General features: G+C 36.5%; 2 protein-coding genes across 8 annotated transcripts; both read left to right on the top strand.

Annotated features, from left to right (window-relative positions):
* The first annotated feature begins 8,922 nt into the window (after window positions 1-8,922).
* Window positions 8,923-9,465, top strand: LOC113279120. Its single transcript, XM_026527827.1, has one exon. It carries the CDS (start codon window positions 8,923-8,925, stop codon window positions 9,463-9,465), a length of 543 nt encoding a protein of 180 aa, XP_026383612.1.
* Window positions 9,466-12,787: 3,322 nt separating this feature from the next.
* Window positions 12,788-19,848, top strand: LOC113281720. Of its 7 annotated transcripts, none has more exons than XM_026530532.1 (4): window positions 12,788-12,898; window positions 13,560-15,648; window positions 15,755-16,096; window positions 17,859-19,848. In XM_026530532.1, exon 2 carries the CDS (start codon window positions 13,595-13,597, stop codon window positions 15,407-15,409), a length of 1,815 nt encoding a protein of 604 aa, XP_026386317.1. In that variant the 5' UTR covers window positions 12,788-12,898; window positions 13,560-13,594; the 3' UTR covers window positions 15,410-15,648; window positions 15,755-16,096; window positions 17,859-19,848. The 7 variants fall into 7 exon arrangements, with proteins under 7 accessions (XP_026386317.1, XP_026386312.1, XP_026386313.1 ...); XM_026530527.1 differs by having other exon boundaries at window positions 12,795-15,648; window positions 15,755-15,817; window positions 16,007-16,096; XM_026530528.1 differs by having other exon boundaries at window positions 12,795-15,648; window positions 15,755-15,817; window positions 15,908-16,096.
* Window positions 19,849-72,089: the final 52,241 nt, after the last annotated feature.

Raw genomic sequence — 72,089 nt, 5'->3', positions numbered from 1 at the left:
TGACCTTTCTACCTGTTCTCTCAATACCCAACCAGTGTTTAATTCCTTTGGGAGCTACAATGTACCTGCTGACAGTTCCACAAACAACAATGGTGTCCACAATAATTCTCTTCTCAATGCTACTACTTCTAGTCTCAATTCTTCCCAAAGTGGTGATGATACCGTGCTTCTCTTGGTGGTGGATCTGACTCTACCACTAAGGTAAATCAACCTCAACCAACCCCTTTAATTGATACTTCAAATAATACTATAAACCCTTTCCCTGTTAATAACATCAACCTGATTGCTTGGAACATTAGAGGATTTGGAAAGAAATCTGTTGATAAGGAACTTAGTCTACTATGTAGGAATGTCAACCCAAACATTATTTTTCTCTCTGAAACAAAAATGAACAAATATATGGCAGCCAGAAAACTTAAAAATATGGGTTTCCCATGTACCTTTAACATCCCTAGTGTTGGTAGAAGTGGCGGTCTTGCTCTTGCTTGGAAGAAGGAAATTTATCTCAACATTGTTTCATCCAGTATGAGGGGTATCTATGTTACATCTACTGACATCATTCACTCTAAGACCTATCATATTCATTTAATGTATGGTGAACCTAATAGTAGTCTTAGAAAAGCCTTTTGGGAACAACAATGTCAGCAACCTAATGCTCCCTTAGATGAACCTGTTTTCTTCATAAGAGACGTTAATGCCCTCTTAGGCACTAAAGATAAAAAATGGTGGCGTAGAAGTTGATGATCCTGATTTTGAAAACCTTAGAAATTTTTGTTCTATTTAATTTGCATGATCCTGGTTTCTCTGGACTTAGGTTTACTTGGTCCCATATGCAACAAGGTCCTGATTTAAATCTTGAAAGATTAGATAGATGTCTAATAAACCAAACTGCTGAAGATCTTTGTCCTAAACTTTGTGTCAACAATCTCCCCAGGGACTCTTCTGATCATTGCCCAATGCATATAAGTTTAATTTATGAGGATATTTGTATGCCTAGACCTTTTCATTTTATGGCTATGTTGATTGAGGATCCTACCTGCAGAGACATTATTGCTAACTCTTGGTCTGTCAATGTGGTAGGCTCCCATGCATACAAGCTCAAAGTTAAACTGTTAAGTACTAAGAAAGGTCTAAGATATTGGAATAAGTCTTCTTTTGGTAATGTTAGAGCACTTCTCGGTTGAACCCACCAAGCGTTGGTATGTCAAGATTGGTTGTCATATTTAGTTCCAAAACTCGAGTCGCTATTATGTAAACTCCAGTAAACTTCGATACGTTAGACTATACATGATAGAAGTTTTGTGCTCCAGTTACTCACGGAGATCTGAAGACGGATTGAAGATAACAAAAACATTATCCTTCAGCTTGAGGTTAGTAACTATGACTTGACTTGTTCCATATCTATCTTGTATCTTTCAAGTCGTGTATATTGAAAAAAAACTACAAAGCATGATTACACTCTAGTTAGACATAGTATTAAGGAATACAATACGAGGTTTATTGCTTAACCATTAAACTTTGTATATAAGGTATCGACATAATCGGTTGAATGCTACTGTGATTATATATGAGTATAAGGTGAGGATTTCATCCTAGGAAACAATATTCTACATGTGTTTTAAGGAAGTAAGTTCATAAACTTGTTTATGAATCGAAAAGGAAATCGCCAGGCGTTATTGGGATTGTTATTCATTGCATATCTTGTGAACATCCAATATGTGTGATTTAGTATAACCGCTCACGACTTGTTTGTGTTCTTGGTAAAACTATTCACAAAGTCCTGACTTATGTATTGGTATGACTATTAGTGAAACCGATCTTAAGTAATCACCTGAGATGGTATGATCGAGTTTGTGATTTGTGTATGACCGACTCTGGGTAAAGGGGAACCGATCCTAGTAAGAGGTGCAACACATCACAAAGGGGAATCGATCCTTGTATGAGGTGCAGTAAAGGAGAACCGATCCTATGAACATGTGCAACACGTTTTTAGGCAAAGGGGAACCGATCCTATGGACATGTGCAACACATATAAGTTAGATACCATAAATATGTGGGGAACCGATCCTATGAACATGTGCAACAAGGGGGAACCGATCCTTTGAACATGTGTAGTCGGCCACAAAAAGTCTCAATCAAATCCGAGCACGTTTTGTGTTTTTAACACAAAAAATTATCCAAAAATATCTTTTCGAATTTTCTATTATTTTAGAAATATTAGAGATACCGAAAATATATTTGGTTAATGTGTAAGGATGGCGACACACTTTGAACACGTACATTAATGCGTATCTTTTATTGTTCAAAGATATTCCTTAACAGCTAAAAGGAAGAAAATCTCAGGATCAAAATTAAATAAGTTAAGAATCATTTAATTAAGGTTTTTAATTATATATATGGAAAATAAGAATTAGTAATGTGCATTTACTAGTTAAAGATTTTCCAAGGAGATTTTAGATCAATATTTTGGACAAAACATTCTCAGGAATTATGGAAACCGAATTTGGAATATATTGAATATCTTGAGAATATTTTCGGTTTTGGAAATTCCTTGGTTTCCAAACTTCCTTGTCTATAAATACTTGAAGTTTGCATTTCGGGCAAACTAATCCTTCGTGACAGTAAACTTCCTCTGTTCTATTGTTACTGGTGAAGTCGCCTATTCGGAGTGGAGAGTAACCTAATTAGGCGAAATCTCTCACGACCGCTCAGTTTAAAGTCTTCTTTGGGATTGAGAATCCCTATTAGTACCGTTGGTGGGAAACTAGATAATTGCGGTCTATCTTTTGTTTTCGATTGATTTGATTGACTAACGGTTGTTGAATCTTTGATTGCACCTAGTTTGTTTATTCTTGAGAACCTTCTCTTCTGATATAAGGCTCATTCAAACTAGATCAAAGATCAACATTTCTACCGATCTAAGTCTTTCTAGATCCGTAAGATAGATTCATTGATTTTCCATTCTTAACAGACTCCGCTCTGTGCGACAAATCAATAAGGAATCAAGTTTGTTTTTGCAGGTTGTTACTTTGAAGATTAAATCGAAGATTGAAGACTTTGAAGATTTGAATAAGAAGTCGTTGTGAATCATTAAGAAGATATACTAGATCTAGTCCTAAAGAGAACGTCTGTTCTGCTAGGATACTGGGTTTCAAATATCTATTGAGAACTTCGGTTCTGCTAGATATTATCAAAACAAGAATACTGTTGAAGCTGAGTAACTAGGATTTTAGTTTACTTAGTATAGTCTAAATGAAGTTGCAGGTTTACTTTTTGTAGTGTCTTAATTCATTAAGTATTCAAATCTGGACTAGGTCCCGGGGTTTTTCTACAAGATTGTAGTTTTCCTCGTTAACAAAATTCTGGTGTGTGCGTTACTTTATTTCCGCATTATAATTATTTTTATATTATAATTAAAGTAATTACACTTGTATGTTAACTAGGCACTTGATATTTATCTTATAAGGTTTTACTATTATCAAGTGAACACTTTGTTGTTGTATTGTCTCGATTTCATATCCATAGACGATCAGACAAAGTGTATTGGATTTCTCCACTTGTCTGATATAATTATTCACGTGTTAGGCCAGTTCGGACTAACCCTATTTCAAGTGGACATTGTGTTGAAATATTCCTTGAGTGATTGTTGCTCCAAGAGGTTTATACACAGTGGGTCTTGTATAGGTTGTGATCAAAATAAAAGATTGTGGTGTATTTGGGTAGCCTCGTCTTTTCAATTGGTATCAGAGCAGGCAAACACGAAGAGATCTAACAATCTGTGTTTGGTGTGATCCAACCTATAAAGTTGTGAATCAAATGATAATTGATTCGGTTAACGTACCTCCAGGGTTTGATGACTCAAACTATCTATGGTGGAAAATGGCTATGCAGTCTTTTCTTCAAGCTCATGACTTTAACACTTGGGTTTTAGTTATTGATGGGTATGTACACCCAAAAGTACTGGTCAACAACTCAACCACTGAGTTTAGACTAAAGGAATTGAAAGAATTCACTAATGAAGAAAAATTTCTTTCGAAACAAAATTCTTATGGATTAAACGCCATTATACATGCTGTAACTCGAGACCTCCATCATCATTTAACCAAGTGTAAAACATCAAAGGAGGCTTGGGATATTCTCTGAAAAAGAAGCTAGGCTTCAAACCCTATCTTCTAGATGGGAAAATCTTCGTATGGATGAAGACGATACCTTTGATGAGTTTGATAAAAAAACTTTCTGAAATAGTGAATGCCTCTTATGCTTTAGGAAAAACTATTTCAGATAAAGATATTGTGTGTAAAATTGTAAGGTCTTTACCACCAAGATATGAATCTAAATAGCATGCCATCATGGAAGTTAATGATCTTTCCACACTATCTAGAAGTGCTCTAGTTGGTAAATTAAAGATCCTTGACCTTGAATACCAATTCAAGAATGAAAAGGGTATTACCCTTAAAGCTGTAACTAAGACTTGTTCTTCAGATACAAAAGCTGAGAATTGCAATGTTGATACGACTTCACGAGAATTTAGAAAGTTATTAAGACAAAAGAAAAGGAATTCTTCTCCTTCTCAAAAATCACATAAGTGTGTAGAGAATAAAGAACAAAATAATTTTGATAGCTCTAATTGTTCCGAGGATCAAGAGAACAAAGCTTTTCATGCAACTGTTGAATGCACACCTGAAAAGGATTCTGAAGTAACTTTAGAATCAAAGACACTTGAATGTGATAAACTTTTCAAAGAGAATGAAAGTCTTAAAAGGGAACTTGATATTCTATATAAGGATATAGAACGTGTAAGCAATGGTCAAACTTATCTTGAATTCTTGGAAGATTACAGAAAACAAATTGAAAAAGGTGATGATCAAGCAGCTCCAGAGCCAAAGACACTCAACTGTGATCTTCGTGAAGAGAATGGAAGATTGAAAAAGGAACTTGATGATCTGTATAACGATATAGAGATTATTGGTGGTGGTCATTATCTTGAATGCGTGAAATGTTACAGAGAGAAAATCGAAGAAAGTCATGATCGAGAAGTGAAGCTATACATAGAGTTGGAGAACCTGAAGAACACTAAGGTAAGTAATTCTACTGAATCTGAAATAAATTATAAAGTTCAAATTGATAAATTTAAGGTTGATCTAGATAATGCTCTTGAAAAAATAAAAACATTGGAAAAAGAGAATATGGGTCTAAAAGCGGACTTGAAAAAGTTCGATAGTAGCACAAAACAACTTGACTCAATGTTGAAGTCAAATAGAGTTCCTCGTGACATGCGAGGATTGGGCTACAAAGGTAAAACAAACTTTGAATACTAAATGGGAAACAAAGTTTGTAAAACCCAAAGACTCTGCGGGAGAAATTGCTTCAAAAGTTGCCACAAAAGATTTCTCTTCCATAAAAGAAAAATCTATAGCACCTTCATCTTCAGCAAAAGACGGAAAACGTAAAATCCGTCAAATTCCAATGAAAGAAAATCCACAACAAGGTAACACTAAACCCCATGGTCCGTATGTTACTAACCATTGCTCTTATTGTGGAAATAAAGGACACTTGGAAAGAGGATACAACTTCCGTAAAAGGAATGAAAAAGCCATAGATGCACGTGTTTCCGAAAAATTGGCTGAACTCAATAATGCTAAATCAGGACATCATTGTCCTAAAAATGAACAAAAGAAATATTTTAATGATAGTTCAAAGTTTACTTATCAGTCTTCTACAAAGTTTTCTCAGAATCGCTCAAACTACAAAAGGAGAGATAACCTTGTCAAGACCAGATCTGATGTTCCAAATTGGAGAAAGGCTAACTCTCAGAGTTTTCAACATTTCAGTTACCCTAATGTTTCCTCAAGAGATTCATCTTGGATTTCAGGAAGAAATAATAGGAAGAACAAAGCTGCTTCTGCAAAACCCATTTATGAATGGAGTCCAAAGTCTTCTTTAAAGACAACCAGGATGGTATCAAAAGATAGTCACAACGATGACACTCGAATGATAAGTTTCAATACTCATGACATTCAGAATATTGTGTTAAACGTTCTTGAACAAATGAATGTATCTCCGTGTTGTCATCGTTATATGAGATAGGTCTCATAATCGGTTACCTTTTTATGATTTTGTGATTTTTGATTTAGCGGATTTCATATCTAACTTGTTGGGTTGCTTAATCAAATAATCATAAAAGGATGATGACAATTAATCCCATATGTGAGTCACGATTATACCAAAACGACTTTTGTCTCAAGAGTAGGAGATAGAGTAAATAGACTTTTGAGTGATAGACAAGTTCAAGTCTCCACATACCTTTTAGTCGATGAAGATCCACCAGTTCCTTGAGTAGTCCTTCGTCTTGTATGATGATTGCCATGGAGTCTTGATCTCAACTATACTTTCTATCCTACTCCGAGACCTTTAGCTATATAGGATAGAAATCAAGACTTATAGTTTTGATCACTAATATTGACAAACGTGCTTGAGATAGCAACGCATGCGAGTTCGACCGAGCAATGCTCTAACACTCTCTTTAGGAGAAAAAGAAATGCCATCAGTTGGATTAAGAACTCCTTGAGTACTATTCTAACTGATAGAGATAGTATTGGAAATTCTTTCATAGACTATTTCAAAAGCCTTTATTCTTCCCACCCTCAACAGTTTTAGGATGAAATCCTTGCTGATCTTCCAATTAAATTTTCTCCTGAGGATAATGCATTGTTAAATATGCCTCTTACTCCAGAGGAAATTAAGAATGATGTTTTCCAAAAGGGGGGTGGGGGTGGGAAGGCTCCTGAACCAGATGGTTTTACTGGTCTTTTTTATCAAAAACATTGGGATATTGTGGGGGATATTGTCATTGATATGACACAAACCTGCTTCAGAACAGGGCATATTGCTAAGGTCTTTAACCATACCAATATTTCTCTCATTCCTAAATTCCCTCTTGCTGGACTTGTTACTCAATACAGACTAATAAGGCTCTGTAATTTTATCTATACAATTCTTTCAAAAACTCTGGCTAATAGACTCAAACCTTTTAGGAACAATATAATTTCCCAAAATCAAAGTGCCATTATTCCTAAGAGGAGTATTTCTGATAATATTCTGCTTGCCAATGAGGCCATATATGCTGTCAACCATAATGACAAAGTTGAAGGCATAGCTGCCATCAAACTTGATATGTCTAAAGCTTATGATAAGCTTTAATGGGATTTTCTAGAAAAGTTTTTAACTAAAATGGGTCTGTCTAACCACTGGGTCAAGCTCATAAACCAGTGTATGTCTACTGTCTCCTACTCTGTCCTTCTTAATGGGAGCCCAACTGGTTTTTTCCAGCCTGAAAGAGGTCTCAGACAGGGATACCCCCTATCTTCCTATCTTTACATCATTTTCTCTGAATATCTATCTTCCTACATTGATAGTCTTCAAAAAAAAGGTATTTTAGAAGGCATCAAAGTTTGTAAAGATGCCCGATTCTCTCTTATTTTCTAAAGCTACTACTCAGAATTTCCAAGTCATTAAAGACTATCTTCAAAAGTACTGTCTAGCCTCTGGGCAAGAAATAAATTTTGAAAAATCTGGCATTTTGTTTAGCAGGAAGATTCCTGAACATAGGAAAGCTCTTTTGGCCAATATTCTAGAAATTTCCAGCAGGGATTTAGGAGAGAAATATCTTGGTACTCCTACTGTGTTTCAAGCTTCTAAAATCCAAACTCACACGGGTATTCTCCAAGATGTTGATGCCAGAATCTCGATATGGCTTCATAAGCTCATATCCCAAGATGCTAGGACTACTCTAATTAAGCACATTGACCAGGATATCCCCCTTTTTCAAATGGGAGCCTTTCTTATTCCTAAGCATCTTTTTAAACAAATGGACTCTCAGCTCTGCAAATTCTTGTGGGGGGAAACCTTAGATCCAAAAGATTGAAAGTTGCATCTGTTTGGTTGGGACATTTTATGCTCCCCTAAAGCTGAAGGTGGTTTGGGTTTTGGGAAGGCTGAATTAAATAATCTGGCTATGCTCGCTAGGAATGCCTGGAAAATCCTAATTGCTTACTGGCCACTGTTCTTAAGGCTAGATACTTTCCTAAAACTGATTTCTTGAATGCCAAGTGTACTGGTAAGTTCTCTTGGACTTGGAAGTGTCTTCATTCCATAAAGGAACTAATCAAGACTTTCATCTCTTGGATTGTTGGGGATGGTCAATTTATTGACCCATGGTGTGATAAACGGATACCTACTTTGTGTTTTGCTACACCCAACCCTCTAGTTTCTCCTGATCCTAGTATTAAAGTGTCTTATTTTGTTGATCCTCAATATAGAAGTTGGGATGTGTCTAGACTTAACACCCACTTTGATAATGCTTCTGTACAGAAGATTATCACTGTTCCCTTAATCCAGCTTTGCAATCCTGATAGGAGGGCTTGGGATCTTTCAAATAATGATAAGTTTTCTTCTAAATCTGCCTACTTGGGTCTTAGAGGCCTTAGGCCTTCCCCTTGTAAAAGCCTTTGGAAGCGTATTTGGAAAGTTAGAGTTCCTTACAGAATTCAAGTTTTTTTATGGAGAGCAGGTAGAAATGCTTTGCCCTCCAGAACTATCCTTCACACTAGAATGCCTATGCATAGTGTGGATTGTCCTAGGTGTTCTGATCCTCAGGAAACTATTATGCACGCTCTGATCACTTGTCCCTTTGCTAGTAGAGTATGGTTCATCTCTGATTTCAACATAAACACTCAATTTTTTCAAAATAAGTCTTTTATTGATTGACTTCTTTTTTGGTTAATTGATCCTCAATCTAAACTCCCTGAGGATGATCAATGTCTTTTTGTGGCTATTTTATGGTCTCTTTGGACTAGTAGAAACAATTTCATCTTCCAAAACATTAGGGAAAACCATACTACTGTCCTTGCTAGAGCCAGAGCTATGCTCCTCACTAGGAAGACTAGTTTGCCTGTCTCTACTTCTATCTCTGTCAGTATTTGTGATAAATGGATGCCTCCCTCTATTGGTTGGACTAAATGCAATACTGATGGTGCTTTTGATATTATCTCTGAAGCAAATGGTGCAGGGTATGTGATGCGAGATTTCTCAAGAAAAGCAACCTTTTGTGCGTCCTTAGTCTTTGAAGTATTTTCTGCTGAAGAAGCTGAAGCAAGATTCACCTGGGCGGTACTGAAGAAAGCTTTAGTCCAACGTCTAACTCACATCATCATAGAAAGCGATGTAAAGTCCCTTATCGACCAATTTTCAGCAAGGAATTTTGAGGGGAACTCGCGCACGGATGCTATTTTTAAAGACATTCAGTTTTTCTCTTCTAAGCTAGTTGCATGTATCTTTACATTCCAACCTCGTTATTGTAATTCTGTAGCTCATGAGGTTGCTCAGTGGGCTAAAAACAACAATTCTACCATGTACTGGTCTACCCCTCCTGACTGGCTCCTACCAACAGTCGAGGAGGACCATTAGCCTTGTTGAAGGCCTTCGTCTATAAAAAGAAAAAAACTATATAGTAGAACCCCTATAATTTAATCCACGATAAATTAATAATCACGATAAATTAATAAATTTCGTCGGTCCCGAGTCGGGATTAACGTGCTAAATTAATAATTCGCTAAATTTATAAAATAATAATTTTTTTTAGCTTTCTATAGGTCCATTCGAATATATAAATTAATAACTCTCTAATTTATATAAATTTAGTTTTACATTTATGCTAATTTGATAAAGAATGACTCAACTGTGACTTGTTTTTCCTTAAAATTGATGTCACATTGAATTTCATCTTGAATTTTTCTTAATATTAGAAGAGTTTTTAGTGTTGTCATTTCCTGATGCAATAAAAACCTGTTCAATATTTTTACAGCTTTGATAGCTTCTTTACGGGAAGGTGGCTTTGTAACTACACTTTCATCTTCGACATCCACATCATCACTTTCGTCTTTTCTCATGACACTCTCAATTATTTCTTCGTCAGTCAACAAATCTGAAAAAATATCCTTTTGACGGCAGTTTAAAAGAAATTCAACATTTATTCCACTGTGGTAATTCAATTAATTGATTAAATTTTGCAATTCTCTAGTTCCTTTATTATTTAACGCTTCACTTTGATATGGTGTCATCCATTGAACGAATCTTACAATGACGAAAACAATTTGCAATGGAATAAGGTGTATTGCTTCATTTTGCTGTTGATTATATTTTTTTTTTAGAATTAAACAATATTTTGATAAACTAATTAATATATAATTTATGAGATTATTAATTTATGCGATTATTTAATATCGCGATAAATTGATAAATTTTATCAGTCCCGACGTTATTATGTTATAGGGATTATACTGTATTTCTTTCACACCAATGGTTCATATATATGGGAGCAGGAATATTAGTTTCCAACATTTTCCAGCCCAACTTCTTTTCCTTGGGATTTGACCAAACTTCAAATTGACTATGTAAATATGAACACACTAAAAAGGGCGGACGAAAGAAAACTTTGAATTCATGCTTCAAGTATTGAATCCTTAAATTCACTAGCACCAAAACATATACTCTACAAAATATACAGGCAACTTATACAGATTGAGCATTTATACAGAAATGACAACACTACAGGCAACTGGGAAGCTATATGGAGAATGAAGGTGGCACCAATTATCAAAATCTTCATCTGGAAGTATGCTCATGGAATCTTCCCACTAATGCAAAAACAGCTAGCATCCTACACTACATCAATTCCAGATGCACTGTCCGCAATAGTGGTGAAGAGGAGACCATGACACACATGTTCTTGAGTTGCCCTGCTGCTACTCAAGTTTGGCAGGAAATCATTGGCATTAATCACACTCAGTTTAATCATAATACTATCTTCATTGAATGGCTAAATTCCTGGTTTCTACATGGAATACCAAGTAATGAAAAAAACATTCTTGCAACCAGTTGTTGGTACATCTGGAAAGCTAGATGTGATCTGATATTAAGACAGATTCAGCCAAATGCGAAAGCTACAACCATGCGCATTAAGCAACACTTATGCAATCATCATAGACTGCATAATATGCAGACTCATATCATAAATGATTTTACTCTTCTACCTGAGGAAGCTGATTCAGCCTTGACTCAGGATAATATTCCTTATAATAAGAATATCTCCTCAGACTTTGGGAACATATTAAAAATATGTACCCTAAAAGATCCTGAGAACCAACTTTTCTATGTTGCACTGATTATGACAAATTTTGCAGGAAGAACCATTAGAACCAGAGAATATCCAGGATACGCAGGAACTTGGGGAGCAACAAGGGGAGCAGACGTAGCTTTCCAGTGGGCAAAAGAATGGCAACAAACAAATGTGCAAATTTCTGTTGAATCAATGGAGGTTTTAGCTCGTTTCAAGACTCTCTACCATGAAGTAGTAAAGAGAAGATTTCAACTCAGCTACCATGAAAGAATCAACAGTCATGAAAACAGTTTAGACAAATGAATTAGTCATGTCTCTTTTGTTCTTTTGAATCTTAATATCATCCATCGTTCAGAAAATTTGGATGCTTTTAATTTAGCTTCGTATTGTAAAAACAATGATGGCAGGATGAGACATACTCTCCATGCCACTGACAACCCTCTTGTTCTACAGTGAACTTAGTTGCCTTCCCAGGCCTAAGTTTTTTCTATAAAAAAAAACAAAACAAAATATACAAGCACGGGCGCAACAACTATCTGAATGGAGTAGAAAACTTTCATGTTACTTAGGGCTGTCAATGAGTTCGGGTCCTCCCGGGTACCATACTACCCGGAACCGGACCCGATTATTTTTACCGGTTCCAGGTCCGGTTCCTAAATTTATGGACCCAGAATCGGACCCTATTAAACAACCGGGGTACCCACCGGTTCCGGGTAATTAACGGTTATTTACTTAAATATTTTGAAACCAAGTTCTTAGACTTCAAAATCTAAATTTCTCTTCCGTGAAATCTGGAATCAAGTTGGAGTCTACATTTTAAAACCAACAGAGATAGTGTGCAAGAAGATTAAAACCAAAAGAGATAGTGTGCAAGAAGAAAATTAAAATATACAACCACAAAAAGAATCTGCTACAAGGAATCTTGTAGAATCTTGAGTTATAGAGAGAAGTTGAAAGTAAAGCGTAGACAGAGAAGTAATTAACAAAAGGATTAGTTAGTCCATTACATTGGTCAGAAACTACAAAAGGATTAGTTGTTTACGAATCTTGTATCACCAAATGTGGCTTTCGCGATTGACAACAGTAGTATTACTCCAATTAGTAGTAGAGATAACAACATCCACATTCCACATTTGAAGTATTGAAGAGGATCCATTAATTGTTTGATTAAAATGGTGTTACGGTATAAGCAACAACATCTCCTGTTATTCTTAAATCAAACTAAAAAAAAATCAAAAAATTAAAAAACTAAGCCGAGGAGAGAAATAAACATGAAGAGGAAGCTTGTGAGGCGAGATATAATGATTTCTTATAGATTATTAACGCATATTCTACAGTTAGGGCAAAATTTAATCGAGTACCCGTCGGGTATACCGGTTAGGACCCGATATTAATCGGTTCCCTAACGGGTCTACCCGTCGGGTCTTAAATCTACTAATGGGTCTCATATTAGTACCCGGAACCGGACCCGTTATATGCGGGTCCGGTCCGGTCCGGTGCCGGGTAAATGGGTACCCTTGTTACCGTAGTTCGAAAACCCGTCACAGACGACCTTGGCCCGTTACTCATATCCAAGTCCCCTTTTCAAACTATGCTTAAAACCGTAAAATATGTCCAGCTCGCAAATTCCCTGACTCATAGAATCTCTTTGGGGAGGGTTCATTCCGATTCAAAATTTCTAACTCAACAGCAATTTATCAAACGCACATGGAGATTCAATCTGTAAGTTTAGTTTAGGGTTTTATCTTCATTAATTACGCTTTCATTTTTTTTTGTTGGAATTTCAAGGGTTTTTGCTTTGCTTGAGAACCCTAATTCTGTTGGGCACAAAATTATATTAGGATACCAACACCAATTAGTAATAAATTTTAATAATTCTACTTACCTTAGGAGTTTTGTTTCTGTAGGAAATAAGTTAATGATTTCAGTATTTGCTTAGAACTAGGAAATTTTAGGACGTTCTGTAAACACTCACCTGTTTATTCTCCTGTTTATGCATTCAATTTCTATCGCTACAATTAAGCTTTGCTTACTTGAGGTGTCTCATCTTCAATCAACTGTTAAGTGTCTGTTAGTATTAGGAATCCTATCAATGACTTCGTCATCACAAACTCAATTATCAATGACTTCGTCATCACAAACTCAATCATCCGGAACCGCATCTGCATCTACCACCACTACCCTCGCAGCAGCAGCACCTGCGGGCGATGGTGGTTCTTCATTGCCTGGTTCAACATGTGCAGCGCCCGCTGCGTCTAATACCTCACCAGCATTCTCTATGCCCTTGTTTGGAGCTCCTACTGCTGCTGTTGCACTGTCAACTACTGTTACTGCTTTGTTACTGCTGTTGGTCATTTTTCTAGCATGTTTCCTTCAACTGCAGCCTCTTCTTCTTCTACGTCACCCTTTAGCACAACTATGGCATCTGCATTTCCATTTGGAACTGGTTCAGCACTGTCAAATACCACTGCTAGCTTTACACAGACGGCTGGGACTGCATCAACCTCTTCGTCAACAACCACCTCATCCACTTTTTCCTTTGGAACTCCATCCTCTTCTCCATATGTATTTGGAGGAGCTAGTGACCCACTCTCTAGCCCCGCACTCACAAAGCGAGGGGCTACTGGTTTTGCATCAACAGTCACCACCAGGGGTCCAGTTCCGCCAGAAAGTACAGCCCCTGCTACACCTTCTAGTACTATTAAAAGTGCTGTAACGACTGGCCTAATCTTTAGCCCTGCACCTAGAAAGCCCTTGTTCTCAGGTATTGGAGAAGCTACTGGTTTCACATCAACAGTCACCACCACGACACCCGCTTCCCCTGCTCCTGGTCTCTTTTCTTTGCAAGCTGCTTCCTCTGCTGGTTCCCAACCATCTATTACTACTTCTAAACAAGAACCAGAACCTGTGGTCCTTAAAGTTGCCAACTCAAAATTTTATGACTTCGACAGGGATAAGACTGAAGAATGCTTCACAGCTGATCAGATATGGGCCGTTTATGACTATTTAGATCTTATTCCCAGAGGTTATGCTCGGATCAATAAAGTATATTCACCTTTCAAGGTGGATATTACATGGTTGGAGTTTTTTGCTAGGGATATCAATGAGACTGCTTGGAAGAGAAGTGTGTTACCTGTTGCTTGTGGGAAGTTCATACACAGCGCGACTGCTACAACTGAAAATATATGTGCATTCTCGCATAAGATTTTCTGGACAAGAAGGGTTAATAAGATTTACAACATCTACCCCCAGAAAGGGGAAACTTGGGCCCTCTACAAGAACTGGAACATTAAATGGAGCTCTGATGCTGGCAACCACAGAGAGTACGAATATGAATTTGTCGTAGTCCTGTCATATTACACTAAGATATCAGGCATTTTGGTTGACCCTTTGGTTAACTTAAAAGGTTTTGTATGCCTGTTTAAGCCAGCCGAAAACAATGGCATGGTTTCCTTTCAGATACCATCCAATGAAATGTTAAGATTCTCTCACAGGGTTCCTTCATACAGAACAAACGGTAAAGAACAAAAAGACGTCCCTGAAGGTTGTTTTGAACTTGATACTTGTTCCCTTCCCACTAACCTTCAGGAAGTGTCTGGGGTCATCGATACGGAGGATAAACCTGTTGATTGTAATATTAATGGTTTGCTAAAATCTGTATCCAGAGAGAATCCCAGGCCGAAGAAGAGAAAAAATCCTGATGCAGAGAGTTCCTTGGATGAGAGCTTCGCAGGTGGAAATAAGTCTTCTAGAATATCAAAGAGATGCTATAGAACAAACGGTAAAAAACGAAAAGACGTCTCTGAAGGTTGTTTTGAACTTGATACTTGTTTCCTGCCCACTAACCTTGAAGAAGTGTCTGGGGTCATCGATACAGAGGATGAAACTGTTGATTGTAATGTTAATGGTTCGTTAAAATCTGTATCTAGAGAGAATCCTGTGCCGAAGAAGAGAAAAAATCCTGATGCAGAGAGTTCCTTGGGTGGCAGTTCCGCAGGTGGAAATAAGTCTTCTAGAATATCAAACGGATGCTATAAGAACTCAAACGAAGAAAAGCGGGCAGCAGAAGCTTTTGGCCCACCTCTGGATAAGAGCAAGGCTACCGATGTTTCAGACGGCAAAAAGAAATGCTATTGCTCACACCAAGGAAATGAGTCCAGATGGTGTGAATACCATATGTGGCAGTGTGGGCGAGGACATCCCCTCTTCGCCTTCTTCTTCAAAGATTTTTGAAACGCCAGTACCGAGATTCTGCAACTTTGGCGAAGAGAGATCCTGTGAAAAGTTTAAGACTGGCCAGATATGGGCTCTGTATTCTAAATTAGATAAGTTTCCCAGAAAGTATGCTCAGATAGAGAGTGTTGAGTCCTGTTTTTAAACTTGCTGTAAAGTTGCTTAAATCTTGCGATCCACCAAGAGGCATTATTCCATGGGTTGACAAGGAAATGCCAGTAAGCTGTGGAACATTTAAGGTCACTTCTGACGAAGCTGTTGTCTTTAACAATTTCATTTCTTTTTCTCATCAGTTAACTGAGGTACCAGTTGTTCATAACGTGTACACAATCTATCCAAGTGCAGGGGAAGTGTGGGCACTATACAGTAAATTTCGCTTTGACTTGACGTGCTCGGACTTGAAGAAATGTGAGTACAACATTGTTGAGGTTATAGAGGTGGTTGATGTTCACTGGATAATTGTTTCGGTTTTGCAAAGAGTTACTGGTTTGATGACAGTGTTCAAAGCAAAAGATGAGGGACTTGACTCTGTTGCTGCTGTACCGTGGATTGAATTGTATAGATTCTCTCATCAAGTTCCTACTTTCATGTTGTCAGGCGCAAGGTATGGCAAGTTGCGTGGCTGCTGGGAGCTCGATCCTAGATCATTGGCAGTTTATTGATATTCGGCGAACTAAAGGGGAGCAGGTTGGTGTAGATTAACCATTCTTCTATTTTTAGGTGTAGGTTAACCATTCACAAAAAGTATTCTCTTTTGGTATGAAAACTGGGTTTCTCTTTTGGTATCAGCTTTCTTGTTGGGTTGTAAATTCTGGATGGAGTGGTGTCAGCATAGGCCTTGAACTATTCGTGTTTTGTGGCGCTTAAGAGCATCCACAGTCATGATGTTAAAATGGTATATAATATATACCATATTGGAGCGGCAACGGATATGGTAAAATGGCATATTATATGCTAAATTTGAATGGTATATATACCATTCCAATTTAGCAATCGGTGTTTAAAAGTGTGCGCAGTGCTTTTCCACCAACCAAAGTAGCAGGCGCAGTTTTAAACACCTCTTAATATCTAGGCTCAGTTTTAAACACCTCCTAACTTTGAAAAGGTGTTTTAAACACCGCTCACATAAATCCTAAAATGTTTGTGTGTGTTAAAACACCGCCCAACATGTGGGTGTGTGCTAAAACTCCGTATTGTATAATAAAGTTGAAGACACCATCGTGGTTAACACGAAAAATCCTATTTTGGAATAGTATATATACCAGTTCAAGGTACCATTTACAGTTCGTGATTGTGCATGCTCTAATAGAGTTATATTCTCACAGTACGTGTCAGTTAGCCTGTGGATTTATACTTGTGCTTGCAGAGATATTAACTTATGTTGAATGTAGTTATATAAACACTTTTATGAGTGCTGCTGTGCTAGACCATGAAACACCAAACATCATTCTACGGGTGAATGTACAATCTTTTTGATATTTAGTTGTTCTTTACATTATGAACTTTTAGATGAATGTAAATTTGCAGGTGACCCCTTCATGATCCAAGTTTGTGGCATCTGTTTGCATAAAGCATATATAACATAAATTGCAGTGTAATACTATAATTCTTAATCTCTATCTTGAAATATGCTGACTAATTAAATTCTTGGCTCGCGCTTCTTTAACATAAATTGCAGTATAATACTATAATTCTTAATCTCTATCTTGAAATATGCTGACTAATTAAATTCTTGGCTCGCGCTTCTTTGATGTTCATGATCAAACAGTTTTTAAGGAATGCTAGTGTGAATCCATATACAGCTTGACATGTTATTCTTAGCTGTTTGGTGGCGATACTTTTATCCAATATAGTTTTCATGTTCTGATATGCTAATGTTGAGGCCGGTATGCAACCAGAAGTTTTTGTTTTTTTGCATAATGTGAATGCAGTAAAAGTTAAGGTTTCCTCGTAGTTGATCACATATGAATCTAGAGAGCTCATTATTTTAGACTGCAAATGAGAAGTTTGGTACTGAAGCTCAAGTTGCTTAAAGCTATTGGACCAATCTTTTGCTAGGTTCTTGTCTGAACGGGGTTGCTAGTTGTTTACCAAGTGAAGTTCAGTCAACTGCTCTTCCACTAATGAAAAATATTTGGAGCATTAAACTCACCATCATCGACCACTTTGTATACTATTGAACAAATGACCCCAAGCCTACAGGAAAAATAATCATTTTGCAAATGATCGATTTGCTCTAGTTTGATTAATCTTTCATCTCTGAATCCCTTTGTTTTCGTAGTTGTTTGTCTGTCTCCTGTTACGCTCATTTTGTTCTTCATTTTTTTATTCTGATCCTCTAGTTGCTTATGATTAATTTTTGAAATTTTATTTCCCCCTCTCTCTGTTTGTTCTTTTGTTTAAACGAAAATCAATCGGATTTGATTCTTGTTTTCTCTGTGATTTGCAGCTACCATCCATGATTACCAGTTGCGTGCAACCAGTTGCGGATCTTTTGGAAGCAGGTTTTGTTTCTTAATCTTTCTTAGCAGTTATTGGCTTTAGATAATTTGGTGAAGTTATTGTCTTGTTGCCATGCATCCTCTAAACCTATAGATAATCTCTTTGTTCAAACCATTTTTGATCAACTTTTTGTTCATCAACAATAAATTCAAAAAACTTGTCTGCCTCCATTTTTGGAAGTGCCACATCAGGGCATCAATCCATTCCGTAATTTCTGCAGATCTTCCGTAATTTGTGCAGATCTCCTGTAACCTTGCTAATCCCTCGTTTGACCCAGAAAATCCAATAATTCAAATCCCCCTTAATTCTTCTGGATTTCCAAAATTCCTGCCAAAATTATAGGACTCGGATTATATCTTCTGAAACTAATTTTAGTACTTACCGAACCCTTATATCTTATAAGCCAAAACCCTAATCTCACAGCAACTATTATACACATTACTGCAATCCTAAAATGAGAGTCATGGCTTCCAGTTCTGCAAACCAGAATAGCCTCACTGCTGAAGCAAAATCAACCAGATCAAGTCTTGCTGCTCGAAGACTTCAAAGGAACATAGTTGGATCTGTCAAGGCCATTGATGAAGCTCCTGACGAATGGTCAAACAGTCTAGTGGGGAAAATATTTGCTATAGATATGGTTGAAGTGAAGGAGGTGCATGATGAAATCAACCTTCTTTGGGTAAGATACAAGATCAAAGAAATCAAGGTCATGGGACATAACTTGTATGTCTTTAAACTAGAAACTGGAAACGATCAGAAGGAGATTCTGAAAAAGAGTCCATGGGCCATCATGGGGTACTTACTTTCTCTTCAGAAGTACAATACAGAGGTACCTCCAGAGAATCTGAGGTTCACTCATCAGGAATTTTGTCTGAAGTTCAGAAACTTGCAACCGGAACACCTTAATGTGAATGTCATCGATAAATGTTTGGCTTCATTGGGAAAGAAGATATCAACTAATCCAAAAAACTGTAATCCAAAGTCTGGAAATACAGTCCAGGCTCAAATCAAAATGGATCTTACAAAGCCACTAAGAAGGGGAGGATGGTGGAGAACTGCTGCTGGAGGGGTAGTCTGGGTCAAATACCACTGGCAAATGCAGCCTCATAATCTATGTGATAAGTGCTTTGTCATTGATCATTCGGAGGAAAATTGTGCAGATATTGCTTACCAGTTACAAGTGTCTGGGGTCTTTGAATTGGAAGCTGAAACTGTTGATTGTAATATTAAATGGTTCGTTAAAATCTGTATCCAAGGAGAAGCATGGCACGCTGAGGAAGAGAAAAAATCTTGATGCAGAGAGTATGTTTGATGGAAGTTCCCCAGGTGCAAATAAGTCTTCTAGTATGTCAGACGGATGTTATAAGAACTCAAATGAAGAAAAGCGGGCAGCAGAAGCTTCTGGTCAATCTCTGCATAGAAGTAAGGCAACTAGTGCTGCTCACACTGAGGAAATGAGTCCAGATGGTGTGAATACCATACATGGCTGTGCGGACGAGAACATCCCCTCTTCACCTTCTTCTTTGAAGACTTCTGAAATGCCAGAGACGGAATTCAACAACTTTGAAGAAGAGAGATCCTGTGAAAAGTTTAAGGCTGGCCAGATATGGGCTCTATATAGCAAATTGGATAAGTTGCCTAAAAACTATGCTCAGATGGAGAGTTTTGAGTCACTTCCAGTTTTTAAACTTGCTGTCAAGTGGCTTAAATCTTGTGCTCCACCAAGAGGCGTTATTCCATGGGTTGACAACAAAATGCCAGTAAGCTGTGGAACATTTAAGGTCACATCTAGTGAAGTTGTTGTCTTTAACAATTCCAGTTCTTTCTCTCATCAGTTAAATGAAGTACCAGCTGTTAATAATGTGTGTTGGAAAACTATTAATAAAAAAATAATTTTTTAAAGTTTTAATAAAAAAAAATTATAATTTATTGTTTTATTTTGTGAATGAAACTTTTTAGTCTCACATCGTGGAGTTTCCAATTTTTAGTAGTTTTAAGAAACTATATAAACCTTTTAGTCCCACATCGGGGAGTTTTTCTACATAAGTTGTATTTGTCAATTATATAAAGAAATTCACTACTTTTGTAAAATCTATGGGAAAAGGGTTGCTCTATATTTTAGAGGGACCCCTAAGGGAAAATATTTTATAGCGGTTTTTAAGCATTCGCGATTTTTCTTAACGGTTTTTTCGGAGTTGCCAAGCTTAAGTTGAGCATCTACTACATATGCTAGTAGTAGGTGTATTAGGGTGTTTTATCCTGGAGATATCCGTCCTGTGAGGGCTATAGCATCACTCTTCAGTGTAGCCGGACGCTAATGTCTTAAGGACAGCGTGTTGAACACGTGACTCACTCTATTTTCCAAAGTTTTGCCTTGTTGCTGTTGCGAAGATATGGGGAGCTTGTTCGTTTCGTCAAAGCAATCACTTCCATTATAAAGGAGCTAAGTATTAATAACTTTTTCTTATTTGATTTTTCTTTGTTTTTGATTATTGCACCCAACAATCTTAAGACATTATCATTTGTAATAATCGAAAACGATTGATTGGTTTGTGAATCATGGATGTTAATTGTGGAGTGAAAAACAAAAACGAATTTCTGGTCAGCTGTAGAGTTTCAATTTTATCTTTTAATCTAGAAGGAATTTCGATGAACCCTTTTGACACAACCTAGTAGACATCCTGATAGTTATCCGCGTAAAATTTCAGAATTTTTGGAGTTATAAAAGTATTTTTCTGATATTTTACAAAACAGAAAAACGTTTCTGAAAAATTCTGACGAGCAGAAAATTGTAGTTAACTAAATTAATTTTTGTGGGGTAACCATGAGTTTTTTGAAACGCTGATTCAAACGAAGTTTGTATATATAGATGTTATCTTCAAAACTCATATTTTACTTTCTGATTTGGAATTGTGATTTGTGAATAAAGGTGTCATCTCCGAGGGACATGGCTAATAGCCGCATGTGGTTGGAAACAAATCTTCCAAAGATGGCAAAGGTGAGAACATCGAACGCAACTCTAAGCATGGTCTTCATGATAAAGGTATATTTCGTAAACCTGAATCCGGAATTACTTTAGTTAAGGGTGAGTGTTATGTTTGTAAAATTCCTGGCCACGCGGCAGTAAATTGTAGACAACATAAAAACCTTAATAAGTAGAAAGTTAATGCTAATTTAGTTGAAACAAACTAGAACGAGTTTGGTGGCATGATGTCGGAAGTTATTTTAATAACCAATGTGAGAGACCAGTAGGTGGACTCTGGAGCCACCAAGAATGTTTGTTGAAACAGAGACCTGTTCACCTCCTATCATAGCATAGGGGATGTCGAGAAACTCTTATTGAGTAACTAATATGCAATAGAGGTTGCATAAAAGGAAAAGGTCGAGCAGAAGCTCATATCTGTAATATTCTCACATTGAATGAAGTTTTCATGTTCCGAGCATATGTGAAAATCTTGTATCTTGTTCTGTTGTAGATGGAAAAATATTTAAGATCTTAATTGAATCTGGAAAACTTGTTGTAACTAGGCAGTGATTTTTTAAGCAAGAGTTATAGGACTTTGGGTCTATATAAGCTTAACGGAAAAACTGATGATGTGAACGTAGTTGATTCTTGTGATATCTTTGTGTGATTGATTGTTTTACGTGGTAGACTTGGAACCGTAAACTTATAAGTCAATGCTTAACTGGCTAGCATAGGCTTCGTACCCAAATTTAGTTTGGATTTTGAACACAAAAGTGAAATCTGTGAAGAATCAAAATATGCTATAAAATCTTTTAGCACAAATGTTCAGAGTAATTCTAAGCCTTTAGAATTAATTCAGTTAGGCCTAGTTGACATGAGTTCAACCCAAAACCACTGTGGTAAAAGATGGTTATAACTTCCGTAGATGATTGTACGAGGTACTATCTTGTATACTTGCTTAGGATAAGGATGACGCCTTAGAAGCCTTAAGATGTATAAACTTGAAGTTGGAAACCAATTAGAAGCCTTGAACATAACAACCGTATCCTTAAGGAGATGATAATTTCCATGTTGATTAGTTCAGGATTACCTGCGGCCTTGTGGGGGGAGGCAGTCCTCTTAACTAGTATATCCTGAATAAAGTACCCTTTTAAGAATCAGATGAAACTCCATATGGTTTATGGAACGGTAGATGACCTTCTTATGAATGTGTCAAAGTGTGGGGGCGTTTGACTAAGATTGTAATTCCTCTTCCTAAAAGAACTAGATTGAAACCAAAAATGTTGATTGTGTTTTCGTATAGGGTATATTGAGTATACTTCTACAAATAGATTTTTGGTTGTGTGTTCTGATTTTTTCTGACATTGGTGTGAATATTATTACGGAATCTAGGGATGCTGAGTTCTTTGAACATGTTTATTCTAAACCTGTACCTCATTAGAGATGTGTTGTTGATCCCCTAGATTTATTTCAAATAGTCAGAACTTATTTTAAAGGAAGATGAAGTTGATGTTGAGCCTAAGAGAAGTAAAATAATTAGACTTGAGACTTCTTATGAAACCGACTTCATAACATGCCTAGCTTAGTCTGAGCCACAGACTTGTAAAGAAGCCTTATATCTACTGAAACCCCATTCTGGTAAGAAGCTTCATTTAGTGAAATGGACTCAGTCCGTTGGAACCAGACTTGGGAGCTTGCTAGTTTACCTCCAGGTTGTAAGACCATGGGATGTAAATGAGTCTTTAAGAGGAAACGATAGGTAGATGAAACTGTGGAAAAATATTAAGCTAAGTTGGTAGCTAAATATAAACTAAAAGAAGGTGTAGATTTCCTTGATTCTAATTCAATTGTGACGGAAATTACTTCCGTTGAGATACTAATTGTTATTGCTGCCATAAAGAACGTAGAGATACATCAGATGGATGTTAAGACAGCTTTTTCTAAAACCGTGAATTAGGTAAAGAAATTTACATAGATCAACCTGAAGACTTTGTAGTGAAAGGTTGTGAATACAAAGTTTGTAATTTGAAAAATCTTTGTATGGTTTTCAAATAAGCACGTAAACAGTGACATGGAAAATTTAATCATGTGATAATGGATAGTGGATTTAAATTAATGAATCTGACAAGTATGTTACAAGTAACTTGTTAAGGATGTCTGTGTAATTGTATGCTTGTATGTTGATGATATGCTTGATACAAACATAGATGTGATCAATTCCACTAAAAACATGCACTGAATGAGAACATTGACTTGAAAGACTTGGGCCCTTTTGATGTAATCTTAGGGATGAGGATTAGAAGATAATCAAACATTTATAAGTCTTAGTCGTTCTCATTATGTTGAGTTGTGCTTAAGAGATACAATCAGTCTGATTGTAAACCTGCTTGTACTTCGTACGATTATTCTTGTAGTCTCAAGAAAAATAAGGGTAGTGGAGTATCTTAACTTGAATACTCAAAAGTTATAGGATGTCTGATGAATTTAATGAACTGTAAGAGTCCAGACATTGCCTATATTGTGAGTAAGTTAAGTGGATATAATTGTAGTCCAGAGCAAGAGAATTCAGATGCACTGAGTAGAGTATTATGGTACCTAAAATACTCTTTTGATTTATGAAAGGTATCTTGTTGTCCTTGGGACTTTATGATGCAAACTGGATAGTTGACTCAGAGGAGTCTAAGTCTACGAGTGGATATGGTTTCACTCTAACATGTGGGTTTGTTGTTGGAAGATTTCCAAACAAACATATCGCTCAATTCATTATGGAATCTGAGAGTATTGCGTTAGATAAAGCATGAGAGGGGGCCGAGTGCCTAAGATGCTTTTTAGAAGACATTCCTCTTTGGCATAGGCCTGTGCCAGCTATATCTATACATTGTGTTAGCCAAGCTATAATAGTTAAAGCTAAGAAATAACTAATCTCAATCCGTTATTTCCATTGATTGGATAAAGTCCAAGGAGAATATCGCGCAACTTTGACGAAAGGTTTGTACAAAGAGATAGTTAAAAATGCATCGAGGGGGTTGGGGCTTAAGCTCATATATTAAACTTGCCATGAAGGATACTCAACCTTGCTGACTGGAGATCCCATGATCAAGGTTTCGAATGAGACAACTAATTTGTGGTGGGTAAAGGTAAACACTATCAGAGATTTTCATTCTCTGTCCCTTCCCTATGGTGTAGACGTGATAGTGTGACTGCATGTGGAGGATGACTTTTTAAGTCTTAATGAGTTCTATAGTTTCAATTTAAGATTGAAGTGGGGTGTAGCAGTAACACTCTTTATGGAAACTCACCTATCTGAATGAGGAAGTGGGTCGCTTCCTGTGAGAATATGAGCTGATTCTCTAGAGCATTCTGAGAAACAGGATACGTCCAGGGCCAAAACGGACAAAACGGCACGAGCTTGGCAGCAATCTTGGAGATATCACCCGTGGTTGTTATCACGAATTACATCAAATGCTAGCAGTTCAAGACATAGTTCACTGTCTCTAGCAAGTAATTCTGGTAATATCTCACTAAGCAAAGGTTCAAGACCTCATGGACACCTCTGCCTAAAATGGTATTTCCTGCGTTTTTTATGTGATTTTCATTTTGATGGTTTTGGTATTACTGGAACTTAGGACCTAAAGGTCACTAAGGGTTCACTAGTTCATGCTTTTTCACTTTGGTGAAAGATACCTATAGTCTCACCATGTGAGAACTAAAGATGAAAGCTCTCAATACTATTATGATTTATGCAATCCATAGTATGACCCTGGGGTCAACACACTTTTGTGTGAGGGAGAGGACGTAGAAATGACTAGTATGATTTCAACACTTGCACGATCAGTCTGTTTGGATCGTGAGGTTGGGATGTTTATTTACCAAGATCTATCTGTGTTTTCATGTTTTATTGAGTTTTCATTCATGTGGGGGATTGTTGGAAAAATAATAAAAAAATAATTTTTTAAAGTTTTAATAAAAAATTATAATTTATTGTTTATTTTGTGAATGAAACTTTTTAGTCCCACATCGTGGAGTTTCCAATTTTTAGTAGTTTTAAGAAACTATATAAACCTTTTAGTCCCACATCGGGGAGTTTTTCTTCTTAAGTTGTATTTGTCAATTATATAAAGAAATTCACTACTTTTGTAAAATCTATGGGAAAGGGGTTGCTCTATATTTTAGAGGGACCCCTAAGGGAAAATATTTTATAGCGGTTTTTAAGCATTCGCGATTTTCCTTAACGGTTTTTTCGGAGTTGCCAAGCTCAAGTTGAGCATCTACTACATATGCTAGTAGTAGGTGTATTAGGGTGTTTTATCCTGGAGATATCCGTCCTGTGAGGGCTATAGCATCACTCTTGAGTGTAGCCGGGCGCTAATGTCTTAAGGACAGCGTGTTGAACACGTGACTCACTCTATTTTCCAAAGTTTTGCCTTGTTGCTGTTGCGGAGATACGGGGAGCTTGTTCGTTTCGTCAAAGCAATCACTTCCATTATAAAGGAGCTAAGTATCAATAACTTTTGCTTATTTGATTTTTCTTTGTTTTTGATTATTGCACCCAACAATCTTAAGACATTATCATTTGTAATAATCGAAAACGATTGATTGGTTTGTGAATCATGGATGTTAATTGTGGAGTGAAAAAACAAAAACGAATTTCTGGTCAGCTGTAGAGTTTCAATTTTATCTTTTAATCTAGAAGGAATTTCGATGAACCCTTTTGACACAACCTAGTAGACATCCTGATAGTTATCCGCGTAAAATTTCAGAATTTTTGGAGTTGTAAAAGTATTTTTCTGATATTTTACAAAACAGAAAAACGTTTCTGAAAAATTCTGACGAGCAGAAAATTGTAGTTAACTAAATTAATTTTTGTGGGGTAACCATGAGTTTTTTGAAACGCTGATTCAAACGAAGTTTGTATATATAGATGTTATCTTCAAAACTCATATTTTACTTTCTGATTTGGAATTGTGATTTGTGAATAAAGGTGTCATCTCCGAGGGACATGGCTAATAGCCGCATGTGGTTGGAAACAAATCTTCCAAAGATGGCAAAGGTGAGAACATCGAACGCAACTCTAAGCATGGTCTTCATGATAAAGGTATATTTCGTAAACCTGAATCCGGAATTACTTTAGTTAAGGGTGAGTGTTATGTTTGTAAAATTCCTGGCCACGCGGCAGTAAATTGTAGACAACATAAAAACCTTAATAAGTAGAAAGTTAATGCTAATTTAGTTGAAACAAACTAGAACGAGTTTGGTGGCATGATGTCGGAAGTTATTTTAATAACCAATGTGAGAGACCAGTAGGTGGACTCTGGAGCCACCAAGAATGTTTGTTGAAACAGAGACCTGTTCACCTCCTACCATAGCATAGGGGATCTCGAGAAACTCTTATTGAGTAACTAATATGCAATAGAGGTTGCATACAAGGAAAAGGTCGAGCAGAAGCTCATATCTGTAATATTCTCACATTGAATGAAGTTTTCATGTTCCGAGCATATGCGAAAATCTTGTATCTTGTTCTGTTGTAGATGGAAAAATATTTAAGATCTTAATTGAATCTGGAAAACTTGTTGTAACTAGGCAGTGATTTTTTAAGCAAGAGTTATAGGACTTTGGGTCTATATAAGCTTAACGGAAAAACTGATGATGTGAACGTAGTTGATTCTTGTGATATCTTTGTGTGATTGATTGTTTTACGTGGTAGACTTGGAACCGTAAACTTATAAGTCAATGCTTAACCGGCTAGCATAGGCTTCGTACCCAAATTTAGTTTGGATTTTGAACACAAAAGTGAAATCTGTGAAGAATCAAAATATGCTATAAAATCTTTTAGCACAAATGTTCAGAGTAATTCTAAGCCTTTAGAATTAATTCAGTTAGGCCTAGTTGACATGAGTTCAACCCAAAACCACTGTGGTAAAAGATGGTTATAACTTCCGTAGATGATTGTACGAGGTACTATCTTGTATACTTGCTTAGGATAAGGATGACGCCTTAGAAGCCTTAAGATGTATAAACTTGAAGTTGGAAACCAATTAGAAGCCTTGAACATCACAACCGTATCCTTAAGGATATGATAATTTCCATGTTGATTAGTTCAGGATTACCTGCGGCCTTGTGGGGGGAGGCAGTCCTCTTAACTAGTATATCCTGAATAAAGTACCCTTTTAAGAATCAGATGAAACTCCATATGGTTTATGGAACGGTAGATGACCTTCTTATGAATGTGTCAAAGTGTGGGGGCGTTTGACTAAGATTGTAATTCCTCTTCCTAAAGAACTAGATTGAAACCAAAAATGTTGATTGTGTTTTCGTATAGGGTATATTGAGTATACTTCTACAAATATATTTTTGGTTGTGTGTTCTGATTTTTTCTGACATTGGTGTGAATATTATTACGGAATCTAGGGATGCTGAGTTCTTTGAACATGTTTATTCTAAACCTGTACCTCATTAGAGATGTGTTGTGGATCCCCTAGATTTATTTTCAAATAGTCAGAACTTATTTTAAAGGAAGATGAAGTTGATGTTGAGCCTAAGAGAAGTAAAATAATTAGACTTGAGACTTCTTATGAAACCGACTTCATAACATGCCTAGCTTAGTCTGAGCCACAGACTTGTAAAGAAGCCTTGATATCTACTGAAACCCCATTCTGGTAAGAAGCTTCATTTAGTGAAATGGACTCAGTCCGTTTGAACCAGACTTGGGAGCTTGCTAGTTTACCTCCAGGTTGTAAGACCATGGGATGTAAATGAGTCTTTAAGAGGAAACGATAGGTAGATGAAACTGTGGAAAAATATGAAGCTAAGTTGGTAGCTAAAGGATATAAACTAAAAGTAGGTGTAGATTTCCTTGATTCTAATTCAATTGTGACGGAAATTACTTCCGTTGAGATACTCATTGTTATTGCTGCCATAAAGAACGTAGAGATACATCAGATGGATGTTAAGACAACTTTTTCTAAAACCGTGAATTAGGTAAAGAAATTTACATAGATCAACCTGAAGACTTTGTAGTGAAAGGTTGTGAATACAAAGTTTGTAATTTGAAAAATCTTTGTATGGTTTTCAAATAAGCACGTAAACAGTGACATGGAAAATTTAATCATGTGATAATGGATAGTGGATTTAAATTAATGAATCTGACAAGTATGTTTACAAGTAACTTGTTAAGGATGTCTGTGTAATTGTATTCTTGTATGTTGATGATATGCTTGATACAAACATAGATGTGATCAATTCCACTAAAAACATGCACTGAATGAGAACATTGACTTGAAAGACTTGGGCCCTTTTGATGTAATCTTAGGGATGAGGATTAGAAGATAATCAAACATTTATAAGTCTTAGTCGTTCTCATTATGTTGAGTTGTGCTTAAGAGATACAATCAGTCTGATTGTAAACCTGCTTGTACTTCGTACGATTATTCTTGTAGTCTCAAGAAAAATAAGGGTAGTGGAGTATCTTAACTTGAATACTCAAAAGTTATAGGATTTCTGATGAATTTAATGAACTGTAAGATTCCAGACATTGCCTATATTGTGAGTAAGTTAAGTGGATATAATTGTAGTCCAGAGCAAGAGAATTCAGATGCACTGAGTAAAGTATTATGGTACCTAAAATACTCTTTTGATTTATGAAAGGTATCTTGTTGTCCTTGGGACTTTATGATGCAAACTGGATAGTTGACTCAGAGGAGTCTAAGTCTACGAGTGGATATGGTTTCACTCTAACGTGTGGGTTTGTTGTTGGAAGATTTCCAAACAAACATATCGCTCAATTCATTATAGAATCTGAGAGTATTGCGTTAGATAAAGCATGAGAGGGGGCCGAGTGCCTAAGATGCTTTTTAGAAGACATTCCTATTTAAACTTAGGTTTTTTTTTTTTTAGCAACCCTCTTTATTTGATCCGAGTAAGTGAAATTCTAGGCTCAGAAGTTCTAATCTTGATATACCAGAGACTCAAAGCAAGAGCATACAGAAAAGATGTTGTCACGACTTATTTCAATATTTATCTTATAGAGAATGAAGTGTGGCGGAAATTTGATGCAATAATGTACCACCAATGGGCTAGAGAAATGTTGTGACCAAATTTTGTTTCAGGGAATTCAAAATCAGTGACTCAATATTCCTTGGTTTTTCTTTTCTTTTTGATCGATAATCAATATTCCTTAGTTTTACCTTCAACAAACGAAGTGATTAAAGTCTGATGCCTAATATATGGATGATTTATAATTTGGATTGTTCAACCATGAGTTATTTGGATTGCTTTCGAATATTATAATTATGTGGTTTAATGCTTTTCTCTATTAATTTTATTTACCCAAATGTTATTACAAAATTGTTGGTTATTGCTCACCAAATAGAGATACCAATATAGAGATACAAGCTGAATCCATGGAGACTCTAGTTCGTTTCAAGTTATTCTACCATAAAGCTGACAAAGGAAGATTCCATCTAAATTACCATGAAAGAAGTAATAGTGAAGAGGAGGACAGTAATACTGATATCAACCCAGTAACTTTTGTTTTATTAAAACTGAAGCTCATCCATCGACTTCAAAATATAGATTCCTTTAATATTGTTCTTTTTTGTAAAAACAATGCTGGCGGGATGAGTAGTCCTTCCATTGCAAACTCTCTGTATCAGTCTTAGGTGCTTCTCTGACAGCCTAAGTTTTTCTATAAAAAAAATGCTCACCAAATAGACACTATTCTGTTATAAGTTTCAGTGATAACATCTATCAGGAAATTCTCGTAAACTATCAGGGGTTAGTCCAGTTGGCCAAGAACCTGACTCTCGAGTAAGAGGTCAGCGGATCGAGTCTCCGCTCACAAGTTTGGAGATCTCGTGAAATACTCCTCTTATGTAAATCTAGTTTAATTTAAGTTGTTAATGTATCTTCTTTCCAATTAATTAAATTAAAAAAAAATCTCGTAAAAATGATTTATTTATTTGTTTTGTGAATATTATAAGATGAGGAAGTTATTCTTCCAAAAACGACTCCAAGTTCTGTAATTTCTTTTGGTTTCACCTATTTGTCACCCACAATTTTCCTATTTGCCACCTATGATAGAAGTTATAAAACAATTCTACTTTTCAATTCTATTTTTCCTATTTACCACCCGTAGAAAAGTCAAATATAATTTGACTAATACTTTTAGTCACTCTTATTCTTCCTCTTCCCTAATCTCCCTTAAGAACAGATTAATAAACTCAGTCTAACCATTGATGTTCACCAAAAGTTTATGATTTTTTTGATATTTTACCATTGAATTCGTTGAGAAATAAACGAGTTAATCGGCAAATAATTTTTGGCAAATTAGAAGAATCAATCATCCAACAAGTAAGCTTACTCCCCAAATTAAAGCTAATTAGAGAAGGAAAAGGTGGTACCAGTAAAAATTTAATAAATCATCCTTCTCGTATATGATCGATCAGGTTAGCATATAGTCGATTGTAAACAGTACACACAATATTGGCTACAAAAGTGGGAAAGTAAGGATGTATCACAAGCTCGGTCGAGAAGTACATCCAAGATACTTCAAACGGAATTCACGATTAAAGTTAAGTAATTAATTAATTTTCTCTTGATGCTTTAGGTGTATTTCCTCGTTAGCTTGATTACCAATAATATCAACATTTTCCTCTGTGAAAAAAAAGACGATGAATCTATTAAAAAAAATCTACCGAACAACCTCAACGATCATCATCAATGGGAATAATCCTATGAGTTATCCCAATTCTACGGCATGTATCAATTACCACTTAATTAAATGAGTTATCCCAGTTCTACGGTGGGTAGAAGGTGACGTGGTGGGAGAAGACGAATAGTTGTTTTTAGAGTTTGTTTCTTGGGTGGATTTAATATTGGTTGCAAATAAAAAGTCAAGGAGTAGTATTTAGGATATATTCTAAAATATGTGGGTGGTAACTAAGATAAATAAGGGTGGTAATTTAGGGGAGTGGTAAATAGGAAAAGTGTGGGTGGCAAATAGGTAGAAGGGCAAAATACGGTTTAGTCCAAAAACGCATCAAAAAGTATAGATTAGTCCATCCCGAGTTAACAATGTACAATTTAGTCCAAAAGTCATTTAAAATAAGGAAAATACACATATAACCTTCCTCATTTACAATTTAGTCCAAAAATTTACTATTCAGTCCAAGGTGACTCATGATGATGTCAGCAATTTTACATAATATAAAGAAAATTTAAAAACGATTTATCTGTCGAACCGTTTGTCCAAAATTCACAAACTTTATATATTCGGAAAGCTCTTTCTGAGAGCTAGAAAAAGAGTACCCATATGAGTATATAATTTTCATTTTTTATACATCTCACTTTACACTAGTTGTATACAAAACATATATACCTCTACAAAAGTCCAGAAAATCCAAAGACAAGACAAGGAGCACCAGTTTGTACACCGCATACAACTTGAATCGTCCACCTAAACACCACTAACAAGCATGCTATTAAAATCTAACACATAACAAGTACGTAAACACATAGCGCTATTAAAATTAGAAAATCCAGAAAATCTTCCATCTACAAAACCTTCCCATTGTTCTTCTCCACTTTCTTGAGCACCCTCGAAAAGTACCTAAACAATAGCAAGCATGTTATTAAAAACGTCTCATAACATCGAAAAACAACAACTTAGGATTTCATCAAGAATTAGTTTTTTTATATTATTGATAGAGTACAATGCAAAAATCTAACATCCATACCCACAAAACAGACCATATATTATTGAGATAGCACAATGGCGTACAACTATGTACACACCTAAAAATCCAAGTAATCCAACATCCATACACCCAACACAGGTCATATATATTATTGAGATTGTATAATGGTGTACATACCTATAAAAAGCCAACATATATACCTACATAAAAGGCCATATGATCACAAGAGAGCTTAATTGTGTACAACTATGTACATGCTTACGAAAATCCATCATCTGTACCCACAAGATATACATATATTGTTAGATAATACAGTAGTGTACAACTATGTACACCTATAAAAAAATCTAAAAAATGAACATCCATACCCACAAAATAAATCATATATGTTATTGAGATTGTACATGGTGTACAACTATGTACACACCTACAAAAACCCAACAAATCCAGCATACATAACAAAACAAGACCATAAAATAATGAGAGAGCACAATGATGTACAACTAGGTATACACTTACAAAAATCCATCATTTATACCCAAAACATGCATATATGTTATTGAGATAACAATTATATTAGACAGACAAAAGTATAAAGCTGATTTCATGATGATGGCTTATTAAATAACATGGAACTTTGTCTAGGATATTTCATTCGCTAAGTCAACTGTTTTCAATTAACAAATTATACCCTTCCCTTTGGTAACAAATCCGACTATTTGGTTGACATCCACATGCTCAACCCAATCAATCTCTTTTACATTATGATCTAGTGAGTCTAAACAGCTAAACCTAGCTTATGTCAACATGTATTTCCTCCAGATTATGTCAGTTGGCCTACTTTTCTCATTAGGGTATATCAGTGATCCGAACAACATCCCATGATGTACACTTGTACTCCAGGTACACTAATATGTACACTTGCAATAAAGGTGCACCAATATGTACACCCATAGAATGATGGTAACCTAATTGCTAAGAGAGACTGTCAAGCTAAATCGACAACTCTACAGACCATGCACTGCTAGAATAAAGCATCCTTTATTGCATTTCGAAGATCACTAGGCTTACACATTATCATTCTTCTGAGCATTATGTAAGACTGAACTAAGATCGTACTAAGGAGACCAGCATATTAGAATTACAAAACATACCTCTCTTTGTCAGTGTGGTAAAATATTCAAGTCAGGTTAGACGTGGAAGCTCACCAATTCTTTTGCACGTTTGCTGTCAAACAAAAGTGGAAACAGATTAGAATAGGATTATCTGATCAAAAGCATGACAAGTATATATCAAGCATAAGCTTGTGGAGCGATTATTTTCACGTGTACCACTTTGTACACGCCTGTAAAACATGCATGAAATCGCTCATTCATACCCACATTTGGACTTACTTTTTTCATGGAAAATACACTGGTGCACAAGTATGTACACACCTACAAAATATGGATGAAATAAAGCATTCTTACCACAAACAGGCTACTTCTCATAGGAAATAGACTGGTGCACCAGTTTGTACACTAGTTTAGACTCTCCATGTAAAAGAGTCAGACTCCTGACTCCTCATGATAATACCAACCGATTCGACTAAAAGTATCCAAAAGAAAAAAATCCATAGCAACCCCCTTGAATGTCATAAGGTCACTGTAGTAGACAAGTCAGAATGCAAATATTAGTTTTATAGTTTCTGGTACATAATCAATGCATAAACAAAGTGCACAACTTACAACCAGTATGATAAAACTGGTGCACTAAAGAGTACACTACGTAAAAATGGTGTACAAATAACTACACCTCGTATAGTGAAGTAAACTTATTCTATTGTAAACTGGTGTAGAAATAAATTTACTACCGCACACTTGTTCTATTGTAAATTGTAATCTACATTTTCCATGGCAGTAAAAGAAAAGAACCGCAAAAAACTCTATATCATCCTTTCCGTCCTAGTTCCAATCAATTACATAAAATCCAAAATTCCAAACGGCATTCCAATGATCCAATCCATAAAAAATGTACATGACAAAATATCAAGCCAACATTCCGATTGTTTTCTCATTTCCTTTCACTTGCCTACTAGCTCCATATACCTAATTTAGATAATTTGATGTGTTTTAAGAAGTAATATACATTAGTGGCAAACCTTGGAAAACAAATTAAGAAAACAAAACCAAACCATGCCTGGAAAAATGAAAAGACAAAAAGTCTAAATTCTCATATACAAATTCAAACAAAAAAAAAATCTTATTGATATGGAGAGAAATGAGCACAAACTGAAATAAATCTAAGATGTTCAGCACAATAGTGTCTCACATCTTGGCTTTCTTTGGTATCCTACATAACTTAGCAAAACATATTTCGTCAGAGAAATATTCCCTTAAACCAAAGTAGAAAACAGAAGTCCATGTATTCTTATAAGAAACAAAATATTCGAAAAATTAGAGGTCAAAATCCTTACTTGGCAGCCGGTGGAGGTGCAACGGCAGCAGGTAACTTCTGAGCAGGCTCATGGAATAAATGATCAAAGTTAGAAATGATCTGCAAAGAACATTTTGACTGTTATGCTTAATATCGGAACAGAAAGTCGGTGGACTAATTTAAGATATCTCAATGTTTTTATAATCAACGCAAAGGAAAACTACTATGTGTCAACTCATGTTTTCAGACTATGTGGCTAAACTTCAAAAAATAGGAAATTAACATACATCAGTTTGTCCCTAATAATCCCTAATAACATGCACACAAATTGCATGTCAAATTTCAGTTGGTTCTCAAACGATCTAAAACTTTAAATATAGAAAATGATTAATCAATTAGTTGGAGTGCAAGACTACAAGTCAAGAGTGACTGTTTAATGTTTACGGCCTGCAAGATGACACTAGCTCGGCTGAAAGGTATACTACCATGTTAGAGTACTTTTTCATAGTTTACCAAGAGTGATTCTTTAATGTTTTTTTGGTCAAACATTTCCCTTTGATCTGGCATATCGTTTTTTATTTTTTGTAGGCCGGATTCCTACCAATCAATACCAAACTAAAGAGTATACTTTCATTTCTCTTTTAACGACCAAAGCGCCACAATCGCAAACCTAGTAAAGCTTCATATGAATGAGTATATTAAAGAGTTTGGGTGAAAATGAATCTTTCCACTACCCACTACTATGATAGAATAGTGTGTTACTCTGTGCTCAATTCTATGGATTCTTTGAATTAAGCTTAAAATAAAAAAAATAAATGGAAGATTTATCAAGATCGACAACCTAAAATAGTTCAGTAGATCAAACTTACGGCGACAATGATACTGACTTTTGTTGGCTCCATCAATAAACTCCACCTACTATGAATTTAGCATAGAATCAAAATTAAAAGTGTACAATAATATACACATGCTATACAAACTAAAGGTTAAATACTCTATCAATTCATCTCCACTGATGAATTTCAGTGTGTTATTAAAGAAAACACACCTGATTAGCAAACATCTCACACGGATGATAATTCTAAGATTTGAATCACGTACAAAAAAAAATCAACATCTATTCTTAAAATAAAGATTACAATCAAAATTAAAGAACCACAAATGAAAAGTCAAAGCGACAATCAAACGAATTACCTCACCCTATTATCACAATGAAATTTCTTTTATGAAGTAATGATCATTAAATCAATCCGTTACAGATTCAAAAGCTTCAATTGAAACAAATGAATCGATCAAATAATCCTCCAATGAAAGAAAAAATCAAACCTCAAAAGTTAAAATATGATGAAACAACAACAATATTTAAGAAGAGGAACGAAAGATATGAGAATAAAATGAAAATCCGCAAGAATAAGATTATGAGAATGATTCGAAATTCCCTATTTTCTCACCTAAAAATCTTAGATCTAAATTTTTTTTCTGAAAAATATATTTTCGAAACCACCACCACTTGTTAAGCATCCACTGTAACTGTAAATCACCATCACTATCTTCAGCAGATCTAAAAGAGGAAGAAAGACAAGGTTTGCACGATGGATGAAAAGTAGAAAAAACATATCTGGGAAGAATATTAGACTGGGTTTGATAGGAGGGTTATTTTAGTCGTCATCAAAATTAGATTTGGACTGAACCGATAGGATTTGGACTGACTCGTTCAAGATTTGGTAAATTTGGACCTCCTAGTACTAGGCCTGAAAGGACAGGACTAGAATGTCTAAAGCCCAACAACTTTGGGACTAAATGTCAATTTCTACTAGGTAGAACCTTTCTTTTTCTAGGCCCAATAAGCTCTTTATAAGGGTCCGTAAATTACTAAGTAGGGGTGAGCATGCGCCGGTATGGACCGATTTTCATCTCATCCGCATCCAATCCAATTCGTTACGGATTTCAAATTTAGCATCCGCACCCAATCCAGCATCCAACGGATTTGTATCCAATGGATGCACGGATGGACGGATTGGATGCGGATAATCCAATTGATTTGTTTTACAATTAAAGACAACAAGTTTATGGATGGTTTTTGAAACTAGAACACCGCGACCACGGTGGGGAGGGCCGACCGGAGAAAAAAGGAAACACTGCTGCAATTGGACTGTAAAAGAAAATTTGTGCCTAAAGTGAAAGTATCACTTTTCCTGAAACGGAGGGAGTACATCGTTTTATTAATTGTAATGGAAAATTAATCGATGCATAAACCAAAATATGGTTACATAATGTGTTATGCATCCTTTGTGGTGGTTGGATAATGGCTATGAAATCAATTTTTGAAAATTGTGCCTAAAATATACCTCCGGATTTTTCGTAAAAACTTTAAATTTGATATTGTTGTTTATACTCATTGTGTAGATCTCTTTAAAAGTTTTCCAACGAGATAAAATTTGTAAAATTCCAAAGCACGAATTTTTAGATATGTTATATTCTAGTTTTCTTCCCAATTATACCCCTAAAAAATATGATACATAAGAAATTATAATACAATTTGACTCTTATACCTATTTACCTTCCTCTTTGTTTTATTTACGAAAATGTATAATAACTATTTGCCCTTCCTCTTCGGTTTATTTACGAAAATGTCTAAAGGAAAAAAAGAAAATTTTGATTCAGGGGGAATTTTTGGTTTTTCGGCCCGGACCATTTCCAATCTTTTTGTATCAATTGATCACTTACATTTTACAAAAAAATGACCATATAGAAGGTCCTCCCTCCCTCGCTTCTCTCGGTCGGTCGACCCAATAAAACTACATAAAATTGGATTTTAGTGGTATGCTTTGAAGTTACTCAAAATTTGAAGAGAAAGAAAAACCCGAACCTTTTCAAATAAGTAATAAGATACTTTTGGTGTACTTAGGATCAAGTATGTCCAAACATATATTGGTTTTCTTGTAAGATCATCAAAGTACGACATGAAAGGAATACCTAATTTTGCAAAAAAAAATAAAAAATAAATACTAACTTCATATTTGTACCGAAAAAGTTTGATAAAAAATGTACTAACGTGTATGGATGTCCAACGGATTTTCAAGGTTGCATCCAGGTCCAATCTATAATCCGTTGGATTTTAGAAATCCCATCCGCATCCAATCCACTAGTGAACTGTCCGGGCACCCACCCGTAAAAATACGGATGGTCCCGACTGAATCCACGAATTGCAGGCCAAATGTTCACCCTTACTACTAAGTAGTTAGTTATTCTTCTTCTTAATTCACGACCGTGTATAATGATATAAACTAGGTTACAAAAATGTTGGTAGAGTATCAAGTTTTTGAGCTCCATTCTTTGCAATCTTGATATCATTGTGTCGTGATGAATTTCCTGGTTCTGTTGTATCTTCTTCTAACGGAAGCATTGCCGATAAAGAAAGAAGTATTCATATCTCAATCATGTAACCATTTAGTGTTGGATTTGATTCTCCAAGAGGTTTCCTCCATTTACGAAATCTTCTCAAAGTCAGCTTTGTTCTGCAACACAATCAATTCCTCATCAGTGATGATGTTATCCTCAGCTAGACCATCAAGAGTTTATATTTCAGAGTGAATGATGTTGATACATGGAAATAGTTACCCCTTAGTAGGGCTGGGGAGCCCCTTGAAAAAACGTGGGTCTAACAACCACACCCAATATTTCGTTCGGCAATCTGTATGGACTAACTCCAATATAATTCCAAGAGAATCAACTAGACAGTCAGACTCAATCAAGGAAAAACATCCAAGAGTTATATCTCAATTTCTCAATACAATCTGCAATCGAATAGATAGAAAACTGTGAGCCTAATTTATATGAGAAATAACTTGAACAGTACCAAAGACCAATGCTCAAGTGTCAATCAATTTCAATCAACAACCAAAGGTCGGAGTTACCAATTGATCGATTCAACGCACAACCTGTGATATTTCAATTATGTAAACAGATATAATGTGGAAAAAAAATAACACAGACACCAGAAGTTTTGTTAACGAGGAAACCGCAAATGCAGAAAAACCCCGGGACCTAGTCCAGATTTGAGCACCACATTGTATTAAGCCGCTACATATACTAGCCTACTACAAGTTAACTTCGAACTGGAATGTAGTTGAGCCCTAACCAAGTCTCACACCGATTAAGGTAAAGTTGCGTTCCTTATGCCTCTGAATCCCAGCAGGACTCTACGCACTTGATTCCCTTAGCTGATCTCACCCACAACTAAGAGTTGCTACGACCAAAAGTCGAAGACTTTATAAACAAATCTTTCTCCCACATAAAAGTCTATTCTGATAGATAAATTTGTCTCCCACAGAAATACCTACGAAGTTTTTTTTCCGTCTTTTAATAAATCAAGGTGAACATGAACCAATTGATAATCCGGTCTTATATTCCCGAAGAACAGACTATAAATATCAATCACCTCACAATAACTTAATTATATGGTAGTAGAACAAGTTATTGTGGAATCACAAAGAATGAGACGAAGATTTTTGTGATTACTTTTTATATCTTACCCATCGGAGATAAATTTCGAGCCAATCTTAGAGAATATAGTACTTTATACGATAGAATAAGTAAGATCAGAACGCGCAACTACAGAGAAAATAGTTGGGTCTGGCTTTAGAATCCCAATGAAGTCTTTAAGTCGTTAACCTATAATGGTTTTAGGAAAAACTTAGGTTAGAGGAGAATCGACTCTGGTAGGCAACTAGTATCACAGAGAGGTGTGGGGATTAGGTTTCCCAATTGCTAGAGTTCTCCCTTATATAGTCTTCAAATCAGGGTTTGATAGCTTTGAAACAAAGCAATCAATATTCGCCGTTAGATGAAATCTTGATTTAAGATTTAAGCTAAGTTTGCTTAAAACCAAAGAAATATCTCTCCGCAGTTATATAGTTTTAGCTTGTTACACACAAATGAAATATACCTTCATTTAGATATAGGTAACCGTACCTATACGTGTATATTGAGTTCGCTCAATAATAGTTAACAGAAGTTAGCCATATAAACACTTTCGTATTAACCACATTCATCTAACACTTCTAGATCAAATGATAATCAAATGAATCTAATTTTGTTACTCATACAATTGCTCAATTGTTTATGTTCTCATAGAAGTATAGAAGACACAATTGAAACAAAATCGGATTGATTCAAGAGAATCAATTCATGAATATTAAGCCACGGTTTGCAAAGATTGCATTGATTAATTTATATATGTATTTGTTCATGAGTATGAAATCATATTTAAAAAATTTTAGAACATAAACCAACTCAGTTTTCAAATGGGTATGCAAACTTAAGTTCCGGACTTTGGTCTTGTCCGATAGTTCGCTAACCGGTATGCATACTGTCGTTCCTGACCTAACTCATGTACAACCGTTCGCATACTGGTATGCAAACTTGGTTCCCGGACCTGAATCATACCATAACAGTTTGCATACTGGTATGCATACTATGCTATATCCAGACAATGTTTAATTGTTCTAAACTCCCATTTCAATCATTGAAACATCCTTAGAAAACCACAATAGCTATCCCACACAAACTATTAGCTTATAAGTAATTTTCAAGTGAACGAATGGTCAATACGAAACATCCCGAGTCGACATCAAATGACTGTCTCACACAAATCATGTAAGATGTTTCAAGAAAATTTTCACATGATCATCTTTTGACTCATTATTTAGTTTCCAACAAATAAATTGTTTTCAACTAAACTCGTCAAGAATAATGATGAATGTAGCTAAAGCAAAAAACTTCCAACACATATTTCGAAAAAGATATAAGCGAGTTAAACTCATCTCGAAATATCAAATGTATATAATGTAAAAGTCTATAGTCTCAATAGTAGATAGAATAAAATAGACTTCACAATGATAAATAAGTTTTAATCTCCACATACCTTTTGTTGATGAAGTTCCTCCAAGCTCTCCTCAGTAGATCTTCGTCTTCAATCGATGAACGCCATGAAGTCTAAAGCTCAACTACACATTTTATCCTAGTCCTAGACATAGCTATAAGTAGACTAGAAATCAAGACTTATAATAATGATCACCTACACTTGACAAACAAACTTCAGATAGAAACACTTGCGAGTTCGACCGAGCAGTGCTCTAACACCCGTAAAGGGAGGATAAACCCATCATGAAACATAGGGGACTAAAGCCCAAGCCCGATAGAATATATCCATAAAGTAGAAAGGACGGGGAGAGGATTATTGTATAAGTAGAAGGTCACATTAGGAGGAATGTCAATGGTTGTAAATAAGGGAACTCCTATGACATGTGGCATGATGTCATGAGAATAAGGGTTTTGGGAAAGGCATAAAAAAGGAAGGACATAGTACAATGGAAAGCAAGGTCTCTCTCATACTATTCCAGGAAGGTGTTGTCATTGTTGTGACTAGGATGTGTAGGACTAATATCACATTTAGCCATTAACATTTGAGGACCACACCCGGAGGCTCTTCTCTAGTCGACCATGACACACCAGGAAGGCATCACCAAGGGCGCGTCAGGAAAACAGTCGATCGATCGACCGATAAATTTTGATGAAGTAATAATAGAGGAAGGAAACGAAGATAGCGAGGAGGAAACACTAGCACAAAGCGCGAATATGCACCTGACGATACAGAAACCCCAGGCGGAAAATACAAGCGCGACGTAGGAAAAATAAAAACACGAGTGACTGAAGTCACGAGCCCAAAAAACCAAAGCCTTTTGTCCCAGAGCAAGTTTAGTGTAGGCTAAGGACTATCTCGTAAAGAATTATCGAATAAAAGTGTGGCAAAAGTGAAAAGCAGGGGTCTAACAACCTCACCCAATATTTCGCTTAACAATCTTTATGGAAAAACTCCAATATACTTTCAAAAGAATCAACTAGACAGTCAGACTCAATCTTAAGAAAAAGTATATCAAAGAGTTATATCTCAATTTCGCAATTCAATCTGCAATCAAACAAATAGGAATTTGCGAGCCTGGTTAAATATAAGAGAAATAACTTGAACGGTACCAAATACCAATGTTCAAGGATCAATCAATTTCAATCAACAACCAAAGGTTGGATTTACCAATTGATCGATTCAACGCACAACCTGTGATATTTCAGTTATATAACAAAATATAATGCGGAAAAGAAATAACACAGACACTAGAAGTTTTGTTAACGAGGAAACCGCAAATGCAGAAAAACTCCGGGACCTAGTCCACATTAACACCACACTGTATTAAGCCGCTACAGACACTAGCCTACTCCAAGTTAACTTTGGACTGGAATGTAGTTGAGCCCTAATCAATCTCACACTGATAAAGGTACAGTTGCGCTCCTTACGCCTCAAGAACCACGCCGGATTCTAGGCACTTGATTCCCTTAGCTGATCTCACCCACAACTAAGAGTTGCTACGAACCAAAGTCGAAGACTTGATAAACAAATATGTATCACACAGAAAAGTCCATTGAATAGATAAATCTGTCTCCCACAGATAAACCTACGAGTTTTGTTCCGTCTTTTGATAAATCAAGGTGAACAGGAACCAATTGATAAACCAGGCTTATATTCCAGAAGAACAACCTAGTATTATCAATCACCTCACAATAATCTTAATCGATTAACGAAACAAGATATTGTGGAATCACAAACGATGAGACGAAGATGTTTGTGACTACTCTTCTATCTTGCCTACCAGAGATAAATCTCGAGCCAATCTTAAAAAAGATAGTACTCAACCACGATAGAAAACAGTAATATCAGATCACACAACTATAGAGAAAATAGTTGGATCTGGCTTCACAATCCCAATGAAGTCTTTAAATCGTTAACCTACAGGGTTTCATGAAAAACCTAAGGTTAAAGGAGAATCGACTCTAGTCGCAACTTGAAAAGAAGAGGGTACCCAAATATACCTCAATTTAAATCTTTTTCACCTATAAGTCCTTTCTCCGAAAATGATTGTCTATGGACTGAGTCGAGACAATACAACAAATCGGTTCACAATTCGTGTGATCGTCTATGGATACGAGATCGAGACAATAGAATAATGAAGTATGTTTACTTGATAAAGTTTCGGACTTAACCAAACACAATAGGATTACTATCAAGTAAATAGGAATTAACGTTTGTGTAATTTACTATAAATTTTAATAATAACAATTATAATTGCGGAAAATAAAAGTAAATGACACATCAAGATTTTGTTAACGAGGAAACCGCAAATGCAGAAAAACTCCGGGACCTTGTCCATAATTGAATACTCTCGGGATTAAGCCGCTATACAAAATCAAACCAACTTCGTATAGTTGAGACCAAGCAACTAAACCTATAGTTCACCTAGTTCCGTCTGTATTCCCACGCCTCCGACCTGTAATAAGTCACGTACTTGGAACAATTCCTTTGGTTCGTATTCCAAACAGTAAAGGAACAACAATTTGTTTGGTATCAACGCTTTTCAACCAAGTGATGTGAGTTCGACAAAAGGCTCTTCTGTTTATCTCAGTAAACTCCTTTGTCAGGTTCTTAGATCTATATTATCAACAACTACCAAAGTAATTGTAAAGATTTTGCAATCAATACTTTTAATCACAAAGAATTGTATTGATGTCGATCTACATAACTAATCAATCCAATCTACCACAAGGATAAACCGATTATAGTTGGATCATATTTAACAGAAACAAGTATTGTGCACACCAAAGATTATGAACCCAAATCAGAAATCTTCAAAGTCTTCTTTGTCTTCAAATCTTCTTAGATCTTCAATAAACACCTGCACACAATCAACTTGAATCTCTTGTGATCAATCACGCACAGAACGGAGTCTGTTAACAATGGATTATCACAAGACGTCTTTAGATCTACAAACAGTCTAAAGATCCCCGTCGAAACTTCGATCTAGTTTGAGTGAATCTTATATCAGAAGAGAAGATTCTCAAGCATAAACAAACTAGGTGCAATCAAAGTTCAACCACCGTTAGTCAATAAAATCAATCGAAAACAAAAGATAAACCGCAATTCTAATAGAGCTTCTCAATCCCAAAGAAGACTTTAAATTAAGCGGCTGTAAGGGATTTCGCCTAATTAGGTTACTTCCCTCTCCGAATAGGCGGCTCCACCAGTAAGAACAAAACTGAGGTAGTTTTGCTGGCTTTGAGGATTAGTTTGCTAGAAATGCAAACTTTGATATTTATAGACAAGGAAGTTTGGACACCAAGGAATTTCCAAAACCGAAAATATTCTCAAGATATGCAATATATTCAAAATTCGGTTTCCATAATTCCTGGAAATGCTTTGTCCAAATAATGACCGAAAATCTCTTAGAAAATCTCCAACTAGTAAATGCACATTACTAATTTTCATTTTCCAAAAATAAAATTAAAAACCTTAATCAAAAGATTCTCAACTTATTTTTCGATCTTGAGATTCTTCCTTTAGCTATTAAGGAATATCTTTGAACAATTAAAAATAAGCGTTACTGATGTGTTTTTCAATTGAGTTATAGTAAAAAGGTTCGTTGAGACTTGTGAAGGAAGATTTTTTTTAGACTTAATTATTATAAATAAAAATATAGCAAACTCAAATAAAGTGATATCAAGATATTGGGAATAACCAAGACACTAGAATCCACTATTACCCATGAATGAATGATGTCAAATATTTCATAACTCTAATTATCCTTTTAATCCTTTATTTCTTAATTCAAAAATAATCAAACATATTCTCAAAAATTAATTGTATCCCCTAAGCATAGATTATCTAAACAAAGCATAACTTACCTAATTGGATCACAACTAATGAAGAAAATTATGTAAACAATTAAAAAACTCTGCAAAAGCAGTGATTGAGTGAATTATAATTAAATATTAGAGAAAATGAAATAGTTACCCATTATTCATGTGTGAATAGCTTCATCCATTGCCTTGGTTACGCGAGAATTTAGCCTCTCATCATGTTGTTGGAAACACGCTCAAAAATCATTGTTATTGCTCAAAGGGTGTTTACAAATGATGAAAATGGAGAAATAATTCAAAACCGGGTTTGTAACAATTATATTTGTTACAAACCAAAAAAAAAAACGATACAGAGGAAGTGTCACTGTTACTGTTGTTCTAAGACCCACGGCTCTGTGTCGCAAACGCTGTAGCAAATAAGTCTGCCTCTGATGTACGACCCTCGGTTGTGAGTCATTGTCACTGTTGGAAAACGACTGTCCTGGTAAGTCTGTTCTTCGTGTTCTTCAGCTATGCAGTAGCATAAAAGAATTTTCCTGCAACTTGATTTTTCGACTCTGTGATGCTCTGTAATCTCCCAAAATCTCCATCCCCCTTTATGAATCCCTAGATCCCCTTTTTATACCCAACGCATCACAAAATCTCGTCATTATCTCCAGCATAATTCTCATTTACTCCCTGCCATTATACGTACATTATTTCCTTTTGTTTCTCTGCATGTATGTGCTGGTGATTCTTCACGCGTTCTCTATACGTCTGCATGCTGGTTTCTCGTTTGATTAGAGCAAGACTCGTTGTATCCACAAGCCAATCTTCCAAATATACGCAAATAAATCCCGAGAATCTCTGCCATTTCTCTGTACTCGGAAATTTCTTCTTTTTTGCGCAAAACTCGTCATTACCAAGGCTGTTTGGAAGGACATCTCATTCCTACACCACATTTCTGACAATATCTTGACAAAATCTCTTCAGAATTGATCAGAGGAAATCCCGCAGTTTGCATGAAAAAATTCCCGCCAAAACAAATCTTTCAAACCGAGAGGAAGAGGAGCCCCCTATCCTGAACTGGGGTGCGAATAGCAAATGCCATGAGGGGCGCCTTTGGTCAGCTGCTTGGGTGTAAATATCCTTTGGGTACCTCTTATCATTTGGGTGCACCTTATCCAACAATGTGAGTCCGAATAACATGTGTCCTCCGGGTGCTTTAGACAACTTTTCGAGCCGATTTTTCCACCGAAGTTTATTTTCCAAAAAATACCTACAAACACACAAAACACCATAATAAGGACGAAAACGAGTACTAACAATACGAAACATTGAGGACAAATTAGACACATAAATGCGTCTATCAAATACCTCCAAACTTATTATTTGCTAGTCCTCGAGCAAAACTAATAAATAAAACCGAGTTAATCTCGGGAGGGTTTATCAGAGGTGTACCCACAAAACTATTACTCCAGACCCTAGCTATCTACGCAGAACTTTGGAAGGCACTAAAGAATCTCCTTGGTTGGCATACAATCACTGACTACAGGAGGAAGTACCCTGATGCGAAATTCCAATTGTTGTACACGAGTTTGCACTCAATCATACTAAAATTCATATAAAGTGACAGAGCTCTACTCATATAGTTTCAGGACATCATAACCGGAGTCAACCAATCACATGGAAATATTAAGAAGATGGATAAAGAAAAAGATGGTTTAAAGTGAACGGTGTTTCCCATATCTGTCTGAAGGCCTCTGCCAGGATGAACCTATCCTAATGGACTGAGATACCGGTCAGACTAATATCAACACAACTGGCATATACAAGGGGACCAGCGGTCGATAATCCTAACTCTAGGTCAACACAACTGGCATATACAAGGTCACCAGCGGCCGACTTTATTGAATTTATTCTGGTTGGTCTGATGGTCTGGTCTTAATTTTTTTTTTTTTTTGGTATCTCAATCACCCTATTTCACCCTAGCAAAGGTAACAACTTGAATCATGTGCCCCACCAAATCACTTAAAAAAAATAAGAACAGAAGGATTAGGATTCAACGAGATATGGCGAAACTACCATGTTTTTTTTTTAATTCTAACACCTGAGCTCTGTGCTTTTATGAATAAACTCTTTAGATGTTTCAATCTAATCAGATTGGTTCCTCAACTCCTACAACCAAGATGTTCCCATCCACTTAGATTGGTTAGTGCAAACCTTAATAAGCATAAATTTCTAGGCTCTGGAGTTTATTTATTGCAACTAAAATCTAAAAAGTTTCTTCCCCACCCCCAAACTTAAATCTAACATTGTCCTCAATGTTTCTAATGAAAGAGCAATACCAAAGTAAAGTAACACGAGGAATCAGTAAAGAGAGAAGTCGGAAAGATAGTACCTGGGTGAAGAGAGAAATCAAAATCTAATATACAACATACAATCGCCTCGATGGTCAATCAAGGGTAAACAGGGTCCTCCAGAGGGACCTCCTCAACATCACCTGTAGGAAAGGGCTCTAAAAAGGGTTTCAATCTCTGACCGTTAACCTTCGAAGAACTACTACCATCCGTGCTCATTTCAACAGCTCCATGAGGAAAGACAGTGCGAACAATAAAAGGACCCGTCCACCGAGAACGTAACTTCCCAGGGAAAAGATGCAAGCGGGTATCATACAGAAGAACTTTTTGACCTGGAGAAAATGACTTCCGTAAAAATTTCTATCATGCACAAGTTTCATTTTGTTCTTATACTCCTTCGCACTATCGTAAGCATCTATACGAATCTCGTCCAACTCATTGAGCTGGAGTTTCCTATGGGCTCCTGCCTTGTCAAGTGAAAAATTTAGCTGCTTAACAGCCCAATAAGCTCTATGTTCTAACTCAACAGGTAAATGACATGCCTTTCCATACACAAGCCGATAAGGCGACATTCCAATGGGGTCTTAAACGCAGTACGGTAAGCCCATAAGGCATCAGTAAGCCTAGACGACCAGTCTTTCCGATTAGGATTAACTGTTTTCTCTAATATACGTTTTATCTCCCTATTGGAAACCTCAACCTGACCACTAGTCTGTGGATGATATGGGGTAGCTACCTTATGTGTAATACCATATTTCTTCATCAAAAGCTAAAAGGTCCATTACAAAAGTGCGACCCTCCATCACTAATTATAGCTCGCGTGTACCAAAACGTGTAAGTATATTATTTTTCAAGAACTCAATCACAACCCTATGGTCATTGGTTTTACACGCAACCGCCTCAATCCACTTAGAGACATAGTCTACCGACAAGGATGTATAGTTACCAAAAGAATTAGGAAAAGACCCATAAAGTCAATACCCCCACACATCAAAGACCTCAACAATAAATAGGGTTCAAGGGCATCATGTTCCTACAGGAATGGTTCCTAATTTCTGGCAACGTTCACAAGTACACAGTAACTGTGGGAGTCTTTAAAACAACGAAGGCCAATAGAATCCACACTGCAATATCTTAGCAGCAGTCTTCTTAGCACTAAAGTGACCTCCACAAGCATGATCATGACAAAAGGAAATAATACTGGACTGGTCACTCTCAGGTATACATCTCCTAATAATCTGGTCTGGACAATACTTAAAAATAAGGATCATCCCAAAAGAAGTGCTTAACCTCGGCTAAAAACCTAGAACGATCTTGTTTACCCCAATGTTGGGGCATTCGACCAGTAACAAGATAATTCACTATATTCGCATACCAAGGTGTTGGGTAACAAAGAACAGTTGTTCATCAGGAAAGCTATCCCTTATAGGAAGGGATCATCATGGGAATCAACAACTAGCCTAGACAAGTGGTCTGCTACTACATTTTCGGCACCCTTTTTGTCTCTAATGTCTGGAGAAAACTCTTGCAACAAAAGTATCCACCTAATCAATCTAGGTTTCGTATCCTTCTTAGACAAAATATTTCAAAGCACATGATCAGTATATATGACGATCTTAGAACCTAAGAGATAGGGTCTAAACTTGTCTAAGGCAAACACAATGGCTAACAGTTCCTTCTCGGTAGTGGTATAGTTCAACTGGGCATCATTCAGAGTTTTGCTAGCATAGTAAATCACATGAAGTAATTTGTTTTCTCGCTGACCTAGCACAACACCAATAGCATAATCTGAAGCATCACACATGATCTCAAAGGGTAGGTTCCAGTTGGGTGCCTGGACTATGGGGGGGTGAGTAAAGTCTTAAGCTTCTCAAAAGCCTCTAAACAAGCATCATCAAAGACAAACTTAACATCTTTTGCAAGCAAATTGCAAAGAGGTCTAGAAATCAAGCTAAAATCCTTAATGAATCGACGATAAAAACCATGCCCTAAGAATGACCTAATATCTCTTACGGTTTTTGGGACCGTAAAGTTTTAATAAGGTCAACTTTGGCTCTATCTACTCTATACCCTTCGAAGATACGATATGCCCTAAAACAATTCCTGATCGAACCATGAAATGACATTTCTCCCAATTAAGCACTAGATTCTTTTCCTTACACCTAGTCAACACTAATGACAAATGATGCAAGCACTCATCAAAGAGACGAACCAAACACTGAAAAATCATCCATAAAGACCTCTAAAAACTTTTCTACCATATCGGAAAATATGCTCATCATGCAACGCTGAAAAGTCGCAGGGGCGTTACATAGCCTGAAAGGTATGCGTCTATACGCAAAGGTACCAAAGGGACAGGTAAAAGTAGTTTTTTCTTGGTCTTCTGGGTCAATAACGATCTGATTGTAGCCTGAGTAGACACCTAGAAAACAGTAATGACTATGTCAAGCTAATCTCTCTAGCATTTGGTCGATAAATGGAAGGGGAAAGTGGTCCTTCCTAGTGACCTTGTTCAATTTCCTATAGTCAATACAAACACGCCAACCCGTGGTCACTCGGGTCGGGATTAACTCATTGTTATCATTCCGGACTACAGTAATACCGGATTTCTTGGGAACAACCTGAACGGGGCTGACCCACTTACTGTCTGAAATGGGGTAGATAATGCCTGCATCTAACAGATTAAGAACCTCGGTTCGAACTACTTCTTTCATATTAGGGTTTAGTCTTCGTTGCATCTCCCTAGATGGTTTGGTATCTTCCTCTAAATAGATCTGATGCATACAAACAGTAGGACTTATACCCTTAATGTCATCTATGGTCCACCCTAAAGCTTCCTTGTTGTTTTGAAGGACGGTCACTAGCCTACTTTCCTGATCACTATCCAAGTCGGAAGCAACAATCACAAGTAAAGTCTCAGACGGGCCTAAAAACACATACTTCAGGGTATCTGGCAATGGTTTTAGGTCCAACTTAGGAGGCTCTTCTAACGAAGGAACTAGGGTAGACTTAGAAACTGGTAGTGGTTCGAACTTAGGTTTCCATCTGTTACTAGTGTCTAACAAAGGGGTTAAATCTAACAAATCATTCACCTCATTAATCACATTATCATCATCGAAATCAATCCCAAAGTGAGCTAGGAATTTCTCTAACGGATCTTCTAACAAAGTATTTGGTAATGACTCCTCGACTAATGTTCCTATCATGTTTACCTCTTCTATGCTCGAATCATCTAGTTCAGAGGGTAGCTTACTAATATGAAAGACGTTCAGCTCAATAGTCATGTTACCAAAAGACAAATTCATAATACCAGTTCGACAATTAATGATCGCATTGGATGTTGCTAAAAATGGGCGACCTAAAATCACTGGTATCTGGTTCTCTGGGTCAGGGACAGGTTTGGTATCTAGGATAACAAAATCCACTGGATAAATAAACTTGTCGACCTCAATAAGAACATCCTCGATCACACCACGAGGAATTTTAACGGACCTATCAGCTAACTGAAGTGTCATCTTGGTAGGTTTCATATCACCAAGTCCTAGCTTGAGGTACACATGGTATGGAAGTAAATTCACACTGGCTCCTAAGTCAAGAAAAGCTTTCTCAACACGGTATTTACCTATTGTACAAGAAATGGTAGGGGACCCTGGGTCTTTATACTTAAGAGTAGTGGTATTCTAAATAATGGAACTCACGTGACTAGCTAGGAAGGCTTTCTTTTGGACACTAAGCTTACGCTTTCGTGCACACAAGTCCTTAAGAAACTTGGCATAAGCGGGAATCTTCTTAATCGCATCCAACAATGGTAGGTTGATAGTTACCTCCTTAAAAACCTCCAATATATCATTAAAGTTGGACTCCCTCTTAGTTGGAACTAGCAGCTGGGGGAACGGGGCTCTGGGAACAAAGCCGGGCTCAACAGGACCCTCATGGGTCTCTTTAGAGACTCTATCAGTCTCCTCATTTTCTGGCTTAGAAGGGTGAACTACAACATGTTCACTATCAGGCATGGCAACCTTATTGTCAACTTTCTTTCCACTCCTAAGGGTTTTAATATAGTTCACATGATTGTACGATTTCTCTGCTTTAGAATTGGGTTGAGTTTGACTAGGAAACTTACCTTTTTCCCTCAAAGATTCATTTATCTGACTAACCTGGTCTTTTAACTCAGAAATAGCTTGGGAGTTAGCATAACCTATATTTTTACTTTCTTCTATCCCTTGAGCAACCATTAGGTTGATCTTATCAGAGTTTTTAATAAACGAGGCTAGAGTGTCTTCTAAACTTGTGATCTTTTTATCCGAAGGGTTCTGAAACTGGGGTTGACCTGAAGAGTTCTTAGCATAACCAAAACCTGGGGGAGGCTGAGAATTACTAGACTGACCTTGATTCTGGCCCTTAGACCAAGAAAAATTAGGATGGTTTCTCCAACCAGGGTTGTAGGTTTCTGAGTATGGGTCAAACTTCTGACGGTTCTCAAACCTAGCGTTGTTATAGACAGCATGGGTTGTTCTTCACTAACATGACCTTCCCAAAACGAGTTATTGGGCTCTACTCCACAACTAGAGACTTGAGCGGCTCTAATCCTATCATCAGGTTTAACAAGAGACCTATATTTAGGCTGATTCAATTCCAAAGCTTCTAACCTTCTAGACAAAGCAGCAAACTTAACATCTGACTCGAAGCTTGTATCTACCACATTGGTGGTACTTCTATTGACCAAGAGTCTTTTAGGGGGTTCAACACAAGACTCCCACTGTTGGGATTTTTCAGCGATAGCTCCTAAGAAGGTAAAAGCATCATCAACATTTTTACTGGTGAACTCACCAGCGCACATAGACTCGACCATGGCTTTGGTTGAATAGTCTAAACCATTATAAATAATCTCAACAAGTTTCATCTTATCAAATCCATGGTGAGGACACTGGGATAGGAGATCATTGAATCTCTCTAAAAACCTATATAGAGACTCTCCCTCTTGTTGCACACTAGCACTAATTTTCTGCCTAACAGCTGCAGTTTTATGCTTAGGATAGAATTTCATATAGAAAGCAGCAATAATTTCCTTCCATGTTTCAATGGATTCAGATGGTAGGTTGTTCAGCCAGGTCTTGGCTTTATCTCTCAGGGAAAAGGGAAACATCTTAAGTTTCAAAACTTCATCAGTGAGGTCTTTTATTCTAACTGTCCCACAGATTTCCTCAAAGTCCCTAATATGAAAATAAGGGTTCTCATCATATTTTCCTAAGAACATAGGGATCATCTGAAGAATACTAGGTTTTATCTCGAAATTAGCCGTACTGGATGGCAATTTAATGCACGAAGCTCGGTTGGTCCTAGTTGGGAACATGTAATCTTTCAAAGTTGTCATCGCTGGCACAGCTGAAGTACTAGGGGTACTTTCCTCACAAAGAGACAGATTCTCAAAACTGAAGTTTCCAAAAACGGGGCTCTCAAAATAAGAGTCTTCGAGATCCCCGCCTTCACAAGAAGAACTACTAGGTTTATCAATAATCAAACGACCTAGATTGTTTCTTTTCCAAGCCCGCTCTCGAATAACCTCGGGCATACACTAGAAAAAAAAAAAGAAAAAAAAAATCCTAAAAGGAAGGGAAGTTCTATGCAAACACAAACAAGGCTGACTCCACCACAACAAACCTACTGATTTCTAGCAAACAAAAAGCATGATGTCTCCACTTAGATTGTTTCTAGACCAGCTTCTAATCCTTCGAATGGGAATTCGTTACAATTTGAGCAAACCCCTCTGGAATCAATCCGAGTCAAAGTAAGTTGAATAGAGGAGAGGGAAGTTGCGTAGAGATTTGATACCCAAGGCCTCACCGCATTCCAAGGCAGCGCAATCACACATTCAACTCACAGAAACCATCATGAACTTCGAAGTATGCTCAAAAGAGTAACCAATATTTTTCGAACGACTTTCCTATTAAGCTCGTTACCATATAGGTCTCGTTTTATTCCAAATTTTAGGTTTAGGTTCGCGTTTGGTTTTGTTTTCCTAAGGCGGGCAAGAAGAGAACGGTGATGAAATCCGAACCCTTATCTTGTATGGCCAGTCCTTGCCCTTTACTAGGAAATTAAAGCAGCCGTTTTCAAGTACTCAACATATATGCAAACGAAGGAATACAGTAACTCGCTGACAGGGGATTCGCGAGTGCTTAGACAAACTTACCTCCCGTTCCAGACGGGGATGAACCGCTGAAGTCGACTCGGGCCACAACTCCAATGTCGTGTACGAACCCGAGGGGCCGAGGTGATATCGTAATCACCGTCCTTCTCTCCAAACAGTTTAATATTTAATACTACCCTTCCGTAGGGTTTAAAAATAAAAGAATGTCCAAATGTCCAAGTCCAAAGTCCAAAAGAAAAGGAAAGTCTAAAAAAAAATTAAAAAAAATTAAAAAATAAATAAAATGTCTCTCTTTTTTTTTCTCTCTTTTTTAATAAAAAGAAATTTCTTCTTTCGCTCCTTTCGCTTTGTCTTTTACTCCAAGTCTTTAAGTATTCACCAAAGCTTTGGCAAAAAAAATTTCGCTCCAAATTCCAAAATCTGTAAGGAAAAGACAAAAACCCAAAAACGTAAAGAAAAACAAATAAAATAAAAACAAATAAAAACCTAAAAAAATCTAAAAACTCTAGCCTAAACACAAGTCTAAAAAAACAAATAATGTGTTTTTCAATTGAGTTGTAGTAAAAAGGTTCGTTGAGACTTGTGAAGGAAGATTTTCTTTAGACTTATTTTTTATAAATAAAAATATAGCAAACTCAAATAAAGTGATATCAAGATATTGGGAATAACCAAGACACTGATTCCACTACTACACATGAATGAATGATGTCAAATATTTCATAACTCTAATTAGCCTTTTAATCCTTTATTTCTTAATTCAAAAATAATCAAACATATTCTCAAAAATTAATTGTATCCCCTAACATAGATTATCTTAACAAAGCATAACCTATCTTTGAATCACAACTAATGAAGAAAATTATGTAAACAATTAAAAAACTCTGCAAAAGCAATGATTGAGTGAATTATAATTAAATATTAGAGAAAATGAAATAGTTACCCATTATTCATGTGTGAATAGCTTCATCCATTGCCTTGGTTACGCGAGAATTTAGCCTCTCATCATGTTGTTGGAAACACGCTCAAAAATCATTGTTATTGCTCAAAGGGTGTTTACAAATGATGAAAATGGAGAAATAATTCAAAACCGGGTTTGTAACAATTATATTTGTTACAAACCAAAAAAAAAAACGATACAGAGGAAGTGTCACTGTTACTGTTGTTCTAAGACCCACGGCTCTGTGTCGCAAACGCTGTAGCAAATAAGTCTGCCTCTGATGTACGACCCTCGGCTGTGAGTCATTGTCACTGTTGGAAAACGACTGTCCTGGTAAGTCTGTTCTTCGTGTTCTTCAGCTATGCAGTAGCATAAAAGAATTTTCCTGCAACTTGATTTTTCGACTCTGTGATGCTCTGTAATCTCCCAAAATCTCCATCCCCCTTTATGAATCCCTAGATCCCCTTTTTATACCCAACGCATCACAAAATCTCGTCATTATCTCCAGCATAATTCTCATTTACTCCCTGCCATTATACGTACATTATTTCCTTTTGTTTCTCTGCATGTATGTGCTGGTGATTCTTCACGCGTTCTCTATACGTCTGCATGCTGGTTTCTCGTTTGATTAGAGCAAGACTCGTTGTATCCACAAGCCAATCTTCCAAATATACGCAAATAAATCCCGAGAATCTCTGCCATTTCTCTGTACTCGGAAATTTCTTCTTTTTTGCGCAAAACTCGTCATTACCAAGGCTGTTTGGAAGGACATCTCATTCCTACACCACATTTCTGACAATATCTTGACAAAATCTCTTCAGAATTGATCAGAGGAAATCCCGCAGTTTGCATGAAAAAATTCCCGCCAAAACAAATCTTTCAAACCGAGAGGAAGAGGAGCCCCCTATCCTGAACTGGGGTGCGAATAGCAAATGCCATGAGGGGCGCCTTTGGTCAGCTGCTTGGGTGTAAATATCCTTTGGGTACCTCTTATCATTTGGGTGCACCTTATCCAACAATGTGAGTCCGAATAACATGTGTCCTCCGGGTGCTTTAGACAACTTTTCGAGCCGATTTTTCCACCGAAGTTTATTTTCCAAAAAATACCTACAAACACACAAAACACCATAATAAGGACGAAAACGAGTACAAACAATACGAAACATTGAGGACAAATTAGACACATACATGCGTCTATCAGTTACTGCTCATGTTCAAAGTATGTCGATATCTTAACTTTGTAAGTCCTCTTTCATACTTACAATATTGAAACCGATTTGCCACACTTCCAAACAAGTTTAGAATTGGTTCACCTGACTTTCAAGAACTACGTGATTGATCAAGAACACTCAATCACCAAACATGGGTTTCACGGTTCTACCAAAACAAGTTTCGGTTCTACCTCCATATGAGTACTTTGCATAGTCACGCTAGTTACCAAGATTCGGTTGACTAGGTACTAGGATCGGTTCCCCACATATATATGGTATCTAACTTGTACTTGTTGCACATGTCCATAGGATCGGTTCCCCTTTGCCTAAATGTTGCACATGTCCATAGGATCGGTTCCCCTTTCTACTAATAACTTGTTGCACCTTATACAAGGATCGATTCCCCTTTGTGATAGGTTGCACCTCTTACTAGGATCAGTTTCCCTTTACCCATAGTCGTTCATACCAATAACACTAAATCGATATATCTCGGGTGATTACATAAGATCGGTTTCACTAATAAAAGTCATACCAATACAAAAGTCAGGCCTTTGTGAATAGTTTTACCAAGAACATAAACAAGTCATGAACAGTTATACTAATCACACATACTGGTAGTTCAAAAGATATGCAATGAATAAAAATACCAATAATGCCTAGCGATTTCCCTTTCGATTCACAAAACAAGTTCATGAATTTACTTCCTTTAAACAAATGTAAAACATTGTTTCCTAGGATGAAATCTTCACCTTATACCCTTACATAATCACAATAACATTCAAAAGATTATGTCGATGTCTTATATACAAAGTTTAATGGTTAAGCAATAAACCTCGTATTGTATTCCTTAATACTATGTCTATCTAGAGTGTTCATGCTTCGCAGTTTTGTTTTCAATATGCACGACTTGAAAGATATGTTAGGGAATGAAACAGTTCAAGTCAAATATCACTAACCTCGAGTGGAAGGATGATGTTGTCGTTGTAACTCCTTACTTCTTCACTTCTTCAAGTCTTCGCAATACTTGTAATGTCTCATATCCTAATACTTTCAAGATAACCTATACGAAGTTGACTCTAGTACATAATCAAGCGACTCATTTAATGAGTTTTGGCTCACTAAAATATGACAACCAAACTTAACATACCAACGCTTGGTGGGTTCAACCGAGCTATGCTGTAACAATCTCCCCCTTTGTCAATTTTAGTGACAAAACTCTTACATCATATGGATAAACAAATTACAAGAATTTATTACACATACGCTTGATTCTCGAATTCAACAACATAATAACCTTATAATAAAAAAGCTAATACCCCCCCCTAAAGGTAAGATAGGTATATTTTATCAATCCGCACGTCTTTGTTATTCCCTTGTAGTCCATATAACTACAAGCATCATATGATATGCTACTCCCCCTTAGTCTATGCTTTTACTCTTTCGTCAGATAAACGTTTACGCACCAATGTCCTTTCCCTTAGTGATACCAATCAATATAAATCAATACCAGTATCACTTGTTTACTCCATATATTTCTCCCCCTTTTTGTCACAAAATGACAAAGAAACGAAAAAATAAAGGACAAACCGAAAGGATCTCACAAATCGCACACCATTTTTGATAACCAATATCAAAACCGAAACTGCAAAGTAATTTTGTTTTGATATGTTACCAAGGAAATAATTGCCCGAAGCAATTTTCCCTAATAGTTTAGCAAATAAAAAATCGACTAAGCACCTTAGTTCCTTTGCTAAACCGATTGTACAAATACAACCGCTTGTTCGATAAGACCAAAATAAAGATAACTCTATTTTTATCACCAGGTTCTAATTATCCATATAACTTATACCTTTAACTTTTAAAAAAGACAAGTACTAGGTTAGTTAACTTACATTTCTTGTTAAGGCATTCGACTAGACTTGAATAACCGAAACCTCCACTTTGATAAGTCTAACTAAGATCAGAATTAACTTAGTTTCTCTTATCCGGAATCGAATTGGATTAAACAATTCGTCCCGAAAACATTTTCTTTCGTGAAGCCATAAACAATTCATACAAACTAAATAAATCAACTTGCATAATTATTCACCTCAACCGGAAGCAATTGAAACAACATAGACATTAAAGCACCGCAATTGCACCTAAATTTTGTAAGCCTAAACGATTGATATCAAACAATAAAGCAAGATAACAATAGTTTTTCTTAACCGGAACCAATTGAATCACACACACATCCATACACAAATAATGGAATAAAACATCAATTATACCGAAATTTTGTTAAGCAAAAGCAATAAATATATGCAATAAAATCAGGCTTTTCTTAAACAGGAAAACGATTAACTAACAAACTCGTTACCTCAAATTTCACATCCTCTTCTCCAATATGTTTGCATCTTCTTCCAGGGAGAATTGATATCAAAATATCGTTATGTATTTATCCTTATGCAAAACAAAAGAATAACAACAACCAACCTTTACCAGAGAAAGGTTGAAAACCGGTTTTAACTATTGCAAGCAAAAGTTGAAAACCCCGAAACACATATGCTTTTATGCTAAACCAAACGATTCAAAATATTGTGAATTTTTATCACATATTGTTTCAATCATAACCCCTCATGATCCTTTGATAAAGCCTACCAACATGGGCTAGAACTTAATCCTGCTAAACCAAAAAGTCACCCGAACCATAAGGGTTCACACATTATGAGATTGAATATTAAGGTTAGAAAACCGAAAACAAACATCTCATAAACTCAAATGCAATACACCATAAATATTCAACAAATAATCAATTATTGTAATTACCTCTATCTTTTAGGGAATTGAATTGCGAAACCAATGCAAAAAGAATGAGGTCATTCCGAGTTCGGACGAAGAAGTTATGGGCAAAACAATTTTACACTTCTTCGTATGGGGACCTCTTACTAGGATCGGTTCCCAACATTGCACCTATCACTAGGATCGGTACCCAAGAGTTACTTGTGGCGGATCACAACACTAAACTGTTTTTGACATGACTTTTGCATACGATGTCCGAATTCAGTAATTTTTGGCTCGTTTTAACTGTAAAAACAAGAGATACACATATATAATCAGTAGATATCAACATCATAAACTCAAAATTACCGTTTCTATCAAAATATCAAATATATATAGAGAAAGTATGAGTATAGAAGAAAAGAAATCTCCTAAAGATGTTAATTAGTCATATAATAACCGAGAGATCATGTGCTCAGTTTCATGTGCTTCCTCACCTTTCGAAAAAGAAAAAAATTGAGCACCAAGGTGAGCATGCACATTCTAACACAACTAGGTTGTGTTGATTTGATCCTCTTCTTGTTCTTCACGAGTGACTAAGACAGAATCATCATTCTTGACCTCTTGCTTGGTTTGTTTTCTCTTGTTCCATCTCTTGTTTTTCTTCTTTGACTTGTGATGAATAGTGTTATTATCACAATGTATACTAGTACAAGAGATTTCAGACATGATGTCTTTCTTTAGTATTTTAAGAAGACTCTCAAAAACATTGTTATCAATATTTGCCAATTGAGTATCATTTCTTGTGACTAACTTTTGGTCCCTTCTTGGCTATGGAGGACTTCGGGACCCATTTAGAGATGGGTTTCGCAGGAGTGGATTTCTCCTTCATATCATTAGGACGATTCTCCTTTTGAATACTTTGCGAATCATCCTTTCTCCAATTTGGAACATCAGATCTTGTTTCTGCATTTAAAAAGTCATCTTTGTTTCTATAATTGGGTCTTTTATGAAATGACATTGTCGAGTGATATGCAAAATTTGAACTATCATTATAATAATTCTTTTGCCTAAACTTAGGACAATACCGATCTGAGTTCCTTTGGGGAGCAATCTTAGCCAATTCGTTTGATACAAAAGAAAGCGCATCTTGCATCATACAAACTTTGCATCCACATTGCAAGTGTCCTTTATTACCACAATAATAACAATGCTTAGTATAAACATACAAAGTATGAGTTTTAGTGTTACCTTTTTGTGGATCCTCTTGCATTGGAGCTCGACGAGTTTTCTTCTTCTTCTTCTTCTTCTTATCCTTGTTCAACGTTGTTGCTTTCTTGACATTAGCAGAAGTGGTCTCTTTGATTGCTGCCGATTGAACACAATTGTTAGGCTTGACTGGCTTTACTTCTTCACAAGAAATAGTATCATTTTTGACAACAGTGGAAGTCTCTGGTTGAGAAGAATTAGTAGCTTTAACAAATTTTACCTCTTTGTTAATATTTGAAGCATTTATTCCCTTATAGCCCAATCCTCGTGTATCATGATGATTTCTACTTGCTTCTAACATTGAGGTTAAATTGCTTGAGCTAACATTGAACTTTTTAAGGTCCAAAATTTCTTCTTCCAAAATCTTGATTTTATCAAGAGTACCAGCAAGATCAGCCTTAAGATGTTTTTCTCGTGAGAGATATATACCTTCTTTATCTTCAAAACTCTTTGGTTGAGAATTAACCATTGCTTCAGATTCAACAAGTTTCTTTTTCGACAAAAAGAGATCTCTTCGAAGATTTTCACATTCTAATTTCTTATAATTTAGCTCGTCAGTACGATCTTTAAGAAGAGAATCACTGATTTGGTAACCAATATAATATCCTTGAAAAACCTTCTTCAAATTCTTATTTTCACGACAAATAGGAGTCATAACACCAACGAAATCTGAAGAAGTCAGTTTTTTATTTTTCAAAGGATTCAGCAGTTTAGAGTATTCTGAGATATCCTCTTCTACTTCTCATTCAAAATCTGAGTCATCATCATCGAAAATTTCATCCATCCTTTCTTCTAGACAAATTTTCCAGTTTTCATCGGTTTTTACATCATTAACAAGATTAACTTGTCTCATAGAATCTCTAGAGATGATTTCTTCATATATTGAATCGTAGATGCCATCATCAAGTGTTAATTCAAAACTCTTGATGTCTTGCTTTACGTTAAATGAATCATTCATTAGATTCAATTCTTATAGGTTGGATCACACCAAACACAGATTGTTAGATCTTTTCATGTTTGCCTGCTCTGATACCAATTGAAAAGACGAGGGTACCCAAATATACCTCAATCTAAAACTTTTCCACCTATAAGTCCTTTCTCTGAAAGTGATTGTCTATGGACTGAGTCGAGACTGAAAATCCGAGGGTACCCAAATATACCTCAAGCTAAAACTTTTCCTTCCTATAAGTCCTTTCTCCGAAAGTGATTGTCTATGGACTAAGTCGAGACAATACAACTAATCGGTTCACACTTCGTGTGATCGTCCATGGATACGAGATCGAGACAATACAACAACGAAGTATGTTTACTTGATACAAAGGTTCGAACTTTAATTAACGTTTGTGTAATTTACTTTAATTATACGAGATCGTCTATGGATACGAGATCAAGTAAATAGGAATTAACGTTTGTGTAATTTACTTTAATTATAATAAAACAATTATAATGCGGAAATATAAATTAAATAACACAACAATATTTTGTTAACGAGGAAAACTGCAAATGCAGAAAAACCCCGGGACCTTGTCCAGAATTGAATACTCTCAGGATTAAGTCGCTATACAAAATAAACCAACTTCGTATAGTTGAGACCAAGCAACTAAACCCATAGTTCACCTAGTTCCGTCTGTATTCCCACGCCTCCAACTTATGAATAAGTCACGTAGTTGGAACAATTCCTTTGGATCGTATTCCAAACAGTAAAGGAACAACAAATCTGTTTGGTATCAACTCTCTTCAACCAAGTGATATGATTCGGACAAAGGCTTTTTTGTTTATCTCAATAAACTCCTTTGTCGGGTCCTTAGATCTATCTTATGTTCAATCACCCAAGGTAATCGTAAGATTTTACAATCAATACTTTTAATCACAAAGAACCATATTGATGCCGATCTACTCAACTAATCAATCCAATCTACCACAAGGATAAACCGATTATAGTTGGATCCCCTTTTTACCGAAACAAGTATTGTGCACACCAAAGATTTATATAAGCAAGTCAGAAATCTTTTGTCTCTTATTTGTCTTCAAACCTTCTTAGATCTTCAATAAACACCTGCACACAACTACTTGAATCTCTTGTGATCAATCACACGCAGAACAGAGTCTGTTAACAATGGATTATCACAGAACTAACAACAGTCTAAAGATCCCTGTCGAAACTTTGAACTAGTTTGAGTGAATCTTATATCAGAAGAGAAGATTCTCAAGCATAAGCAAACTAGGCGCAATCAAAATTCAACCACCGTTAGTCAATCAAATCAATCGAAAACAAAAGATAAACCAAAATTATCTAGTTTCCCACCAACGGTACTAATAGAGCTTCGACTTTAAACTGAGCGGCCGTAAGAGATTTTGCCTAATTAGGTTACTCTCCTCTCCGAATAGGTGGATTCACCAGTAACAGTACAACAGAGGAAGTTTACTGTCACGAAGGATTAGTTTGCTAGAAATGCAAACTTCAAGTATTTATAGACAAGGAAGTTTGGACACCAAGGAATTTCCAAAACCGAAAATATTCTCAAGATATTCAATAATAATTTCCAAATTCGGTTTTCATAATTCCTGGGAATGCTCTGTCCAAAATATTGCTCGAAAATCTCCTTGGAAAATCTTTAACTAGTAAATGCACATTACTAATTATTATTTTCCATATATATAATTAAAAACCTTAATTAAAAGATTCTTAACTTATTTAATTTCGATCCTGGGATTTTCTTCCTTTTAGCTGTTAAGGAATATCTTTGAACAATAAAAGATCCGCATAAATACACGTGTTCAAAGTGTGTCGACATCCTTACTTTGTAAGTCCTCTTTCATACTTACACACTTGAAACCAATTTACCATGCTTCCAAACAAGTTTAAAATTGGTTCATCTGACTTTCAAAAGCTATGTGATTGATCAATAACACTCAATCACAAATCATGGGTTTAACGGTTCTACCAAAACAAGTTTCGGTTCTACCTCCATGTGAAAACTGTGCATAGTCACACTAGCTTCCCAAAATTCGGTTGACTAGGTACTAGGATCGGTTCCCCACATATACATGGTATCTAACTTATATGTATTGCACATGTCCATATCGGTTCCCCCTTACCTAAAAACGTGTTGCACATGTCCATAGGATCAGTTCCCCTTTCTGCTATAAACCTTGTTACACCTCATATAAGGATCGATTCCCCTTTACCCAGAGTTAGGTCTTACAAACTACACAAACTCAATCATACCATCAGGTGATTACTTAAGATCGGTTTCCCTAATAAAAGTCATACCAATATATAAGTCAGGCCTTATGTGAGTAGTTTTACCAAGAATACAAACAAGTCATGAGAGGTTGTACTAATCACACATATTGTTTGTTCATAAGATATGCAATGAATAACAATCCCAATAACGCCTGGCGATTTCCTTTTCGATTCACAAACTAAGTTCATGAATGTACTTCCTTAAAACACATGTAAAACATTGTTTCCTAGGATGAAATCCTCACCTCATACCCATACATAATCACAATAGCATTCAAACGATTATGTCGATGTCTTATCTACAAAGTTTAATGGTTAAGCAATAAACCTCGTATTGTATTCCTTAATACCATGTCTATCTAGAGTGTTCATGCTTCGCAGTTTTGTTTTCAATATGCACGACTTGAAAGATATGTTAGGGAATGAAATAGTTCAAGTCAAATATCACTAACCTCAAGTGGAAGGATGATGTTGTGGTTGTAGCTCCTTACTTATTCACTTCTTCAAGTCTTCGCAATACTTGTAATGTCTCATATCCTAATACTTTCAAGCTAACCTATACGAAGTTGACTCTAGTACATTTAATCAAGCGACTCTTAAATGAGTTTTGATTCACTAAAATATGACAACCAAACTTGACATACCAACGCTTGGTGGGTTCAACCGAGCTATGCTCTAACAATCTCCGCCTTTGTCAATTTTAGTGACAAAACTCTTACATCAAATGGATAAACAAATTACAAGAATTCATTACACATACGCTTGATTCCCGAATTCAACAACACATAACCTGTATACATTCAATCCTTAAAAATGTCGATGTTGACATTATAATAACAAATATCATACTCCCCCTAAAGGTGAGATAGGAAGATTTTCAATCCTCGCGTGTTTGTTATACCAAATCATATGATATGTTACTCCCCCTTAGTCTATGCTTTTCCTCTTTCGTTAGATAAACGTTCAAGCACCAATGTCCTTCTTCCCTAGTGACACCAATCAATATAAAATTGACACTAGAATCACTTGTTTACTCCATATGTTTCTCCCCCTTTTTGTCACAAAATGACAAAGAAACGAAAAAATAAAGGGCAACACGAAAAGGATCTTACAAATATCAAAATAGACTTGCAACCTCTTGAGTCAAGCACGAGGGTTCCACACATTATTTTTGATAACCAATATCAAAGCCAAAACTACAAAGTAATTATGTTTTGATATGTTATCATGGAAATAATTGCCCGAAGAAATTTTCCCAACTAGTTTGGCAAACCAAAAGTCAACTAATCACATTAGTTCATTTGCTAAACCGATTGTACAAATACAATCGCTTCATTCGATAAGACCAAAATAAATATAACTCTATTTTTCTCATCAGGTTCTAATTATCCATATAACTTAGACCTTTAAGTTTTAAACAAGCCAAATACTAGGTTAGTTAACTAAAACTTCTTGTTAAGGCATTCGATTAGACTTGAATAACCAAAACCTCCACTTTGATAAGTCTAACTAAGATCAGAATTAACTTAGTTTCTCTAATCCGGAATCGAATTGGACTAAACAATTCATCCCGTAAACATATTCTTTTTTCAAGCCATAAATAATTCATACAAACCAAAACAAATTAACTTGCATAATTATTCACCTCAACCGGAAGCAATTAAAACAACAAAAACATTAAAGTACTGTAATTGCACCGAAAATTTTGCAAGCCTAAACAATTGATACCACACAACAAAGTAATATAACAATACTTTTTCTTAACCAGAACCAATTGAATCACACACACATCCTGTAGATGGGGAAAAACGATTTGCTGGTTTTTAAGGAATTGAGGAGACGACTGTACGGAGGAGACTCCTCGAACCTATCGAAATGTTAAACCTCACACAGATGCACCGCTGCGAAGGGGGTGCTTTAGATTCGAGAGATCAATCTGTAGTACTCTGGCCTAAATCAAGACAATGACCGTTCCAGAGTAAATTCGGTCACAAGAGAGGATGGGATGATCTGTAAGAGGGAAGCTGAGAAATGTGTGGAATCAATGGTAATCAAAGATTGTGGGTGTGTGAATTCCGAATACGATAACCTCTGAGTGATTGAAATTGCTCAATTGAGAGTAGTTTCTCAATTGATGAGTTGATGATCTCGTGTTGTCGATGAGACGTGAGATTGATGATACTGATGATGATGATTCAATCATGATTTAAAGACTTATTTATATTGCTGGAATTTTAGACACCATGATCCCATGAAGTATGACAGTTGATGGAATCAAGGAGTGGGGAAGTGGAGATTTGAAACCAGTTGCTCATCGTGTGGAGACTTGGTCGATTTTCCACACACTACCTCGTGAATTCCTTCAACTGATTGCACGAATTTCTCACGTTCCATCGTGTGTTTGAACACACGTACCATAGACCGCCAGACCAAAGCCCTAAGTGATATCCCCCCAAAGTGACACGATTGACGTCTCGTGGTATGTTAGTCAATTGATGACTTCGTAGTTTCATGGTACGATGAGTCCATGTAGTTGCTGAGTTGAACATGATGTTCTGAAACTCATGAATTGAACATGTCATGAGACAGAGGTATAGTTCTTACGATGAAGTGAGCAAGTATTGATCATTCGATGGATCGTTGAATATCGATTGTTGATCCAATATTCCTTGGTTTGAGAAAATATTTATCATCCGAGCAAGTGTTTCTCATGCGATGAATTGTTGAATATTTGATCGTCTGAGCATGTGTTGCTCATCTGATGGATTATTGGCAGCGTACCAAAAATATTAATTAAAGTACTGGTTGTTGAACCGAGCATAATTAATAAGATTAATGACCATGAGGTCATCGTAAAATTATTAAGGTTAGAATCTGGAATCATGATCCTTGGATTCAGAAACCCTAATTTGATCAATTGATGATCAATTCACGGTTCGTCAGAATTTTAACCATGAGACGAAGGAGGGAGCGACTACATGGGACCGTGGATCAACCATGTAGTGTCCATATGCTCACGTGAGCAAATACGAATAACTTCTGAAGAGTTGACGATTTGTTGGTGGAAGAATGATTAAATGCTGGCTTAATCATTTATCCAGAAATGCTCATCTGAGCCTTAGGTGAGAAAACGTAATTAATTATGACGAGGCGAGGGACCGACCATGGAGTCATGAAACCGGCACTGGGTTGTCCCGTGACCGCCTGACAATCACTTCATGAAAATCCAAAGTGTTTGGGAGAGTTTTGGACCTAATACGAGCAATTTTGCAAATTAGGTCAAAACTGTGAAAATTGATGGGACCGGCTTCCGTGAGCCAAAAAGTCAATCTTGGTCGGTCAAGATAGCGTGCTCGTGTCGCCAAGGCGTCCGCGTCTCAGTCCTGAGAAATTTGATATTTTCTGGCGTGCAATTGAGCATCCATTTGAGAAAATATGCCAAAATTAGGGTTTCGACGAAACTGAGGAAAACACCATGAGATGATGAAAAATAATTATAAAATAAGGAATGAGGAGGCGTGGGACCTCCATGGTCAAGGCATGGTCGTCCAGACGTGACCACGGTCCCGTGGTGCCTTTTCCTTAATTTTATAATATTTTGATGATTTTATGAAAAAATCATGAATTTTGAGAATTTTGATGAATTTAGGGAGTTTCCATGAATTGATGGAGTTTTCATGAGTTCAGGGAAGCAAAAAATATTAAAATAATAAAACAAGGGTGTGTGGGACCGTGGAAGGCATGGCTGACCGGCTTGGGCCCGGTCCCACGAGAATCCCTAATTTTTTAATATTTTTAGGTATTTTGATGATTTGAGGGAATTTTTCCTAATTTGAGAGAAATACTATGAAATCAAGGAATTTGATGAATTCAAGGAAATTAATAATAAAATAATAAAACAAAGGGGCCTGTGGGACCGGCTATGGCATGGCCGGCCGGCCAAGGCCCGGTCCCACAAGTTTTCATAATTTATTTTATTATTATTATTTGATGATTTGTGCAAAATACCATGAAATCAAGGAGTTTTTTCATGAAATTAGAGAAATAATAATAAAAATAATAAAATAATAAGGAACTGTGGGTGTGGGGCCGGTTGGGACCAAGGCATGTCCCGTTGGCCAATGGTCATGCCCTACACTCCTTTCCTTAATTTTATGTTATTTTTTATGGATTTATGGAAGTACAATGAAACCGAGGAGTTTCCTCGAGACGAAGGAGATTTGATAAAATGAGAGAATGTTCATCAAATCATGGAAAATAATAAAAATGCATTAAAAATATAAAACTGGCGTGGGATTGACCACGATACGGTTGGTCGGTCGTGTGTCCGTGCTCCCAGCACCCTGGTCAATATTTTTAATTATTTATTATTTTCTTCCCTATTTTGCATAGGTTCATCGTTTCGTTGTATTTTGAAGTACTCGTTCGTGCGGTGATTGTTAGTGTATCGTCGTTGGATACACCTTCACCATTTGAATCGGGGCTTACTTAGAGGTAGCTCAGACGCCCGGTTGTTGATTATTTATTACTAATTGTGGAATTCAGTGGAGAATAATTCACAAAACTGAGTAATAAGATGTTTATTATTAATTCATAGGATCAGCTGAGGATTCGACTACGAATTCAGAATAATAAAGTGAGCATCACCATTCCATGGGATCGTAGATTCGACCATAGAATCAGAGTAATTAAGATTTATCTATTACCATTTATGAGACCAGTTGTGGATTCGATCATGAAATCGGAGTAATGAGATAATACAGTTGTTTCATCGCTATTCTATGAGATCAAGCCGTGGATTCGATCATAGAATCAGAACAATTGTTTATTGCCATTCCATGGGATCAGGCCGTGGATTCGACAAAGGAATAGGAGCAATTGTTATTGCCATTCCATGGGATCAGGCCGTGGATTCGACCATGGAATAGGAGCAATAATAGATTATTTGGGAATTCAGTAGTGAATGTCACGTTATCTCTCTATACTAGCAGAGCAAGCTGTCTAGGAGCCGTCCATCTCGTGATACTATATATAAATAATTACCGAAAGTGTTCAGTATTCATGAGATATGCCGTTTTCCAGTCGCAAGACTACATATCTACATGTACTCTTGTAGAAGGTACTCTCCGTTGAGAATTCGTTGAGAGACCCGTGTCTCGATTCTCACGTCTGATTGCTGAATCAGAGCTTCGTATAATTATGAGTTTACAAATTTAGCCTTTGTCGAAAATCCACCATCTACATTAAGTCCCCTGCTTACTGAGGAAAGCTGTGTTCCTCAGTCAACATTAAATGGTGATTTTCCGGCCATAAATAATAATACCAGTAATTGAACTTAGTCGTAAGTTGAGACGTTATCGTATTTAGAGAGCATGAGAAAGCCACGACTTGATGAAGGCTTCAATGTCATGATAGGATCGTCGTTTGATGAGCGTAAATTAGTGTTGAACCGCTAGTTTGGACGACGAGTCCGTGGTCGGTTAGGATTCGCGGGTCGGGCCCAATAAGGAAATCCTTAGAAAATTAGGTTTTTGAAATAAAATTGATATAAAAGGGATTAATCCTTTTTTTTTCACAACTAACCAGTGCTTCATCACCTCTCCACCACCTTTACGCTAGCAGCAGGAGGAAGAAGAAAAATATTTCGCCGGCGCTCCACCGTCCGCCGCCGTCCGATCACCGACCGACCAGATTCCGGCCGGCACCGACCAGGTAAGTGCTGAATTTTTTTTTTTCCAGATGTTATGACCTTCATGAGTTGTTCATGTTTTGATCATGGTGAAGTTATATACATGTGTATACAATTGGTGTGATTTTTATGAAAAACCCTAGTTTTTGTAAACGTATCGTTAGTTTTGTAAACTAACTATAATCCCTGATTTAGGAGAGATTTTTTTTTTTTAGTATATGAACCTAGGTTCAGTGATAAAACTTAGTTTTGATAAGTGCATATTTTACGTATATTTAGTGTTAATTCCATGCTAGTAATTGTTTATATTCTTGCAAATTATTGTACATTACGCTTGTTTTCTCTTATTTGTGTTTTATTAGGTAAATCATCTGAAAGAAGTGAATTGACACTTAATTGTGCAATAAAAGAAGCTAGCTACAAGTGAAGAAGGGCCAAAGACTAGTGGAACTCTTTCAAATGGATGATTTCTAGCCATCATTTTGTAGAGGACAGGAAGATGAAGTCAACGACGAAAGAACGAAGTCTTTCTGAGTTCGTATGAAGAAGTTACGAACAAAACAAGAACTTGGAAGATTATAAGGGTAATATGGTCATTTTAAAAGGCAGTGCTATTAACATCCCATTGTACGTTAAGGGGAAGTCATCCTGTTAAGAGGTGACTGTTTCAAAGGAACTGCTAAAGGAAGTCATGTCATTTACTGAGGGGAAGTTAGAATTCAAATAGTGTTAAGGACACCAGGCCATTCAGTTCAGGGCTGCCACCATCATCTTCTTTCCCTCAACAGAACACGATGAGTTTTCCGGCCAATCTCATGTTGTCGTACTGAAGATTAACAGGGAAGTGGTGATCGATAGAATTGATCAGAGACTAAAGGATATGGGTTCGGAGTTCGAGAAGATCATTGGGTTGCTGTTAGATGAGATGGGTCGATGACTGATTCTCGAGTTGCCTATGATGATAAACTTAAGGTTGTTGTTGCTGCCAACCACGACACTTGAGCTCGAAACAGAACGTTGTCTTTATGTAGAAGCTCATGGTGATTGAGATGAAACAGAAAGGATGGGGCTTGTGCCGGTGCTGGCCTTTGTTCGTGATGATTTCGATGCTGCTGGGAATGAGTTGATGGTGCTGTGAAGAGATGAAAGAGTAGTTGCTGCCATTGGCAGTGGTAAGAAGGAGTTGTTGATGGAGTTTGAGCATCACCGGAGATTGAAGAACAGAGAAGCAGTGATGCTCGGGCTTTGCTGTGACGGATAAGAGATGAGCAGAAGATGATAACTCATTGGCAGTGATCGTCATAATGGTGACGAGAAGGCGATGCTGCTCCCATTCATGATGAAATAAGGTCAAGATGGAGCAGAACTCGAGCTGGGATTCAAATCAGTTATGACTCGGGTTTTGCTGCTGCCGTTGGCAATAAAGAAATGAAGAAGCGGGACATCAGTGTTGTAGTTCATGATAAGTTGATCAGAAAGAATTGGTTGCTCGAGCTTGGAAGATTTAGACCTCGAGCTGGACAAGGAACAGATAAGCACGGACCTGAGGAGTTTGATATGCTGTTAGCAAGACATTCGACCAAGAATACAGGATGGAACTGATGCAGCTTCCGTGATTATTGTGGACTCTGTAGGATATTTCCGCGTCCAAGATAAACAAGGAATCATCGATACGCGTTTGTGGAGGTTGGATAATCTTTGGAAGTCAAGACTTGAGCGACAATTCAGTCAGAGAATGGTTTTGGATTGATACTGCAGCTGCAAAACAGCCACCGAGTGATGCTTTTACCGTTGAATTTCAAGATGAATGGTGAAGATTAAAGCGCGTTTGATTGTTCATGGCGGTTTAGAATTGTTGTGTGGTTATCAGATTCGAATTTTCAGGGTTCGATTGCTATAAATAGAGGTCCAAATTGCAACCAAAAGATATCTCCTCACCCTCACTTTCACGCCCACAAACTGCTCGATAAAATTCTCCAGAGAAGAACAGAAGCATAAAGACTTCACATATGCACTAGTATAAGAAAGGTTATAGCAACAAGGAGACAGTGGCTGATCTTTTGCAACATAGGCAGTAGTAGCTAAAGTTTTCTTGCAACAAGGCGACAGTGGCTGATCTCCTGCAACAGAAGCAGCGGTAGCTAGAGTTCTTTTACAATTACAGTTTCCTTTCTATAAACTCCATTATGTCTAGCTAATTTACTTATTTGATTGAGGATGAATTCTAAGTACTATATATGATTTTATTTAGTATATGAATCTGTTCTGATTTCTTCATATGATTATTGTTTGTGTTTATTATTAAAAATGAATATGATTGATTGATAGATTGTTTAGGTGGCCAACTGAATATATTTGTTAACTCAATCTAATGCTAACAAGGGTTAGGATATCCGTAATTGTTGAATAATTTCTTACACAAGTAGAGAACGTGAGACCTTGCGGAGGGATTCCGTAAAGCAATCGCGTGTAAACACAACACTAGAAAGTAGACCGAGCGTACTGAGTCTAACTACTAGGATTAAACCTAAATTCACAGACCATAAAGCATTCGACTGAATTACATCTTGTAATCATACCTCAAGGTTGTTCAGACGGATAGACTCTAGCGACTAAGCGTACCTGTTTTCTAGTGGCTTAAGGGATTTTGGAGATAGCTAAGCGTATTTGTTATCTTACGGTTAGTAATAATCCATGATTAATGATGAATGGATGAATATACTACTTTGATGAATATTTAGTTACGAAGAAGGATTCCTCGATCATCTCACTCCATTTTTCTTGCAATCTTAATTACTTCTAATTGCTTTATTATTTATTTAGCTTTTGAATCTAAAACAAAAACCCCCATTTGTGACATTTTTGACAACTAAACTCCCTGCTCTTCGTGGGAACGATCCTTGCTTCCATTATATTACCAGCTAATTGTGTGGAAATAAGATTATTAATTTGTTGAGCCTACGACACCCATAAAGTTTATGAGCTTTCATGTGTACCAAGGTTCTATCATAAAAGAAGTGAATTTTCATGAAATCGGAATAATCCTTCGTTTTAAAGACAAATAACGATGACACGAAGGAAAATATGTATGATGAACTTGTGTCCAGTGATAAAATTTTGCTTATGAGCTTTCATGTAAATACAAAACTTTATCATATGTATGAGATGTGATCTTTCACAATATTTTTTGAAATAAACCTTCGTTTTAAAGACAAATAATGACGATACAAAAAAAAAAAAGTTTATATATATATATATATATATGCAGCCGTGACATATATTATGCAAAATATAATGATATATTTTATTTGCATGAGTTTGTTTTCGTTTGATAAAATCCTTGAGAATTTATGTAAACAATGTTGCATTAATTGCTGTTTTTTCGAAAAATCAGAAACGTGGGTTTTGAGGAACCTTCGAAGATAGACAATATATTTATTATGAAATATTTTATTGTTATGAACTTCATAGGTCAGTTGTGTGAATGTTCACATTATGAAAATTGTGTTCGTGATTTTATGAAAAATCAGTTTCGAAATTAATAAAGTTTCGTTCGTTTTTCCAGTTTTCGAAGAGACGAACGATTTTGAGGTGTTAACTCTAGCATTACTATCACTATTGTTAGTGGAAGTATAAAAGGTAAAAGTTAAGATTTACCATTTTTTGCTGATGTTGGTTTGTTTACATAGTAGTAATCTTTGATCTTCCAGTTCCAGAAAATGTCGACCAACAATAACAACAATTATGATTACTGGTATTCCTCTTCTTCCTCTGGCTCTTCTGATGAGGATTCCGACGCTCCTGTAGCGAAATAAAAGGATAGGGTTACCCAGGAAGGCGAAGCCTAATGTTCCCTCGAAAATAAAAAAGCTGAAGACAAAAAGGAGGATGCCCGTCAACGTGAAAAAGATCGCACCCGGCGTAAGAGACAGAGGGTTGAGGAGAAGCGTCAATTCTTGGATGGGGTGACTTCTGATTCTGATGCTGATGCTTCTGAAGGAGAGATCACATGGGAACCATCCGAGCGTTACATTAAGCCTGATCGATATGAAAGAGAGCATTAGAGGACGATGAAGAAAATTGAAGCTGAAGCTGCAGCAGAAGATAACTCGGATTCAGATGATGATGTTATCTTCCGTCCATCGGACTTCACCAATGATCCTGACAGTGACTCTGAAGAAGATGATTCCGAGAAGGATAGTGACGATGAAGCTGACAATTCGGATGAGTCTGACGAGTAGTTTTACTTCCATCTTCTTTAGACGTTAGAGCATTCCCTTTTTAGTCTTCATAGTGGATATCTTTCTTTTGACTGTTTAAACGACTTTACTTCAATTAGACTTTTCTTCTAAATGATGAACATTTTGTTAACGTCGATTTCTTCTAATCCATGACATGGACCAATGTCCATATATCCAAATTCATCATGACTTGTCGATTTTCATGAGAAGTAACATAACACACGCCCGAGAATTCATGACGTGTACAAGGCCGCGTGGCCTATCCTTTGACCCGTGATGTTCAGTCCCCAGTGTGTTATTTTTCTCCGTGTCTTCGGTATCAATCTTTGAAGTCTAGGGTTTCAGCGAAACTCGTAACTGAGTTGACCACATGACTATCGCCTGATATATATATATATATATATTCAAGACTCCAAATCTATGATCCACGCAAATATTTCTTCCATTCCTGAGTCAGTTTCATCGTGCAGAGAAGTTTTGATCCTACCCTCTCGCCGTCATGTCGAGCAATAG

The sequence above is a fragment of the Papaver somniferum genome, chromosome 5 (genome assembly GCF_003573695.1).
Source record: "Papaver somniferum cultivar HN1 chromosome 5, ASM357369v1, whole genome shotgun sequence".
Taxonomy (NCBI): Eukaryota; Viridiplantae; Streptophyta; class Magnoliopsida; order Ranunculales; family Papaveraceae; genus Papaver; species Papaver somniferum.
This window is presented reverse-complemented; position numbering and strand designations above follow the sequence as displayed.

Bases quoted from the DNA above. Each gene is read 5' to 3' on its own strand.
- LOC113281720 (XM_026530527.1), top strand. From the start codon at position 13,541: ATGTTTCCTTCAACTGCAGCCTCTTCTTCTTCTACGTCACCCTTTAGC.
- LOC113279120 (XM_026527827.1), top strand. From the start codon at position 8,923: ATGCTCCTCACTAGGAAGACTAGTTTGCCTGTCTCTACTTCTATCTCT.